Source organism: Dendropsophus ebraccatus, chromosome 7 (genome assembly GCF_027789765.1).
Source record: "Dendropsophus ebraccatus isolate aDenEbr1 chromosome 7, aDenEbr1.pat, whole genome shotgun sequence".
NCBI classification, from domain to species: domain Eukaryota; kingdom Metazoa; phylum Chordata; class Amphibia; order Anura; family Hylidae; genus Dendropsophus; species Dendropsophus ebraccatus.
The window spans coordinates 147,896,296-147,957,243 of record NC_091460.1 but is presented as its reverse complement, the minus strand read 5'-3'; the positions used below and the strand labels follow the sequence as shown (position 1 = coordinate 147,957,243).

Genomic DNA, 60,948 nt, shown 5'->3' with positions numbered 1-60,948 from the left:
GTATCTCCTCAATGGACCCGAGTTGCACTCTTGTCTCCAGTTTGGGTGCAGGTTGTCTCTGGAAGAAAGCGGCCATGTTTTTCTAATGCTGCATAAACCCTTTAAAGTGCACCGTAATTCTGAGCCAGATTTTGGTGCATAGTGACAAGCTTAAGCCACGCCTCATTTTAGGGAACTGATGGAAAAAAACAAACAAACAAAAAAAAAAGGTGTCTTAAATGCATAATAAATGTAGAGCAAAGTCCTATGCAGCTTGTTTGGATAGAATGGTGGTGCAGACACATTATTACACATATATTTTTTTTTGTGCAATTCCAACAATAAAAGAAAGGAGAAAAAACAGACTTTATTTTAGTTGTGAATTTATTAGCAAACTATTCTGAAATATGTAAAGTTCCTTTAAATACATATTGGCTATGTACACAGTACCATCTAGTATACAAATATACATTATTAAACATATTTAAATAAATTTTTTCAGTCGGGTAACAGTAGTAAAATGTACAAACAAACATGAAGACAAGTACAGTCCAGCCGCCCGGCAGTGCGTCCGGGATAGCGGCTTCTTATATACATTGTATTTCTGATACCTGTATATTCTAGCAGGATGATATTGGGGGAGGGGAAAGACCTTTTATCATATTCTGCCGCACAGAGGAAACCATCATCATCATCATCATCATCACCATCTGATGTGCAAAAGAGAGTGCAAAGAGGTTCATGCACTTTGGCAAAATGTATTGGAATGACTGTAAATGTATCAGCACGTGTGAGTAGGTTATAACAAAGGATCTATCTACTATGTATGAAATGCTTCGCCCTGAGTATACGGGCCTCCACACCCACCCGCTGTAATCCCAGACTTGTATATTATAGGTTCCTATGTAGCAAGATGGCGGAGGCGGAAAGTCTGGACTATGAATCCATTATTATCCATCGATAGATATTACACTGCTTCCTATCCTCAGGGCGTATATGAGCTCCGCTGTATATACCTATGTAAGATCTGTGTATAAGAATTATAGAAGAGACATTTATATCTATATGGCTTCAGGAGAATGGATAGATACAGATGCACTAGAAGTCAGATATTCCCTGCACCCGTATCACTCGTTTGTTCTATATAATTTAATGCAAAGATATTGAGGTTTTGTCACATCCAGCAAAAGCCTTTCCATTTGTTTCACATGTAGGAGCAGTGCCGAATAACACACAGCAAAGCCGCAGCAATCCACAATATAAGGCCACGTTCCTACATTGGGGTCACTGCATGCGGACACCAATAGTTCTGCCATGCTGCCGGGACTGATCGGCCGCACGTCGCACCCACCGCAGTATGGGAATGGCCTCACCCGCATGGTTTTGACAAGGGGTAAATCAGCTGCACAGCAAGAAGATTGTGTGATTCAACAATTCCGAAACCACCCTTATAATTCAGTAATACTGGCGAAATGGTTTTGTAGCTCTGAAATTTAGTGCAAATGAACCCTTGTATCTCCTCATATTTTAGATACGTCTGGCCTTGCGTGGCAATGGGGCGTCCGTTCACTGTGCAAATATCTGTTGGGCTGGGTGAGCATGAAAAGGTTTCTGCTTTGAGTGTCCGTTGTGTGAGAAACCAGCCAGACCCCAACCAGGCAAAACCTCTGACATCTCTAACATCTCAGAAGTTTCTTCAGATGACAGGGGCACGGACGTTAAGGAACGCTCACATACAGCTTTTATTGCATACATTTCTGTGGCCGTGAACATGTGACTTTATTATATATATTTTTTTTACTTTTTCAAACTAAATGGGTCCAAAAACACGGTTGTGGTTATGTGTTAATAGCGTGTTCCAGCTGAGGGCAGTCATTCCAAGAGCAGGGATGCAGTCATCGCCGCAATAAGTGGAGCGCTCACCGCACCTCTGCGGCCATTAGGGAATGTTTGGTGGATCCATAGGAAAGGCAGGCCGCAGGGGCCGCACGGTGAGCAGTATTTACTGTGAGGACGATTGCACCCCCATTCTCGGGATTGATGGGATCCACTTCTCCTGATATTATTTATATAACCGTGTTACCAGAATACAACCAATATTCCTATCATGTCTCTCCCACTATGATAACAGGGATAGGAGTAGCAATAGACTTTCATTTTAAAGCTTACATGATAGAAGCCTAGCAGCAGAGAACAGGTGAACTACAGGCTAGAATCACAGTGAGTACACATTGAATGGTTGAAGTGCTGTCAGAATATAGAGAGGTGACCCCATTCATATGCATTATAAATACATGGCACTTCTGTGTTCAGAGCAGCTAGTTCTGTACGTAACAGCATTGCCGAGTCAGCCTCTTGTTTTAACTTGTAGAGTAGTGAAACGCCAGCGCCAGTCATTGCTATAAAATCCATAAATTTAAGAGACTCCACCCAGCAGAGTCCCCTTCATCCTGCCAATGGAAGCAAAACCAAGTACTCCATTAGCCAGAAGCAGACAGCCATACAAAGTCAATGATTAGCTTGTACCTTTGGAAAACAAAGAAAAAATGGCTAACCAGAGTTCTATAGAAAAATTCCCCCAAAAATGTCGGTTTTCAGGAAGCAATGTTGGCAGACAGAGTCTCGGATAATAAGCACTTTCAGCCCAGCTCAACACTAATTCCTTCATGAGGCCGCATAATGCACTTGTCGAGAAGAGGTTAGTTAGTAGTCCTAAGAGTCTCCATAGTCTATGGAAAGATATCTGCACTGCTTGGGAGCACAGCTTGTCGGACAGGAGGGCTTTAGGAAAAACCTTATTAAATTCACCCAAACAGGGCTTGTCGAATTAAACACTCTGTAAATAAAGACCTACTTCAGCAAAGGCTTCAGGATTTTCCCTAATGTTGCTCTGCCGGTATCCTTAAGCTTCAGGGAAGATCTTTCCACTATACTCTTTTCTTTAGGGGCAGTCTCAGTTTTGCCATTACTGGAGGCCTCGATCAGCTTCCCATTCATTCTCATGCTGTTTGTCCTTTTAAAGGTACCAGCATCACCATTTTCTTTGGGGGTCGACTCTCTACTTAATGGTTCATATTTTCCTTTAGATTGGCGCAAAGATGTGGATCTAGTTATGGTTGAAGTTTTTACCAGGGTAGGAGGAGGAGGAGCTTCTGTCTTTGCAAGGCGGGAAGAGGAGGCTACTGTGCTCCTGGCAAAACTAGGAGTAGACGATGACGTTCTCAGGGTATTGGTTGGAGGGGTCTTACTTACTTCTGCAGCAGCAGGGGTGGTTGGTTTCTGATTTGTCCGACAGATCTTTGTTTCATCGACCTTTGGTTTACTTATATTTCTGACCGGCTTTGCAGCTGGTTTTCTGACAGAACTTTTACGCTGAATCTGGTCCCTCTGAAAACGTGAATTGCTAGAAGTAAAGCTTGTTCCTCGTTGAAACTTGGGCTCCTCAGTACTGGTACTAGAACGGGGGGAGGTTTTTTGAGCGTTATCAGTTTTGGTTCGAAAAGAATGACGCTGGGTCTGTTTGAGGTCTTCTGATTTTGCCTCATCCCGTTGTGAACTCTTTAGATCTGTACGTTTTATACTTCCAGGTCTGTTGGATTTAGAGATGGGCACGACTTTCCTCATAGTCACATGCTCAGAGTCATTTAACATGCGGACAGGTTTTGTAGTGACCGTGTTACCTAGACGAGAGACAGTGGGCTTTGCGTAATTTGGGATTTTTCCACTCGAGGAGTTTTGCCTCTTAAGGTCCTTGGGATCTTTGTTTTTCAGGGCCGCCTCCTTGGAAATACTGCTCCTTCTAGCACCATGTTCTGAGCTTTCAGACTGACCAGAAACTGATGCATTTGATCCTTCTCCACTCTCTGATTTACCAATCTGTACACTTTCATCTTCTTTCTCGAACATACCTTGACTTTCAGAGTTCAGTGTTAAAGAATTATCTGTACTATCTTCAACATAAAACATTGGCCAATGCTCTTGTTTACCAGAGATGTGCGTGTTCCCTGACACGGGAGTGCCAGTACTGTCTAAGTGAGCCTCAGTCCTATCGGTTGGGTTATCTGAGGTACTTACTGAAGCATATGGGTCGTCTTTGGTAGTTTTTCTTGAAGGCAAACTATTGTCATTTACGCGGCTATAAGAATCCACATTTAACTCATCAAGCGTTTCTAGGTCAGTGATGCATATATCATCAGTGTTCTCTTTTACAGATCGCTGGAGTTCAAATTTCTGTAACTTTTTAACCAGCTCTCGTTCTTCTAAAGTCACAGTTAAGGGACTTAATGAGTTCTTTTTAAGATGGCTCTCCATCTTATTCTGGCAGCTTGGTTTTTGATTGTTATTTCTGTCCATTTTATCCTGTTTGTAATGCAACTCTGAATTGGCAGTGCGACCAGGTGCCTCATCGTCCAAGCTAATAAGTACCTCAGGCAATGGATGAGAAGTCTTTACGGCTTCATTCTCATTCAAGTCCATAATGTTAAGGTTCTGATCTTTTTTCTCCTTGGTTTCTATCCATGCGACTGTGGGTCTGGGCTGGTGAGAGTGAGATCGGGGGAGACTGTTGAACTTGTTGGTTTGATCATCCTGTGGAGCTTCTAGGTACTGCTGCAGCTCCCGACCAGCTGTAACTCCAAGGGATAGACGGGACCGCCTGGTGTTGGAGTTCCTGCTTAATGGACTTTGAGGTCTTTGTTGCAAGAACGGTAAAACATCTTCAAGTCCTTTTTTCGTTAATAATTCCACATCCCCTTCACTACTGCTCCTTCCAAACCCTCCGTTCTCTCCAAAGATCCAGGAGCGCCGTTTAAGTTCCATTTCCTTCTGTCTCTTCTGCTGACGTAGATCTTGAATTTCTCGCTCTTTATTTTCCTATAAGAGACGACATTTCAGAATCAGACTAGGTTTAAGGTCTTTTCTAAGATGTTCACGTTAGTTTTTAAGTTACAATGCAATGCTTTAAATATTTTGTGCACACCGTTTATAGGTACAGGGATCTAGTCATCTATGGTATGGATTCCTCTTACCTTTACGGCTTTATTAAACTTTTCACAAAAATCCCAAAAGATTTGGAAACATTCATCAAGCTTCATGTTTTTTTTGTCTTCACAGAAGAAGTCAATTAGAGTGTTCCCTTCCTTTTGTAACTCCACTTTTTGCTTCTCCAGTTCTTTCAAGTCTTTCACAGCATTCTGAAATACAATAAAGAATAGCACACGGTCAGTCACACGTACAATTCATGGAATTACTAATCTACCTTCAGCTTTATGCTGCTCGAACAACAAGCAGCATGAAACACTGGCAGGCACCCTCAATACAGTGACATATGGTTCATTCTGGAAGGAATCCTTGTTATAAAGCCAGCCAGTAACAGAGCTCTAGGTCAATGATGGCTAACCTTGACACTCCTGCTGTTGTAAAACTACAACTCCCATGATACCTGGGCAGCCAAAGCCATATTTTTAGTTGTTCAGGCATGATGGGAATTGTAGTTTTGCAACAGCTGGCGTGTCAAGGTTAGCCATCACTGGTCTAAGTCACTGGGGGAGTCCCTGGCCGCCTCTCCCTGATCTATCAGTGCAGGGTGGGAAGAAGCCATTGGGGACCATCACTGACAAACTCTTCATTCTGCTCATGGTTCAGGCAGTACAAACTGGATGACACCACAATATTAAGAACCATTATGGTTAACCAGTCAGAATTCAATGCTTTTATACTGATATACCTGAAGAAACTGTTCCATTTGCTGGCTGAGCTCCGCGTCCTTCTTGATCTGGTCTTTAAGGGTTTTTGTTTTCGTTAATAGTGTATGGAACTCGGTCTCTATATTTTCTATGGACAATCTGCAAGAGGAGGACGATTACATCACACGTTAGGAGTCATGATGTGCCGGGCCATCGTTTTGTAATGTTTAATCAGTTCACCAAACACCTCAATGTCAAACACAGCCGTGCCTGGTTGTCAAATTCATAAAGAGGATAAATTGGGTGGAAGCAGCTTATCTGAGAGAAAGAAAGGGTTTGCTTGTGGATTAGCAATGACTAATATCTGGCCGATTACATCACGCCGCAGCGTTCTGAGATCACCCCCCTCCAGGCACCATGAATAATCCAGGCTACGTAGGACTATTTATCAGAGGTTTATTACTCAGATAGAAATAGGTTAGTATTTTTTTCAGATTTTTTTAAATACTATTTTGTGTATGTTATAAAGGAGGAAGCCATCCTGCTCAAGCGACTTATCACTTAGCGACGTGATTCACCGAGGCCACATGGACAACAGGATAGAATAATCTGGAATTGAACCATTGAGTGGAGGGTTGTGGGCATGCTCTGTTACCTGTGCAGAGATCAGCCTGCAGGGAGAGGTAAACTGTGCCTAGCACCTATTGTGAAGACTAAGGCCTGTCCTCTCTCTATATAGACGATACCCATCAGCATAATTATCTCCACCACAATGAAGAGATTACTGAAATGTGGTATTTCCTGAGCAGACACTCAGCTTATTACCATCCATAGTACAGGGCTCTGTTCCCTGTAGCGGCCATGCTGGTTTACCGCACTTTGGCTCCAATTAAAATGAATTTTACAGCCTTCTAAGTGGGGAAGAGGACAAATCTGTTGCCACGTTCTGCATGGTCTGTATGTGCCCCCCCCCCTCCACCACAGGGAGATTCTATACAATGCACAAAATAACCTGGAAAAGGGAAAATAGCAACAAATCTTGTGTCACCGGAATCTATTACCAGAACAGATCCAGTGCTGACAATGACGCAATCGCACCCCTGCCCGCGCCATGCAGAATGTGTCCTCTACACAGCAGATGTGGCAGAAAGGCGAGCGATGCTTTCATCCGGCCAGTTACATGGTCCTGCTTCTCTGAGGTCTTTGGTTTGCTCAGGGCCGGAGTACAAGCTGAGCTTTTGTGCATGAATCAGCCTTTTGACCCGGCTTTCTCTGTCATAGTAACAAGTGAAAGGAGACCCCAGTAGTAAATGTGGGAAAGCCAAGCACCTGACACACAAAGGTTAAATTCCTTCCCGTTCTTTCAGGCTCTGAACTTCTGCTTTCCGCATAGAAACTAAACGTAATCGCACTGGAAAGCCAGGACTTCCATGCAGATACATCGCCGCATTGTAGCTTATAAATAGGAAAGGTTTCCTCGAGTTATTTTAGAAGTGAATAAGTGAGTGACTTGTGTGCACCATGTATTGTGTATAAGTCACTGTATTGCTAATAGAAGCTCTGTCTGAGTCTATGCTCAACACTACATGGACAAAACTAGGTCAAAAGATAAAAAAAGAACTATAAAAGTTGCCATCCTGGTGTATGCACCCATGAAAGACAAAGAAAAACGCTGCCTTGTCTAATATGTGCGAGGAAATGGCAGAATAACAAATCCCAGTTACAATACCGTGACACTGTGACATTATTATTGGAACAGTCTGGGACCCGGAGACTACAAGGTACAATCCAGAATCTAATACAAATCCATGGTGTAGTGATAATCAGTAATAAAGAAGCTGGATATACAGGACTGCACCTAGATCTAGTGCAACAAATGTTATTGTCTGCAACTCTGACTAGTCTAGGGCAGTGAATGGGTTAACTTGTTCTGGTCATCTAGGACAGGCAAACAGAACAATCTACCCTGCTGATAGGTCCCTATAGCACATGGGGCGCTGAGGAGGAAGGTAACTTCATATTGGAGATATTAGTGTAGGGACGGATCGGTATTCCTGCCCCCAATGCACCAAACGCCTCCATAACATACGGAATAAACAGCGCAGAGGATGAAGGTAAGAAGCTTACGCTATAGAGAGATATCAGTATCAGTATTCCTCTAACCAACCACCTGACAACTAAGTTAGAAGCACTGGGAAGTTTGGAGAGGTATTAAAGTGAATGTGGCATCAGGTCCATTGCTTTTTACATTAACATCCTGGGACCGATCCATTCATGTAAAATCCCCAATGTACCTGGTGCTACATTCACTGTTATCTGGATTTAGTTATATAATTAGAATGTGGAACTAGAGTCGCTACAAATAGACGTATTAGAGAACTTGTGCCGTGTTCTATTATCTGGTAACACGTCAGAGGGAAGTAATAGGCTGAACCCAGGCCAGCAATGTGCGCTTGTACAGAACATATACTGGATCATTGTACTAGTTTGTTTATGGTGAATCCTGAGGATGGGGATGTGCAGAATACCCACAGGCTCTTGTGACTATCCCGCCATGTACAGAGCAGTCTGTTACCTCATTGCTTCCTCTTACAGTATCACAGTCCGCAGCCTTATGCAATGTTTTGTGTACGGTATTAACATTGCATGGGACATTGTACCAGTGAACGTGTGAGGAGAACAGCCATGCTGTAACAGAACGTCTCTGGAGCACGTGTGTTTATGTTTTAGTGTAACGTAATCACATCTACCAAACTGATTATAGAGAGATGGCCGAGGACAGAGACGGTTACCTCATCCTGCCATAAACATCACAATCTACATCTACAAACTCTGCTGTTATACAATGATTTCTATACCTCCTGTGCGGTGTATTCTGGGAGCACAGAGCAGTGTTGTATACTGCAGTGTTCACTAACACCTCTCTCCTTTATATCCCCATGGGGACAGTAAGGGCAACACAAGGACAGCAGGGAGATTATCCTTACCTGGCGGCTTCATTTAAATGTTTCAGCTGCTGAGAAAATGTAAGTAACGCAGGATCCTTCTTCTGGGCTTCCTAGAAAATAAAAATATAACCAGTCACAAAATCCGGTAAGACAGAAATGGAGTAAGATTGAGCCTGTGTTATGCTTAAGGGAGAGAACCGCTCCTGGCCTGGTCTGTATACATGCAACGTCCATGAAATAATTCTGGAATATGATTTCCAGCTCGATGATGAGCCGCTCCTCTGATGGTACCAACCAGGGGCCTGTCCCTATACTGCCTGACACCAGCCAATCAGAGCCAGCAAGTGTGTAGAAACCCCCAATCGGTAACACCCAGTTGGTTATTTCTAAGAGCAGTCGGCGGGGACGCCGCTCAGCAGCACCCGTGTGACCCTGCAGCCAGGCATTGGTGCCAGCACTGTACATGGCTGAGGGCAGAGACTGGGTGCAGCGGTGATATGAGTATATGGGTACATGACTGATGCAACAAAGTGAACACCAACCATCTGGGAGGACAGAAGCAGCCAAGAATCTATGCGAAGGGGCCAGTAATACAAACTATATTTGCCTATAACCGGGAAAAGGGACTTACAGATAAACCAGTCACATTATTCTTTTCTGCTGTACAATGTAAAATAAATAAGGATTGCTGGAAATTATCCAACGTTGGGTTGCATTGTTGGTTGCATTGGGTTCAAGGTTTTATCTATTAGAGAGAACCCCACGTACCAGAGCCACAAAATGTAGCAGATTCATTCCAGGTTTATTGGCCTTGGTGTCCGCCAGTCTGAGCAGTGAAGACAGTTTGAAGCCGACAGCGTTGCCGGCATATCCACCCTGGAGAGACAACAAAGGCAACGTAAGCGCTGGAAGAGCTGAGAAAAACACGTCCAATGGGAATTCTCCAGAGAACGAGTGAGGTGGCACAAAGGGCAAAAAGAACCATAATGATAATAATCACAAGGACGACACTCACCGCATTCATTATGTTACCGGCTTGTAGAACCAAGTATAAGATGGCGTGTAGCTGCTCACAGGACAGGAGTTCTAAAAGTGGGAAAAAATAATAAATCCGTAAGAAAAACCTGTATGACATCTTGTTTTCCTCAGGAGTCAAGGAGTCAAAACCATTATAATAATTGAGCGAACCGCAAAAGCAATTTGACTCCACTTAGAACCCATCATGGAAGAATAGGACAAGAAATGAACAAAAAAAGAAGATCTGGCTGGAAGGGATCCATGCTTGTGTTATCTAGCTGCCCCACTTCTGTACAGACCTCTGTAATATAACACCCCGCTCCGCCGCGGTAGCTGTAACTTATCCCCAGCTCATTATTCATGGGTTTCATGACCACACAATGCTCCCCTAGACAGGATGCTCCGACGCCGCAGTACAGGTGAGCAGTACTTACTGTGGCATCATCGCCTCTCAGATATCACATACAAGTGCAGCCCCAGATACGTAAGGGAAAAACAATACACAGACAGATTGCTGCCAACCCTTCATGGCCATATACAATATATACCGTCCGTATACAATATACACCGTCCATATACAATCTATACAGTCCATATAGTGACTAGGTTAGGCATTGCTTCATATTTACACACTTTAGTCTCCCCGTTGTACCGTGCACGGACATCTCTTCATCCAGTAATTGGCAGTGGGAATCGGGCAGGTCTGCTTATTGTCCGCCATTATAATGGTTTATGGGGTAATCCTATCATTTCAATATACATGGTCTCATTTTACTGCTGTGCTTTGCTTGTGTCCTTAGGAGAGCCAAACGTATTATTCAGCAAACAAAGCCGATAATTTCCAATTACTGAAGCCAAGTGCGTAATGTGAGGGGCAGGGATATGCAATAATATTAATGCTACAGACGCCGGATGTATTTGATGGTTTCGTAAGGATTGCGGCAATGGAGGTCATCGCCCAGCACTACACCATTGAGGTCACGGACCCACGGGAATTAGGTGACTGATGTGACACCTAATGTATATGAACTACCTGACGTTGTTGGAATCTTACAGAGAAGCCGTAGATGAACATGCGGATGTGCGGCCGGCTCTCTCGTTGTACATTTCTGGTATATTTCTCCAATAGCTCTTGTCCATACTGGAGCATTTAATGCGCCTTAATATTTACTACCTAAATTTAGGTATCTTGCATTATAATTGACAATGATTCAGTCAGGTCTCCCCTCCCACATTACCGTACCCACACCCAAACAAAATGTGGGTCAAACCCGTAATATAATCCAAAATGATCTCTTGCCACAGTGATTGATGTGCACATAATGGGTGTGCTGGAACAGCGCTAAATCCGTCTGCATCGGCATTTATAACAACAATAAAACAATGAAATAAAAGTACAAGTCTCCTGTGGAGCCCTGGTGTGTACTGCACCCTCTGTCGACCATGTCGCATGCCCAAGATCATGTAAAAAGCTACCCCTATACATAATGGATACAAGACGACCAGACACACAAATGTGGGCAAGATGGCTGTTATTTCTATGTGGACGAGCAGAATCCTGCAGAGAGAAGGAGGGATGGGACATGTAAGGGTTCGGCACCCTCCCGTCTCTGTTGTGCAGATGATTCACCGTCCGGGTGTCTGGACCATCTTATTACCAGCTCCCCTTCTAAATAAACACCTATGTAATAAACCTCGTATCCGAGTCCACGCAGGATCTTCCATTGAAGCAGCTGTCTGCTATGGAGACCACAATCTGCCTAATAGCCATTTCTACCTCCTGGGGGAACAGGGATCCATAGGAACCTGATGTTTTGCTTTGTATACAGGGTAGATTAAACCGCATACAAAACAAATCAGAGTATGGGGCCTGTTGTCTGGTAGCCTTAAAGAGATATTCTAGGAAAAAATCTACTTTTCCCCATCCACATGATAGCAGAAAAGTAGGAGATTGCGGGGGTCCGACCTTTGTACCCCCTGCTTATCTCCCCGGCTTCTGTATTAGTAATAGAGCCACAGGTACGGCACATGACCCGCAGCGCTTCTCATTCCTATGGAGGTGCTGGAAAGAGCCGAGTAGAGCGCTCTTCTTCCGATACGGTGATCTGCAGGAGGTACAAAGGTCAGACCCTCGCCAGATCCTGTGGATAGGGGGAAAGTGGATTCTTCCTGGAAAAGAGTTAAAGGGACACTATACGCTTACCTATAGAGAGAGAGAGACGGCTGCCAGTGCATGTCTATGGCGAGGTCAGAGAGAGACAGCTGCCAGTGCATGTCTATGGCGAGGTCAGAGAGAGAGAGACAGCTGCCAGTGCATGTCTATGGCGAGGTCAGAGAGAGACGGCTGCCAGTGCATGTCTATGGCGAGGTCAGCGAGAGAGAGACGGCTGCCAGTGCATGTCTATGGCGAGGTCAGAGAGAGAGACGGCTGCCAGTGCATGTCTATGGCGAGGTCAGAGAGAGAGAGAGACGGCTGCCAGTGCATGTCTATGGCGAGGTCAGCGAGGCCGCCGGTGTACGTTACCTGTGCTGCCGCATTACTGACCTGACTCTGTAATCACTCCTAGTCTTCTCCATATACAACAACATTGTAACACTTACAAGACTGTGGATTATCATTACTATAAGCCGCTTTTAGATGAACGTCCAGATAGAATATAAGCGTAATAGAGATTCTTTATTTCCAGTGATAAAGAACATTTTATATGATGGGAATTTCCATGTTCAGATCACAGTACTGAATGTTACAGGAAAAGCGTTCCTGATAAACCTTTAAAACAATGGCCGTTCAGAGCGCGGCGGCGGCCGGCCTGTCACACATGTCACATTGTGTTGTGAAAACACACGGCAAAGTGTCGAAATAAATCCACCTACTGTGTACAAAATGACTTCAGTATTGTAAAGGTCACCTATGGGAAATCTGAGAGGCTGCACCCAGCGCATGTGGATGTCAGACACTGATCTAACCTGCATTAATAGTAGGGATTCTTTTTTTTCAGAGCTAATCAGTTATACTATTATATATAGGGCTGCGTTCACATGTTTCATATGTCCCATGGTAATTCTGCATGTATACAGTAAGATAAGCACATGGGCAAGTTAAAGGCAGTTTTGAGCCATAGAAACTACTGACTACTGACACAATGTGTCCAGGGGGCGGGCTCTTAGCTATGATTGACAGCTCTAGCTACAGTCAGCTAAGGGGAGGGACTGGGGAAGCGTTCAGTGCACCTAAGGATTGGAGCATCCCTCCCAGGATCCTGCTGTGACGCCATGTTCCAGGACTATGACACCAGGTATCATCCCATTCTGTGAGCCCAGTATGGGGCTGAGAGCAGTTCTGATGCAGTTCTCACTATAGTATGGGCATTTATTATTATTATTATTATTATTATTTATGAAGCAATACAAGGAGGCTAAGATGAAAAGAAGTTAACAAAATATTTCCGCATGACCCACTGTGTACTGTGAGGAAGAAAGAGGCCCCAGACCCCCATTATAACACATGAGAGGAGTTACACGGTCACCCACCTTTTGTAGCCAATCGGATTATCATCATATCCTGATTCAAAGAGGAGAATGAAGGTGAAAATTCTTTCCTCAGCACCATGGCTTCTATCCGCAGGGAATAACTGGGAAAAAACAAACATGGATGTAAGAAACGTACGAGATTTGTGTGAAGGCTTTCGTTTTGCATAGCGACCGATTTGCATTAGCCGCCTGGTAAAAGCGAGATAGAGATGTACACGGGCATTGGAGAAAATGAACAAGTCCTGGAAAGACTGAATTTGTTTTATGAGTTAATATACAAAATGTGTTAACAATTTGGAGCTTTATTAAATAAACATAGTATTTTTTAGGCTGGGTTTACATACACCCGTTGGCGTTTCCCTTACACCACAAGGAAACGGATCTTTGAGCTGATCCCATTAATTTTAATGGGACAGTTTAAAGAAACCGGGGTGTTAATAGTGCCGTTGGATCGCCGGACGTCATAATGCTGCTCGCTATGCTCCGCCGTACGTCCTTGATGTTTAATGTAAAAAAAAAAAAAAAAAAAAAAAAAAACTGACAAGTGCTGCATTGCTGCCATCAGTTGTCACAACAGAAGGATGCCGGACCCCCGGATAGATGTAACCCAGCCGCAATGGGATCGCACATTTAGAAGAGAATGCAAACACTTTCTTTTTTTGACAAACAGCTTAGTTGACTAAGAGAAGGAGGATCTCCGGGCCGCTGAGTCACACAGGGTTGGCCTACGTTGATGGATACACTGGCGTTTCCACAGACCAACGCCTTGTAGAGATTTGAACACAATGTAATAGGAAAACTGTAGCGTAAATGTTGATAAAACAAGGTGTCATAATGTCAATCACAGAATGGGGAACATAGCTGCAGAATATTACTGAAAGCGGGAAATCTCCTTTGGAAACATTATGAGATGTTAACCCATAGATGGCCGGACTCAATCCAACTATCTGATCTATCCTGAATGGCAGACCAGATGCGGTACCTGGAGGACCAGCAGGACGTTTTCTCTGTTATCAGCTGATAACTGTCCCATGTTAACGGGTAAAACCACACCTAAACTGAGGACGGGAGAGATGCCTAAAGAACTCCTATAATATTCCCAATATCTGGCCTAATTGAAGGAATTTAACATTAAACCAATCCTAAGTGCAGCCAAGAGGTGTCCCAAGATGGGAACAAGTGACTAAGACGCCATGACAACGACACAGTAAGAAGTCTACGCGTTACTTCGGCTTTAGCTTACTTTGGCACCTGGATCAGCATGTACATAAAGGAGTCCGCCAGCGACAACTTGGTTATTTCACCATTGAAGGCTTTCAACTTCTTCACCTATAAAGAAACAGAATTAAGAGAGATGATATTATTACATGCACATCAATGCGGCAGACGGCCCAGTCATCCAGACTGAACAGGTCAGGTCCAGGTGGTTTATTTTATTCTGCTGAAACAGGATAGCACAATAGTGGCTAATATGTAAGTATCCTCCCAGAGCGTCCACTAAGCTGATAATAGTCCTGCCAGATTCCTGTATCCCCACACAACATGGGTTTATTCCTATATAGAGACAACCCAGTAAGGTTACGTGTAATCCGCAGCAAGTTAGGACAAGAGGAGGCGAAAAAGCAGAAACAAAATATTATACAGATATATATAATTGTAACTAATCCCTCACACTGTATACAATAACTCAGAACAGGATTTGTGCAGAGTATTATTAGAGAATTATCTATACAGGGAGATGTCATGTCTGACATGCAAATCTTTCACAAACTCAGATTTACTGCACACAACGTCCTTAAAAGACGACAAAGAAGAGTAGAATCGGGCATCGCTAAGAGAAAGGAAGCCGTAATTGCTCCGTCAATAGCTCAGCAGTCTGAAAAAAGATAAATTGAACACCTCGGCTCTTTTCCTATTCCATGGAGTCACACAGTATCAGGCTCACACAACGTACAGTTTATGAAAACAATGGCCGTTATTTTCAATTAAAAACAACAGACATTCTTATCATAGTGAAATGTGTTGCATTGAAGTCAATGCAAACTATGGTCCTTGTTCACAATATATAATTGTGCTTGCTACGGCCGTTAAAATAATTAAAGCCAATTCTTTCCGGAATCAATGCACAATGGCTCTTGTTCAACCCTCCATACAACGGACGCTGTCCATACATTGTGTACCCACAAGTTTCCAGATGGAGTAAAATCTACAATTCTGTATTCATTTACTCCATGTAGAGACCATCTTCTAAGAATGGATGTATAGACAATAGAGATGAGCGCAGTATGAGCATGCTTCAGTCTGACCCTTAGACATGTAATTACCAGTGGCTGAAGTAGTTGGATGACGCCCTAGGGATTCCTGGTGGATACAACCAGTCAGTGTCTTCCCAGACTCCATAGGGCGGCATCCAACTTCTCCAACCACTAGTAATCAAATGCTGAACGTTTGGACTCGAGCACGCTCATACTGCGCTCATCTGTAAGAGCAACCCTCCCGGAGTCCCACATTCAGATGCTGGAAGTTATATAAACCCTATAGTCCAGCACCCCAAATGGAGTAAAGTCACAACTACTTTATTTTCATAGAGTCATAGAGAGGAAACGACACTTGGTTGATGCGTTTCGGTGAACTTGCCTTGTTCACAACCTCCCCTGTGAAACGCCAAAAGACAGTAACCAAGTGAATGTCGTTTCCTCTCTATCACGCTATGAAAATAAAGTAGTCGTGACTTTACTCCATTCGGGGTGCTGGACTATAGGGTTCACATTTATGCAACTCTGTTCCAGGTTTTCTGAGCACCGAGTGAGAGGAAGGAGCGGAGCCAATAGGTTTGATGGCATAGTCATAGTTGGAAGTTAGACCTGTAAAGTCTGGTGTAATGTTATTTGACGCCCATTTACTAAAATAAGGAGAACAACTATAACAATGGGTTCCAGACTGACAGACGTTAAACCTCCTTAAATATTTATAGGTTTTTCTAAGAAAAGCCATGAAAATGAATAGTGGGATGTCCTCGTAAATCAGCCGAGCTCATATTAAAAGCTTGCTGAAGTATCTGGAGCCCAATAGTTAGAGGTGATAACAGATGGAGCTGCGGGGCAAGGCTGCGGCCTGCTCACACTAAGCAGCATAACAACCACACTACAAAACGATTGTACATAGAAAATCCCACCGGAATAAGCCAGCCTCCCATCATCACCACTACAGATACTGGAGGTGTAGTCACATTATACCAGGCCCCGATCTCGGGACACCCGCCTTCAGCTTATGGCTGATTTTAAAGGAAATCGATCAGCAAAAATTATCAAATGGTAAAAACATAAAAAAATTCTAAATATTCTTATTTACTTTATAGGTAATTCTCTGGTCTGTACATTATTTATGGGCGGATATCGTGATTGAGCTATTGCTTCTCTCTGTGAACAGCAATTCAGAGATCGCTTTACTGCAGCCAGACAGACAAAGTAACTTGGGGTTACTGAGGAGAGAGTGGGAGGAGCTAAGCCGTGTCCATAATCTATACGGTTTTATCTGTCCCCATTGGAGTATATATTTTAAATTTATAGGAAAATTAAAAGTATATAAAAAAAATAAAATACACCACATCAAAAACTATTATTTGTCTGCAGCGGTGACACTAGGTTATAATGGGATATTTTGACATTGGATTTTGTGTGTGAGATACCCGGTATGTCGTAGCCGCAGAGCATCGGCTTTGATAGTAATGATCAGGTTCTGTGTCACTGGCAGAAATTATCTGGTCTCAGACAGGAAGGGTGTCAGCTGCTAATGGAAAGTTATACAGGAGGATAGGACGCAGCAGGATATGCTTTCTCCAACTGAAAAATGCTATATATGTTATAGCTGGGGGAAAATGGGATAATCTGCAGCACGGAAAAAATTGAGGGATTTGGGGGGTAGAGAAGTCACCAATAAAGTTACACTATCCAATTGACGCATCATTCTAAGACCCTTTTACAAAAAAAACTACTGACATAGACTTTGGTAGAAGTGGGTAAAAGTGTGAATAATAGATGTGTTCCTTTGTAACTATATCCCGTCCTCTGAATAACAGCCAAGTGTGTCGCACACTTCTATCAATGGAAACTTCACGTCACCAATGAGATCACCAAGTCTTTATCACTCTTAGCTTCTGGGCAGGAGAAGCCGTAACCCTTCACAATCACTTATCAAGGTCAGTACAAGTACAGGGTAAGCCGGAACACAGATTGTCAGGACACAGTACATGGATCCAGCTCACCTCCTCTGCCTCTGGAGACATCTTTAGAAGTTCCTGAAGGGCTTCAGAGTCGTACAAATCACACTTCCCCTTTCGGAGATCTTCAATGATATGTTCAGCCGACCTAATAGCAAGTGTAAAAGGAAAAATAAACTGAAGTCAAATAAAAAAACACCACAAAATAAATGCAATGCGGCCATCAGGGGGTTTGGAAAGTAACACTGGTGGCACAGATTCACAGATCCGGGGTCGGACATTTTCTCAGAAGAGCTGGGGAGGAGGTGGCTGGACATAACACGCACCTAACTCGCCGGCTCCAGAGCTGGGGGCCACTGTACCCCGCTCCATGGTCCCAATATATGTCCTGGGTCCCCGCTCAGACCAGGAGGTGGCCGGAGGACCGGGGCAGAGGACAGCACCCCCCCCCCCCCCAGTTATACTGGTTTCCAGTCTGCACAACTTACTTTTTGAACTGTTTCAGGAATATCCCAATATTCATGCTTCTCTTGGAATCCAGAAGGCAGACCTAGAGAGAGCGGAAACAAATTCTAGTTATGGAAATGTAGAAAAAGCATAAGTGGGTGTTGTGTATGTGGTGTATGTGGTGGTCTCGGTGACAGACACATGAATTAGTCAGAAGCGGCAGCAGGCTAGCCGGCAAACAGATACAACAAACCAAATTTCACCTGTGCTGAGAACGTGGACCCTGTAAGGACGGCCAGTCTACGAGGGATTCTCTACCTTCATGGCCTCTCAGATTATTCCCCCAGAAGTTTTAGGGATGTATGGAAGTTTCTTCAGTATTTCCCATTTCTTACACCTTTTCTATTAGGATACAGCTAGGATCAGTGTCAGCAGTCTAGGTGCCCAGACTCTTGCATGTTTACACACACAGAGCTGTCAATCACTGAGCAGGACCACCCACTTGACTACTTACCCCAAAATGAGCAGAGATTTAAATCACAGGTATCCTGGAACTATTCCCACCATATCATGTATGGCTCCTCCTGCTGTATGACATGATGCCTACTGATTGGACTACATTTACAACATGAAAGAATCCCTTTAATTTTAAGTCTACCCTATTTTCTGAGAACTATCGTTCTGTCTCTCCCCCATGCTTTATACTGCAGCTTCACTATTGTGGATGCCCTTACAGACTATGAACTGAAATTAACTAAACAGCAGTAAAATACTGAGTAATTGCTAATGATCATGTTGGTTGAGCAGATGATTTCTGGCGGTCACATGCGGTGTAAGGCCGACAGACGGACAGACAGCTCTACAATAGTCAGGGTATGTAGAAGTAGAGCGGTGCTTGTTCCAACCACAACAAACCTCGGCAGCAGCGGCTATCAGCTCTAGGAGCCGTCACGTCATGGCTGAGCTTGGTAAGACGTAAAGTAAGAGACTCTGCGCCCCTCCTGCATTATCATCTTCCTGCCGCCCCATCAGCACCTTCTACCCCCGTCTATGTAAAGTCTCTGAAACACGTCTTTATCTAGCGGCAGGGTGTGTATTGTCTATACAAGGTTATTATAGAAACAAGGAAAGGTTACTGCATTTAAAATAAAGGGGGCTATATATCCAGATATAACCGAGACGCGTACAGTCCATCTTCCCCTATAGCTCCCCACATATCGGCTTCCTCAGACGCTGGAATTGCAGGAGCTTTGGCCTCGAGTTGTCAGTGAACTGTGACCACAACCTCAGGGGCACGAATGGCACCCCAATGATCGCTTACATGTTCTAGCCTGGATCCACCGCTCCATGTTGGGAGAGGAGACGTGAATGTTCCTTGCCATCCTGGCTGTTCAGACCCATGGAGGGCCGCACCGCTCGGATGTCAGACCCATGGAGGGCCGCACCGCTCGGATGTCAGACGCGGGGGCCGCACCGCCAAGATGTCAGACCCAGGGGCCACACCGCTCCGATGTCAGACCCGGGGGCCACACCGCTCCGATGTCAGACCCGGGGGCCACACCGCTCCGATGTCAGACCCATGGAGGGTCACACTGCTCGGATGTCAGACGCGGGGGCCACACTGCTTGGATGGCAGACCCATGGGGGACGCACCGCTCTGATGTCAGACCCAGGGGCCCCACTGCTTGGATGTTACTCCCATGGGGGCCGCACTGCTCGGATGTTACCCGATTCATAGCTGCTTCTTTACCAACAACAAATGGCGCTCTACTCCTGATGATGAATGGATTGGAGGTCACCGTACCAGACTACTAAAAACATATTAAGTAATGAGGTCTCTCCCTAAACAAATGATCTATTCATTCACTTGTACATCCCTGGGATGGCTATCGGCATACAGTAGGAACGCTCCTTGGGAGAGTCACGTGTCATTGACAGACGCCAAGAATAACACAATAAACAATCAATAAATAGTCAGGAGAACATGCGACGTGTCGTGCCCCCGGGGTCAGAAAACGTACACGCTGTCCCGGTCAGATCCCCGTCACAGACAGGGAGGAAGTCACCGTCCAGACTCCTTGCCAGGATCTACAGCCGACCTTTTCTCATAACAAAAGAAAGACAATACGAGTCTATGAAATGTCACTATCATAACTAGATGACTTGTCTGGTATGAAGAACATTCCCACAGAAAGTTCTATAGAGCCTGTCCTGTTCCATCCTGCAAACACGGCTCCACATCCAGCTGCTCACCTATATGAAACTGTAAACGTAAAATGCACAACGGCCATTAGTGCAAATTATCAATGCAAATGTGTTTACAGCACCGGGACATTAACATACAGGTGCGTCGGCAGCAGGTCAGGCTAAACCTTCTATTCACAGCTCAGTCACAAAAAAGTAATAACCACAGGTGCAGCCCTGGTCCAGAGGTGGGACACATGACGGCCAGGGCTACATGCCGGTTACATGGTCAGAACCTACCGTGTACGGATACATGGTGCGCTGTGCGACTCCACCACTTATACAAGTGAAAAAACAACATCTCTGGTGCGTTTCTTAAGATTGCGACCTGGGATCTGAGCAGCCAAACATAGTCCACTCTGACCACCAGCGATCGGGTCATGGATACGCGAGAGCGACTGATGAGAGAGCAAAGGTCAGACGCATTCATGACAACCATACTACATAGTGGCCTAGGTCAGCAAGATGGAGCTAAAATACTGCTAAGAATAACCTGGGAAACATGACAGAATTCTAGGTACCAACCTGGCCTCCAAATTCCCCACATAAAACACCCAAGGAAAGTGTCAAGTTGGATCCATGTGACTTACAGGCGTTTTCTGGGACTTTCACACCCATGGCCGATCATTACCTCTCATGTGGATCTCTTATTGGGTCAATATGGGACAATAAATTATATATATACACACACACACACACACACACACACACACACTGTACGCCTAGAATGGAGGAGAGATGCCAATGTCCAACACACAAATGGCTTCAGCAATCACTTATGTATTGTATAGTAATATGGCCAGTCACATCGATCACACCGATACATCATCTGCCAAACATTGTCATACATGATAAAGCTGCCACCTCCTAAGCGGCCAGAACTATCTGCACATCCAGCTTACATAGCAAATACTACATATACTATGCTGACACCATCCGCGTGCTCTTATATGTTAAGCTGAATCCTGCATATAGACACCACCTTCCTGTGGTTTAATAAAACAGAGACAGAGGAAGACGTTGTGGACACGGACGTCACCGGCCGCCTGTTAATGGAAAGCCGGGGACATTCCATTAATTTATAGCCGCCCCCCCATAAAGCGATGGTCTGCAGCATGAACAAAACAAACAAAAAGAGGTGAGAGAGACGGCCGGACACCCAGGGAGGCCACATCCACTGCTGGTCTAACAGATTTCCACAAAAAAGGTTTATTGCATGTTTATTGCTCGGCCGTGAACAAGGACGAGTTATCTGGGAGTCAGAGGACCAAATTGGCTATTGTTACCTCCGGGACGTTCTGCAACGCAAATCAATGCAATCCCCATCTATTACTAGTAATAGCACATAAACCCTACAAATCCTGCACCCCAATGTATCATACAAAGCATAGTAACATAGTAATAGTTATCTGCACCCCAATGTATCATACTAAGCATAGTAATAGTTATCTGCACCCCAATGTATCATACTAAGCATAGTAATATAGTTATCTGCACCCCAATGTATCATACTAAGCATAGTAATATAGCTATCTGCACCCCAATGTATCATACTAAGCATAGTAATATAGTTATCTGCACCCCAATGTATCATACTAAGCATAGTAATATAGTTATCTGCACCCCAATGTATCATACTAAGCATAGTAATATAGCTATCTGCACCCCAATGTATCATACTAAGCATAGTAATATAGTTATCTGCACCCCAATGTATCATACTAAGCATAGTAATAGTTATCTGCACCCCAATGTATCATACTAAGCATAGTAATATAGTTATCTGCACCCCAATGTATCATACTAAGCATAGTAATATAGCTATCTGCACCCCAATGTATCATACTAAGCATAGTAATATAGTTATCTGCACCCCAATGTATCATACTAAGCATAGTAACATAGTAATAGTTATCTGCACCCCAATGTATCATACTAAGCATAGTAATATAGTAATAGTTATCTGCACCCCAATGTATCATACTAAGCATAGTAACATAGTAATAGTTATCTGCACCCCAATGTATCATACTAAGCATAGTAATATAGTAATAGTTATCTGCACCCCAATGTATCATACTAAGCATAGTAACATAGTAATAGTTATCTGCACCCCAATGTATCATACTAAGCATAGTAATATAGTTATCTGCACCCCAATGTATCATACCAAGCATAGTAATAGTTATCTGCACCCCAATGTATCATACTAAGCATAGTAATATAGTTATCTGCACCCCAATGTATCATACTAAGCATAGTAATATAGTTATCTGCACCCCAATGTATCATACTAAGCATAGTAACATAGTAATAGTTATCTGCACCCCAATGTATCATACCAAGCATAGTAATAGTTATCTGCACCCCAATGTATCATACTAAGCATAGTAATAGTTATCTGCACCCCAATGTATCATACTAAGCATAGTAATAGTTATCTGCACCCCAATGTATCATACTAAGCATAGTAATATAGTTATCTGCACCCCAATGTATCATACTAAGCATAGTAATAGTTATCTGCACCCCAATGTATCATACTAAGCATAGTAATATAGTTATCTGCACCCCAATGTATCATACTAAGCATAGGGGACTAGCATTATGACCGGGCAAAGGCAGAGGATTCTAAACCTGGAAGACAAGAACGTCCTCTGGACAGTACAGACGTCTATTCTGTATAACTAATGCTACAGGGACTAAACCAGACGAGTTATTATATAACAGAGTGACATCACTTACATCAAAGCGACTGCACAGACATCACACAATAGATGGCCACAATGGGGGGGGGGGGGGGGACGTCAATGGAAACCAGAAAACGTGGAATAATAATCTACAATATACAGTGTGTGAGTGGCAGGTAAGCACTGGCTGTAGCACTATGTATACAGTATATACACCACATCTGGACACAGCTGGAAACCCCTTTAATTCTTGTGGCTGTGCCATTGTGATACTGTGACTGTGTTACCAGACACTGCAGATTGCTGGGCCACAATAATGGGATCACAATGGATTCCTCCACAATGCAGAAAATGCAACGTTTGTTACTGAGCTTCATCTGTAGACTGTGTTCACATTTAGTAAAAACAACGGCCACTGTCTGACATGTTCCTGCGGCCGATACTGTCATATCGTCCACAAGAACATCGTTTTATTGTATTTGCATTACGAGCACCTTTAGGCTGTACCCGCAACCCAAATCACCATTGAACTCCATGCAATGTACAGCCGTAGGAATGGCCATACATTGTGTGAACAGAGCTGGACCAACGGCCGTTGTTCCTGCATTACAGGCAGCAAGTAATTAACATGTCAGTTACTTCCATGACCGAACCAAACAAAGGCTGCTGGTCCCCATAGTGTTCAATACGGCCATTCTTGTCCTAAAAAATACACAATGAGAACGTAGCCTAAATCTGTACTGAGACGCTTCCAGTAGGTTACCAATAATACACTGCTTCATCCCAATGTTATACCTGACATCCCAGACGTAATATAGAGAACCTAATACAACGTCCCTTTGTGGTTACAGAAGCCTCTGACTGATCTGGGAATGAATCACCTATAGCAGCACAAGCCAGAATACATTGTTCTTACACCCTGTACGCTTTTCAACATGTGCAACGCCTGTTATTGTCTCCACCTTCAAACACGATCACACCTAGGACCACTGTCTGCATCACAATAAGCAGAATACCGGCCTGTCATCTGCAGAAGCCCAAAGAGCTTTATAGCCTCCTGACAGTAATAATAGCCCAGCCAGGTCTCACCTAGTCCCGTCCAGTGCACCATCTTGTATAGCCTCCTGACAGTAATAATAGCCCAGCCAGGTCTCACCTAGTCCCGTCCAGTGCACCATCTTGTATAGCCTCCTGACAGTAATAATAGCCCAGCCAGGTCTCACCTAGTCCCGTCCAGTGCACCATCTTGTATAGCCTCCTGACAGTAATAATAGCCCAGCCAGGTCTCACCTAGTCCCGTCCAGTGCACCATCTTGTATAGCCTCCTGACAGTAATAATAGCCCAGGTAGCCAGGTCTCACCTAGTCCCGTCCAGTGCACCATCTTGTATAGCCTCCTGACAGTAATAATAGCCCAGCCAGGTAGCCAGGTCTCACCTAGTCCCGTCCAGCGCACCATCTATTATAGACTCTTGCACAGAAACTACATTTGCCCAGACAATAGAGAATTTGGCTGATATTACGTACAGCAAAGCATAGGTAAAAGACCACAACATTTTTTACATCAAAAAGGAGATGGTACAGCAGGGTCAATGATGGGAGGGAGGAGGTGTTACAGCAGGGTCAGGGATGGGAGGGGGAGGTGTTATTACAGCAGGGTCAGGGATGGGAGGGAGGAGGTATTACAGCAGGGTGAGGGATGGGAGGGAGGAGGTGTTACAGCAGGGTCAGGGATGGGAGGGGGAGGTATTACAGCAGGGTCAGGGATGGGAGGGAGGAGGTATTACAGCCTGGTCAGGGATGGGAGGGAGGAGGTGTTACAGCAGGGTCAGGGATGGGAGGGGGAGGTATTACAGCAGGGTCAGGGATGGGAGGGAGGAGGTATTACAGCAGGGTCAGGGATGGGGGGGGAGAGAGGAGGTGTTACAGCAGGGTCAGGGATGGGAGGGGGGAGGTATTACAGCAGGGTCAGGGATGGGAGGGAGGAGGTGTTATAGCAGGTCAGGGATGGGAGGGAGGAGGTATTACAGCAGGGTCAGGGATGGTAGGGGGAGGGAGGAGGTGTTACAGCAGGGTCAGGGATGGGAGGGAGGAGGTGTTACAGCAGGGTCAGGGATGGGAGGGAGGAGGTGTTACAGCAGGGTCAGGGATGGGAGGGGGAGAGAGGAGGTGTTACAGCTTGCTGCAGATCAGGAACGCCTCTTTGACTCTTCATACTATATAATAAAAACATTTTCTATGTTCTGGAATCACAGACAGATGCATGAAAGGTACCAGGTGTCTCCCTGATCTAAGAACTATAATGGTGTCAGTGGATTGGACTATAAATTGTAGCTGACAGATTTCCTTTAATTAGATATTTTATATGCCATCCTATAAATGCTGCAGATTTTCCCTAACAGCGGCCATATTCCCACATTTCCTACACACGAGCCTTCAGCACAACAAAGCATTCCTGTTTTCTCTATGAGGAGGGGTAAGCTCATGGGCATAACTACCACTGTAGCAGCCATAGCGGCTGCTATGGGGCCCGCCACATCAGGGGGCCCAGTCACCCACTCCTGCAATACACTGGGCCCTTTGAGCTGTCATAATTTGTTGCAGCAAATGACCTCCTGGGCTCTGCAAATGTCCCTATTAACTCCAAGCACTCTTGATGAGTATTTGCAGTTATGACTACACTTGATGGTTTAGTAGTCAGTTGGGGATGGGGGTCCAATCAAAAGTTTACTATGGGGCCCAGACATTTCTAGTTACGCAGCTGGGTAAGCTGCAGCCAAACTACTCTGACAGCGACTTATCTCTCAGAGAACAATGGGTCAAGCAGTGAAAATCCATCACACCCAAGTCCCTTTATACTAACAACTGAAGTGGCGGATTTGGCCATTAGTATGAGGTGTATGGGGCTCGACTGACTAACCATAGACAGATGATGTCGGTGGAGATAGGGGTCAGGTATGATGGAGATTGTGGGTTGGATGGGAGATATAACCAATGGCTGAATATACTGAAGGTGTAGGACGACCTTCAGACTGTTCCCTGCTGACCAGCGATGTGACATAAGGGATGTCAGATGACAGATACTGACTAAAGGCAGCCATACTTGTAGTCAGTATAAAGGTCAGGTTAGCGAGAGACCACACACCGTGAGAGCCGACACCTTCCCTACACAAGTGATATTCCCCCAATTAGTTTGGCTCAAGACACAATGGAGTTAGAGGTGATCTCCTCATACGGCGACACAAGAAGTGATAGGCTGCACATACGACAACACAACTGTTCAAACAAAGCAACATGGAAGCCACAGTCCCGTTTGTTTTCATCGTATCCAAGGGCAAAGCCATAAAACAAAGCTGCCTGAGCCAAAGCTTCACAGCAGCAAGCGAAGCAGCAGGAGTCTAGATGGAACCCGAGTGCTGGATGACGCCTCACAGGACACCCTGAGGAAGCTTCACTACATAGCAAGTATGGCTCCAATAACAGCGCACACCTAGACTTCCATATACTCCTCCAAATGAGCAGCCTGGTATACAGCCAACCCTATAAAGCTGTCCCAGAGTCTATCCGTAACCGTATACAAGACCAAGATTACATGGATTAACCATCCCTGCACGCTTACACTTGTTTTACTGATCATCAGGACACGGAAGGAGTTAATATAACCTGGATGATCTAAAATCCTGCCCGAACGCCAAGTCAAGGAATTTATTCCTCTAACATCAATTCCCTTTTATAAAAGGTATATTCACACTTAGGCTTTGTTCACAAGGGGTAACGGCAACGGACATTGTCTGGCACTCATAAACAATGGACGTCGTAGAGAGAGTGTCAAACAATAGCCATGGTCGCAGCGAAAATTGTATTCAGTGCACAACGGCCGGAAATAATTGACATGTACTGTTTATGGGACTGACTGGGAGAGCAGGGCTATGTCTCTCCTATAGACAGAAGGTACAATGGAGGTCATGCAGGTGCACTATACCGCTCCATTCACACACAGGACTCTGGGACCATCCATTAAATGATGGATGGGGAGCTCTCCTATGTTCTTGGAGAGATAAGCTACAGCCAGAGCAATCAGGCTGTGGTTTAACCCTCAGCCTGAAAGCTCGGCCATGTCTAACGTTCCTGTGTATGGGGAAGACGGGAGAGAGAACAGTTACTCAGAGGTTGGGAAACATGGAAACTTGCATTTGAGAGCCAGAGTAAAAGAGTTAAGAGCCCCTGTATGTTACATGACCAAAGCGGACACTTATTATGGGCCACATAGGCTACAAGAAGAAGTGTAAACTTTTATACAGTTTTACTAGTTACCTCATCCTTTGGCTCACGGAAAGACGACCTAGAACTCCCGTTCCTCTTGATCACTCCTGGTTTTACATCCTCTTGTTGCCCAAACAATTCCTCAATTGTCTTTGTGTCAATCTGGAACTGATGTTGTCGAGCAGCTAACGTCCAGATATTTGTTTTACCTTTGACTTGCTCTTCAGGAATAGTTTTCCAGAAAAAGCTCCTCATCTTCTTCTTTTTATGGTTACTGCCATGTCCATAAATACCGTTTTGTAGAAATGGAGGAGGAGGGGGAGCACCGGGTGGGGGAGGAGGTGGCGGCGGCCCTGTGTGAGACACATGATTGTGAAAGGGAAGAGGTGGTGGAGGAGGTGGCGGTGGTGGAGGAGGTGGTGGCGGTGCTGCTGGTGCTGCCGTTAGTTTGTCATCGAGCATTAAGTCGGTAATGACCACACTACAATCACCATTCTCTTTATCATTGACCAGCGATACACAGTTCATAACATGCATCTTGGTGCAGAATTGTCATCAAATGGGGCATCACTAATGGTGGACCGCGGGACAGTCGGAAAACATTGTAATCCAAGAGTCATCACATGTGCGAAGACCTAGAAGAAAAAGACAATCAGATTATCTCCAAGCTTCAAAAAAAATATACAATTCTGCGAGGCCGAAAGACTAGCGTGAAAGCCAAGATATTGGCAATCTGAAATCTGAAAGCTGGGACTGTAGTTCTGTAACAGCGGGGAGGATATCACCTCTGTAGGCTCATACTCGTTTCCCCATTCACCAACATATTGACTTTCCATCAGGATAAAGGATATTGGGCACAAAGGCTGCAGTGACGTAAGATTACTCGTTTTTCCACAATTTAGAATCTCTTTGCTTTGCGGGTTATTTATAGACAAACTTCTACACATCCTGGAAATGGATCTGCTTCAGGGCTGAGATACCCACACACAATACTGTGTCATCTATGGGTGTAAAGCTCTTCCTATGCGTCTAGTGTGTCAAGGAATTGTCCTACATTACATAAGCTATATAACCCTTCCATAGAAGTACTCACAAGTACTAGAGCGTCATTATAGTGTGCGGGATATTTTATGCCACCTAGGGACACGACAGTGGAGTTTCGGGTGAGAACATTAAGTCCTTTTATATCAATGACTCTTTTCACGTTATATCGTCCAATAAAACAATCCCCCCGTAAGCTTCCACGTTGCTGCCCACTTCTCACCTGGCTTCTTCAATAATAATTACACTCAATTATTTAAAAAAAAAACACGATTACCCAATCATAGCTTGTCCTAGAGGTTTTTCATCAAGCAGGTAACACACCAACATATACAAACAGTGACATTTACCAGAGAAAAGACCAAACTACGGCCCTGTTCCTACTTGGCTTCTGTTTGTACCCGAGTTACGACAGCTTTGCCCGATCTGCTTACCAACAAGGCCTGTGGAGTCAGTGGAAACGTATAGACTACAGCTCCAAAATACAGATATTATATAATGACACCAGACTAGTTATATACACCATGGTGACCAACAAAATGGCAAATGCTCATGGACCCCAATGTCTTTAATGGGGCTCATCAAGGTTCCAGTGTTTTTTTACAGCATTATTCTCGCTTTTCTCAGAGAAATGTACTAAACTTGAGTCTCAATGCATTTGTGGAGTTCCAATCATTTGCACATATATTTAGTTACACAGAATACATCTGTTCTGACAGATAAGAGGACATACCAGACTGGGTGTCAGCCATTTCTTGGAGTATGGCTTAATGAAGACAATTCACCATTCTAGGTCTAGAACATCTGGTTTCTGGCACTTTCCTCCAGTGGATCTCTTATAGATCCCGCCTTATAAACCTTTGTCATCCATTCTCTCTAAATCCCAGTACCCCCTCCCCTATAACCCCATGTGTGCTCATACATGAAGACCCATCTCATTTTTGTAACAAATAAAGTTATTACATATCTGGACTTTCTCGCAGTGTTGGTTACATATTAGTTACCCTCATAGGGTTTTATCCTAATAGGTTTTGTATACTGTAGAGATACAGTCACAGCCTTTTCTATACTCCACAAACCTTCAATCTGTATATAGCGTCTTATCTTATCAGCCAACAACCATCCTGATTAGTGGTGTCCTCCAAGGTCTCAGCTCCATTACTGATGGCCATCTATGCGCCTAGTGACAGAGTAATTCACCTCTAACAAAAGCCATCCACCTCTGACTATGAACTATGTGATCGGAAACTTTGTGTCAAATTTTTTTTTTTAAATGATTATATTTGTGATAACTTTATTGGCCAGAAAAAGTTATATTTGCAAAGTTAAGAAGAACAGTCTCCCACATGGGCCAATGCAAAGTGACAAAACCCAGCGCCTTTAGCCCCAGGGATGGGAAACCTGTGCTGTTTGTCCATCACAATGTCCTTCATGCAGAGCTGGAAACAATGTGAAGCCATGTTACTAGAATGGAGTCAAACAAGGTTTACAAACTAACAGACAAAACGTGCGGGATGTCTCCTTATTTGTCTTTCCTCGGCCACAGCTACAGCGAGGACATTAGAACCGACACAAACATTGACACTTCAAGTAAATGAGCTGTAATACCAGTAATATAGGGATGGACTACATGGACCAGGTGGTCTTTTTCTCATGACAATCCAACATATTTTATTTTTTAGACAAGTGTCAAGGAGGTGGGGCCATGATGCTCACGTGTGACAGCCTGGCCGCACACCTTCACTTGCCCTCACCTCCATTTTCTTCTGTGATTGATGCACAGGACGCTGGAGCTGGAGGTAATGGGCGTAAAAGGTGGTGAATCAGGCTGTGGCACTTGAGCAGCTCAGCTCCGCCTCCTTGACATTTGATGAAAGATAAAAAGGCAAAGTTAGGCAACTACCAGGGAAGCTCCAGGGAAAGGTCAAGTTTTCTTCTATACTCTAACAGCTATCCAACTGTGTCTGCAGCCTTTGGACAGATTCCCTGCCTAATAATTTGTAGGTTCCTTGGTGCTGTCAGACAGTTCTGAACTGTGAAAGCATAGACTCTCTTAGGGTATCCTGAGATATCCGACACCAAGATCTTAGTAACAAGTTCTGTAAACTGAGGTGAGGCCTCCAAAAAATAAAAATTTTGAGTTATTTGAAGGAGAAGTCCGCCACAGCGAAAAAATGTAAACTGCAGGGGCGTGAGGTCCAAACTATCCAGCCTCACCTCTCCTAGTGCCTCTTCAGTATCTCCTGCAGAGCCGATGTCACCACCCAGTGCCCTCGAGCGCGGGCTGTCCATAAGCCATATCCCCCCCCCCCCCCTCATTCCGGGACGTCTTGGACGCCTTTCTGACGTGCATTGCAGGCACCAGGAGAGGTAAGCTTGCTTGCTTGTTATATTCGCTCTGCCGCCTGTCAGATTATGTAAGCGGTTATTAAAAGTTTGCATTAATAAAATAACTGTAAATCAGGTCATTCAGATGTCTAACCACTTTAATGTTATATGGAGCCAGCACTATAATCATACGTTTCACCATAATCACCGGGTTATACAATGAAAACATTCTTCGCCCAACACCAGTAGGACGAGTGGAAATAGCCCAAACTTGTGTAGCTCAAAATTCACCAAGATTAAAAAGAGTAGACTGTATCTAAGCCTGGCATGCAGTTATTACTACAAATCTAACACCATCCTGCTGGTGACCAGCATGGAAGTGGTATCCAGTATAATGGCACTGACGGTACGATGCAACTCATAGAATTACGCTTGGCGCCAAACTAGGGCAGAACCAGAAAGGTCTTCAAGCTGTCTTATTAACTTGTGAGTCAGTGGACACAAACGCATGTTCTTCTTTTAGGGCCCGTTCACACTACCGAATCTGTGCGGAACTCCTCTGTGTGGACTGTGTAGCGAATCCTGCCTGCAATCTGTTTGAATAGGAGGGCTCACACGCCTCCGCCTCTCTGCTCAAAGAACTGACATGAGATCGGAGACGTGTGAGCCCTTCCATTCAAACAGATAGCAGGCAGGATTTGGCACAGAGTTCACACGGGGGAGTTCCGCATCAAATTTCTGCGCCGATTCCATAGTGTAAACGGGCCCTAAAAGTGAATTGTTAAACTGACCAGGCAAGAGACCCAGGGAACCAACGATGGGCCCACATGATGAGAAAACCCACCTTTAGTATAGAGTCATAGGAGCACGAGTAGCTTTCTCTACCACCGGGCTGCAGTGGTGACTGATTTTAAGGCTGTCAGAAATCACTACCCCTAAATCCTTCTCTTCTGAAGTCTTAACACAGAGCTGCCTCCAACACAGGATTCCTTCTCCCCTTTTTTTCACATTTGAAACAAATTAAGTTTCCATTCTTTTGAGCTCTTATCAAGCAGTGTTGAATCATTTCCCACACGGTACAGACATGTTCCACGAATGTCGGCTTTATTTATGAGGATCTGCAGCAGACGACCCCATCTTATTTCCAGTGAATGTCTCATACAAGGTTTTAAGGATTGCAGGATTTTTCTGTGCAATACAATTAATGCAGACACACACTACTTCTGTATAGTGCAAGCACCCTCAAGCATTCTCTCTGGTTGGCAGAACCTTACATCCCCCGCCATCCTATAGAAGCTGCATTTACATACAAATAATGGGCAGAGAGTCAAACTGAAAATTCTGCCTCAATCTATACACATAATAAGTGTAATGGGGTTAATGATGTCTACCAATGAATGGCTAACATGAAGACAATACAGATATATAGGGCGATGTGTAATCTCCGCGGCCCTTCATCTCACAATCACCGCCACATCCTGAGGAGAAGGGATTTGCACAGGTAGAGAAAAGCCTCTCATCCAGGTCCCTGAGTAACTGAGAACATCCTGCCTGCAGATAAGGGACAAGTGCACAGGGAGCATGGAACAAACAATGGAAAAACCCATCAAGAACAAATGAGCCTTTAAAGCCTTTCTGCGATGATATGGTTAAGGAACTTGTGAAGAAAGAACAATGCCATGATGGACTTAATCAGGGAAATTAAGCAAATCCATAGAAAAAGCACACAGACGCTAATAAAACAAAGCCACATGTTTTGGCCCGAGGGGCTTCTTAGGGTTGTTTTGATATTTCAGCAGATTTTATGATCTCCCTTCCCTTTAATAAGCGACACCTTGGTGCTCCTGTAGCGTGGGTTACATAAGAGTACCTGGAACAGCAAGTATAGCATGACATGGTGTGTAATCGGAGCATGCCAGGGCTGGAAACCCTTCTGGGCACCTTCACCTCATCCTCCATGTACCATGTAAAACATGCTCCGCACTAAGTCATAGCAGATTATTGATCATACAAACACGTGGCCCAGCACAGATTACACTCTTCTCAATAAATTAGACAATTTCACAGTTTTTCTTTTGAGGATCCAACAACAAATTGGTCACCATCAATGAAAACGCTGAAGCATAAAGAAGTGGCCTGTAAATACTTGTCTGCTATAGGCAACTCCTCCTCACACTTTCTACGACACCGGAGGAAGAGGGGTTCATGTGGTTTATTATCCTGGAATATACATGGTTAATCCCAACCAGCACAAAACCCATTCACTACCATCCCTTAGGTTTTCCCACCATTGTTGACAGCTTGTTGTCTAAGTTACCGACCACCACTCTGCGAGCTGTCACCAAAGGAGGAAAAGAGCAACATATCAGGAGAAGGAGGCAAGGTTGCTAAATGATTGAATGTGCAAAGATATTTCACTTGATGAGTCCTACAAATATACCTGTAGCCAAGATAGAAATATCCCTTCAATGTAACATTAGTTTAACCTACTTACTGCACATAAAATGATGCGATTCCCACCGTGCTGTATTCTCCAACGACAGACATAAGTATCTGTATAAGCGAATAGTGACACAGTCTAGCCAGAAGTTCAACGTGACCATTTTGAGTTGGACGTGGTGCAAATTTAGCCTTAAAGGGGATATGAGGGATTGGTTAAAACCAGTAATCTGCTATAATAGCATCTGCAGCTAGTTAAGCTGAACCATAACCAGAAACCCGCTACAAGATAAGATGCAATGAGGGTGAAAACACACAATGATACTCTTCCATTACCTACTATTATAAACTGACTTGTTAAGTTACAAACCACAATGTGACCGCAACTCAAACCTTTAAGAGGTCAACCACAATCAGAAACACACATCTACTTTCTTCCATAAACAGCAGCACTCCTGCAACTCAGTTCAACTGAAGTCAAAGGAGCGGACTTGTAATACCGGACATAACCTGGGGAAGTGTGGGGCAGTTCCTGGAAGAAAGTCACCATGTCCTTCTAATCCTGTATAGCCCATAAAAGCACAGGCACGAACACCACAAATACTAGATTACCCTCTTAACGGAGAGGTGATTTAGGGGGTTCCCAGCAGAAAGACCCCCTTCCGTCAGGAGCCAGTCATGTAAAGTGGGGAGTCGCACAAGGCTAGGGCAGGTTGGTTGGTATAATGTTTTACAACGTCACATGACAAGAACGCTGCAATGTGCATCACAGAAAACCATAGACGTTACGTTTCAGTGTACCTCAGCTTCCACTCGGCGGGGTAGGGGGGGGGGGGGGGCTTTCCTTTCCAGTGTTAAAAAGATGTTTTTATTGCACAACATGTAAGTTTAATAGAAGAAACAACTACGACTTGTGATAAAAGAAATCCTTCTATGTGATACTAGTTGTGTCTATTAGTTTGCATAGAATCCCAGAGTCTCACATCCTGGCCCACATTAGATGTGATAACATGCGGCACAGCGATCCTTCCCATCTATCACTCCGATGGAAGAATCGCGTGCTCAGGAGTCCTGGTGACACGGTTATAACGTGTGATAAAGACGCAAGACTTTCCAAACACGACCACAACATGTAAAGCAATCTGATGCTGGAGGACTATGCTGTGCGTGTGACCGACGGCTCCTGAGAGCAAACAATTACACCAAATATGAAAATAACACAGGCGGGATATAAAGCCCCTGATGAATGTGCTGATATCACCGGCTCGGGATGTAAACAGCACATTCCTAGCACAAGATCCCTGTCACCTGCACGTCAGGACGCCCGTGCTAACTCACCTGCTATCAAAGGCAAAGAGATTCACTATGCTAAATAAGAACCCCCAACCAGCATCTGCGGAGACACGAAGGCCCAATCAGATTACAGGAGGAGGATCAACGAAAGTGATGGGATCAATCAGAGTGATAGGTCAGGTGCATAGCCCTCATAGCCGATACGGTTCTTGTTCAATGTCACATCAGACGTTTCAGGATATGGGATTGATCGGTCTACAATAGTGCACATATCCCTCTGCAAGTAGCACAGAGGAACCAGCGGAAAGATCCGGGACTTCAATTACAAGAGTCTTTTCTGTAACAAAGAGACTGTAACCAGTAGCCGTAACCCAGTAAGACCGACTTACCTCACTGATGAGTAACATGGGACACGAGTATCTGCGACATGTCTGACAGCCCCCGCAGACCCCGATTCTATTGCTCCAGGTCACTGAGATGGGAACCTCGGCACAGACACCACAACAGGTTGCTCCACCGCTTCCCTGGGAAACCAATTAGTAATGCTGGTGTGGGATGAGCTCAGCCTCGCCGCTCTCCTCCTCCTCCGCACACCCAGGACACTCTCCACTATCCCCTCCCTTTATTTTACAATGCAAACCTTATTGATGTCACTGGCCAGCGCTCCCATTGAATGATCCTGGGTGGCAGTTTGGTATCTGGCGTCCCTCCCCCTCAGTCTCCAAGTTACAGGAGGAGTTTATAGCTGCTACTTGGAATCAATGGGGGATAAAGAGCTGAAACCATGGCTGCAGGACTCCATAGCTCCAGCATGCAGAGGGTATCAATCACTGACCGCAGAGGGTGACCCCCAGAGACAATGCCACAACGCACACCGACGGGATGGACAGACACGCACACCGACGGGATGCACACACACACGCACACCGACGGGATGGACAGACACGCACACCGACGGGATGCACACACACACGCACACCGACGGGATGGACACACACACGCACACCGACGGGATGGACAGACACGCACACCGACGGGATGCACACACGCACACCGACGGGATGCACACACGCACACCGATGGGATGCACACACACACACCGACGGGATGCACACACACACATGGACAGGATGCACACGCACACACGGACAGGATGCACACGCACACACACACGGACGGGATGCACACACACACACACACCAACGGGATGGACACACACACACACCAACAGGATGGATGGACGGACACACACACCAACGGGATGGACACACACCAACGGGATGGACACACACCAACAAGACGGACGGACACACACAGACAGGTTGGACACAACCTCTACAAGGGTTTGATCACATACGTACAGATATGCATAGATTGTAAGCTCTTGTGATCAGAACCCTCAATCATCTCTCCCACATTGATAGCTATTATGCTGCGTTTACACATAACGATTATTGGCCCGATCGTACGATTAGCGATGTCGGATTTACGAATTTTTTTTATAACGATCAGCGTTTAGACGGTACGATATATCGTACGAAAATTCACACTGCGATCGTTTAAGCCTATCTCACACATTAGTTAAATCGGCGAACGACTGTTCACACGGAACGATTTGCGAATTTTTTGCGTACGATGAACGACGATTTGCTGACCTGATGAAAGATCACGATGTACGATTTATCGTGCGTCGTTCGATCGTTCGCTGCGTTTACACGTACGATTATCGTTCCAATTCGACTGTTATCGCACAAATTCGCACGATAATCGTTACGTGTAAACGCAGCATTATGTATTTCTATGATTTCTGCCTGGATTTTTGTAAAGTGCTGCGGAATATGTTGGTGCTATAGAAGTAATTATTATTATTACCATCATTATGACGATACAGCGTCCGAGGAAACAAGACTGGACACAGAATTAACAACGCGATGGTCCTTGCTGCCGCTATATGACAAGAGACGGCGGCTCCGGTCGCACATTCAGGCTTTTAATTTTCATTGTTGAAATCAGCTCCAACTTTGTGGCCAAAAACTGCAACTAAAAACCTAAAGGTGCGAACGCAGGCCGAGGCCACGCCGCGTTCCTGCAGTCTGTTTAATGTAGATGTTTTATGATAATAACCGGATGCGTTTGTGTGCCATCTATTTGGATCCGCTTTTCCATTGACGTCCGTTATTAAATGTATCAGTACCAATGGGTTTTAGCGTACACTTGGTTTATTACATTTTTTGAGTACATTAACCGTAACCATTTAAAAACGGAGCAGTTTGTCAGTTTTTAGGGGATTTCCAGATTCTTAATAGTCGTTTCTGCTTTTATGAACTTTTGTTATTTATCTTACTGACCCCAATCACATAAGTGAGTTGGAGGCAGCACAGAACTGCAACCAAGGTGAGAACATCCCCCCTTATAGCCGGACCCGTCCAATCCCCCCGACCCAGTGCAGCAGTCCCAGCGTACAGTGTATATCCTCCTCACACCTGTATCACCGGGGCTCAGGTTATCCTCTGTACGTCCGGCTCCCATCACTATTATCCCATACACAAGCTGACAGCTCTGCTACATCGCAGCCGGTGACCTCATACCCAGTGCAGCAGTCCCAGTATATAGTGTATATCCTCCTCACACCTGTATCACCGGGGCTCAGGTTATCCTCTGTACGTCTGGCTCCCATCACTATTATCCTATACACAAGCTGACAGCTCTGCTACATCGCAGCCGGTGACCTCATACCCAGTGCAGTATTTAGCAGACGTGAATATTACATTGAAGCCCCAGCAGTCCTAGGAAAGTGCATTGTGCAGCCTGGAGGAACATAGCAGAGCTGAATGTGTCATTTAAAGGGGCCCTCCACCTATAGGCGGTGTCAGTCCTGTGGGGGCAATCCCCTGCCCTGCCCATAGGGGGAGCACATGCTGGGACACTCAGGGCAGCACACTCATCTACATGACATACAGCTCCTCTCTGCCCGGACATGCTGGGGGTTGTAGTTCTGCAGCAGCAGGAGAGCCACAGATTGCAGTCATCTCCAGCTTCTAGGGGGTCACAGAGCAGCTTTACCTGCAGCCCTATGTAAAGTACCTGCAGCCCTATGTAAAGTACCTGCAGTCCTATGTAAAGCACCCGTAGTCCTACGTAAAGCACCCGCAGTCCTATGTAAAGTACCTGCAGCCCTATGTAAAGCACCCTCAATCCTAGGTTAAGAACCTGCAGCTCTATGTAAAGCACCCGCAGTCCTACGTAAAGCACCCGCAGTCCTACATAAAGCACCCGCAGTCCCATGTAAAGCACCCGCAGTCCCATGTAAAGCACCCGCAGTCCTATGTTAAGAACCCGCAGCTCTATATAAAGCACCTGCAGTCCTTTGTAAAGTACCAGCAGTCCTATGTAAAGTACCAGCAGTCCTATGTAAAGCACCCGCAGTCCTATGTAAAGCACCCGCAGTCCTATGTAAAGTACCAGCAGTCCTATGTAAAGTACATGCAGTCCTATGTAAGGTGACGGCTCTGCTATGTGGGCGGGTGTAGTGTCCCCTCAGAATAATCCCCACACAGGAGGTGAGTGTGTCACACTATTCCTGAGTGTTACCTGTCGGTGCCCGGTATTACCCCTGCCGTTCTCCCGCCTCCGTCTCCGCTATATCTGCCGGCAGTCTCCGAGCTCCGTACTGGCCGCTAGTGGCTTGAGGAGCTCCGCGCATGCGCATTGTCTCATCCCAGGGCGGGGTCGCGGCAGGTAGAGAGCTGACAGGTTGGCTCCGCCTCTCTCCAGGGACCGGTCAGCGGTGACATAAGCGTCGTCCTCCAGTCACGGGACTGCTCGGTTACCTTTATCTCACAGGATGACGGGGGCGAGAGAACCGATTATGTAACCCTGCAAGACAGAGCCGCTACCTGTGTGTCATGGGCTGACCCCCCCCCCCTCTACTAGGATGGTACAGTCCAGCGGTGCTCACCTCTATTACCCCCGGGACTATCCCACCTCCTCACAGGGTCCGCACTCACCTCGTTATCGGACGCCTCATGAGGGGAATCATTTACACGGTTTATAAATCCAATTATTCAAACTTATTAGAAGTAGCCAGACCCCCCTAAAGATATAGACCCCAAACCATATACACTAAAATATAGACCCCAGACCATATAGACTAAAGATATAGACCCCAGACCAGACCCCCTAAAGATATAGACCCCAAACCATATACACTAAAACATAGACCCCCCAGACCATATAGACTAAAGATATAGACCCCAGACCATATACACTAGAGATATAGACCCCAGACCGGACCCCCTAAAGATATAGACCCCAGACCGGGCCCCCTAAAGATATAGACCCCAGACTATATACACTAGAGATATAGACCCCAGACTGGACCCCCTAAAGATACAGACCCCAGACCATATACACTAAGGATATAGACCCCCAGACCATATACACCAGTGCTTCCCAACCTTTTCCACCTCGGGGCACCCCTACTAAATAATGTTTTACAAAATAAGAAAACCGTCATACAGTGACTCACAGGTGACGTCTTCTTTGATCTGAGGCGTCACTTTCCCTTTTCCTCTCCATTCAGTCCAGTCCTCCATGATGATTTCTTCCACATACGTTTAATCTTTTCAGAACCTGCGAGACAAACCCCCCATGAGCTAATAATGCCCCCAGAGGAGCCCCCATATACTAATAATGCCCCAGAGGTTCCCCCATGAACTAATAATGGCCCCAGAGGTGCCCCCATGAACTAATAATGCCCCCAGAGGTGCCCCCATATACTAATAATGCCCCCAGAGGTGCCCCCATATACTAATAATGCCCCCAGAGGTGCCCCCATATACTAATAATGCCCCCAGAGGTGCCCCCATGAACTAATAATGCCCCCAGAGGTGCCCCCATATACTAATAATGCCCCCAGAGGTTCCCCCATGAGCTAATAATGCCCCCAGAGGTGCCCCCCATGAGCTAATAATGCCCCCAGAGGTGCCCCCATGAGCTAATAATGCCCCCAGAGGTGCCCCCATATACTAATAATGCCCCCAGAGGTGCCCCCCATGAACTAATAATGCCCCCAAAGGTTCCCCCATGAACTAATAATGCCCCCAGAGGTGCCCCCATGAACTAATAATGCCCCCAGAGGTGCCCCCATGAACTAATAATGCCCCCAGAGGTGCCCCCATATACTAATAATGCCCCCAGAGGTTCCCCCATGAGCTAATAATGCCCCCAGAGGTGCCCCCCATGAGCTAATAATGCCCCCAGAGGTGCCCCCATGAGCTAATAATGCCCCCAGAGGTGCCCCCATATACTAATAATGCCCCCAGAGGTGCCCCCCATGAACTAATAATGCCCCCAAAGGTTCCCCCATGAACTAATAATGCCCCCAGAGGTGCCCCCATGAACTAATAATGCCCCCAGAGGTGCCCCCATGAACTAATAATGCCCCCAGAGGTGCCCCCATGAACTAATAATGCCCCCAGAGGTGCCCCCATATACTAATAATGCCCCCAGAGGTTCCCCCATGAGCTAATAATGCCCCCAGAGGTGCCCCCATGAGCTAATAATGCCCCAGAGGTGCCCCCATATACTAATAATGCCCCCAGAGGTGCCCCCCATGAACTAATAATGCCCCCAAAGGTGCCCCCATGAACTAATAATGCCCCCAGAGGTGCCCACATGAACTAATAAAGCCCCCAGAGGTGCCCCCATATACCAATAATGCCCCCAGAGGTGCCCCCATGAACTAATAATGCCACCAGAGGTGCCCCATATACTAATAATGCCCCCAGAGGTGCCCCCATGAACTAATAATGCCACCAGAGGTGCCCCCTATGAACTAATAATGCCCCCAGAGGTGCCCCCATGATCTAATAATGCCCTCAGAGGTGCCCCCATATACTAATAATGCCCTCAGAGGTGCCCCCATATACTAATAATGCCCCCAGAGGTGCCCCCATGAACTAATAATGCCCCCAGAGGTGCCCCCATGAACTAATAATGCCCCCAGAGGTGCCCCCATATACTAATAATGCCCCCAGAGGTTCCCCCATGAGCTAATAATGCCCCCAGAGGTGCCCCCATGAGCTAATAATGCCCCAGAGGTGCCCCCATATACTAATAATGCCCCCAGAGGTGCCCCCCATGAACTAATAATGCCCCCAAAGGTGCCCCCATGAACTAATAATGCCCCCAGAGGTGCCCACATGAACTAATAAAGCCCCCAGAGGTGCCCCCATATACCAATAATGCCCCCAGAGGTGCCCCCATGAACTAATAATGCCACCAGAGGTGCCCCATATACTAATAATGCCCCCAGAGGTGCCCCCATGAACTAATAATGCCACCAGAGGTGCCCCCTATGAACTAATAATGCCCCCAGAGGTGCCCCCATGATCTAATAATGCCCTCAGAGGTGCCCCCATATACTAATAATGCCCTCAGAGGTGCCCCCATATACTAATAATGCCCCCAGAGGTGCCCCCATGAACTAATAATGCCCCCAGAGGTGCCCCCATGAGCTAATAATGCCCCCAGAGGTGCCCCCATATACTAATAATGCCCTCAGAGGTGCCCCCATGAGCTAATAATGCCCCCAGAGGTGCCCCCATATACTAATAATGCCCCCAGAGGTGCCCCCATATACTAATAATGCCCTCAGAGGTGCCCCCATGAGCTAATAATGCCCCCAGAGGTGCCCCCATATACTAATAATGCCCTCAGAGGTGCCCCCATATACTAATAATGCCCTCAGAGGTGCCCCCATGAGCTAATAATGCCCCCAGAGGTGCCCCCATATACTAATAATGCCCTCAGAGGTGCCCCCATATACTAATAATGCCCCCAGAGGTGCCCCCATATACTAATAATGCCCCCAGAGGTGCCCCCATGAGCTAATAATGCCCCCAGAGGTGCCCCCATGAGCTAATAATGCCCTCAGAGGTGCCCCCATGAGCTAATAATGCCCCCTGCTCTGCCCCTAAGAAAAAAACAAAAAAACATCCTACTCACCTAATCCGCGCTGTGGCTGCAGGCAGAAGCTCTCCTCCTCCTCTTCTGGCTCCATCTTGCGACCCGCGGGGACGGGACTTCCGGCAGGCGTGATGACGTCACATCATAACACCTGCCGGAGAGGTCACGTCCCGGCCTCCCATAGGCTGCTGGTATGAAGCGCCGGCAGCCTATGGGAGTGAATGTAGGAGCAGGATGCCGACACTTCCTGCTCCTACATTATGCTCACTTTAATGTTCCACCCGCTCACAATGTGGGCGGAACATCAAAGTGATCTGTGCATCCCAAGAAGCTGCGCGGTCGCAGCTTCTCGGGATGCTTAAAGTGACAGCGCACATTTCCCACCGGGATCCCGGGGGAACCCCTGGCGGGTTCTCCTGGCACACCAGTGTGCCGCGGCACCCCGGTTGGGAAACGCTGATATACACTAAGGATATAGACCCCCAGACCATATACACTAAGGATATAGACCCCAGACCAGAACCATCTAATCAAAGGAACACAGCCCAAACCAGGACGCCCCTGCTATAGACCTCAGATCAGCCCTTGTACAGACCCTTCCCCTCCTGTGCCCCCCGGCACCACTGCAGACAACGTCCTGACAGCAAAGAGAACGTCCTTCCAGGCAGCAAAGAGAAGAACAGGAGAGGTTAGTTACTCTAAGATGGAGGACGTACACAGCTTTGGCGTCATGGTTTATTTAACGTAGTCTTAAGAAGCTCGATGTGCGACCAGAACGTTGCCTGATAATTCTTGGATCGCACATTTGTGCACTATTCTTGGTTTATCAGCTAATATTATTAGTATATTACCCTTTTATGTTCACACATGCTAGATTTGTCACAAGGATCTCTAAAACGGAATCTATCTTTTATAACTCACAAAACTCCATCCATACTATGCATATACTACTGACAGTAACACGTACAGTACTGCAGGAACCACTACATTCAGACCATGTTACCTTTATCCTAACAGTAACACATACAGTACTGCAGGAACCACCCCATTCAGACCATGTTACCTACACCTAACAGTAACATATACAGTACTGCAGGAACCACCCCTTTCAGACCATGTACCTCTACCCTAACAGTAACACATACAGTACTGCAGGAACCACCCCTTTCAGACCATGTACCTCTACCCTAACAGTAACACATACAGTACTGCAGGAACCACCCCATTCAGACCATGTACCTCTACCCTAACAGTATCACATTTTTATTCTACCGCCGGACAATGACCCCATGTCATGATGACCGAGCAATTTTTATAGTTTTTTTCATGGTCGCCCTCCAGGTAGGGGTGCTAGGACAGATTGTCCAGGTCGGCAGGGACACTGGGCCGGGTTCTGTTCAGAGCTCCCTGGTCCCCTACAGCTGGAAAGCGTTCTTACTTTGCAGCATTTTGTTCACTCCTGGATAAATCTTTTGCACAGTATTATAGATGACGGCGGTACTATCTACATTCTGGAAGGTAGTAATATAGCTTCAGGTATTTATCTGGAGGTCACACGTATACTGTGACATGCTTATATTACTAGATACCACCCCAGCAATCCCTTCTATTTTAGGAATACCTGTACCTGGATAATCTATGACTATAGCTGTAAGATCAGATGTGATGACAATACATTCAGCCATTACACTAGTTACACAGGACCCCACCAAGAAGGTTCCAAGGCTTTGCCCTCGGGTATTACGGCTTGTTGTGAGTTGTGACACCATGTACAGGAGCTGGAGTAGGATATTACTAGTAATAGCAACTGATGCGAAAGTTACTCACCAAGTATTATTAATAAACAGCGGTGGTGGCACGTGCGGCGGTGGATCCCAAGAATGTGCCGTTCTCTAGTGTGGCCGTCACTGGGGTTTATTACCGGATGTTATCTAATACAGAACATCCAGAGAAAATGCTGATTGTACACGTTATTGTCGCCTCTTCATTGTTTTGTATTGACATCTGTACCGTACTGTACTGTTATAAGTAAAGGTGAATTTTTAATTTTCTTGTCAGTTTCCGACCGCGCACCTATTACACTGAGCAATGCGCAGATGACGGCCAATGACGGCTCCTCAACTGATCATTCTTTATTACATTGGGCCATATGTTATCTGAATTGGCCTGATTTGGCAGATAATTGCCCCATGTAATAGGGCCTTACACCAATGGTTAGTAACACGCTAACCTGGTTAGCACAATGGCCAGATTTACAAAGAATTAGACAGTTTACGTACATTTGAGTCCGTGTCTACGCTTTTAGATTTTTACCTGAAAAAGTAACAGAAATATTGGAATACTAGTTGGATATGGAGCAAATTTTTCTAGTAATAACCAGTTTACCAGGATAAATACTGTGCAAACCAGTTGTTCTGAGCATGTCAGCCGTGGGGCCTCTGTCAGCCGTGGGCCCTCTGTCAGCCGTGGGGCCTCTGTCAGCCGTGGGGCCTCTGTCAGCCGTGGGCCCTCTGTCAACCGTGGGGCCTCTGTCAGCCGTGGGCCCTCTGTCACCCGTGGGCCCTCTGTCAGCCGTTGGCCCTCTGTCAGCCGTTGGCCCTCTGTCAGCCGTGGGCCCTCTGTCAGCCGTGGGGCCTCTGTCAGCCGTGGGCCCTCTGTCAGCCGTGGGGCCTCTGTCAGCCGTGGGCCCTCTGTCAGCCATGGGCCCTCTGTCAGCCGTGGGGCCTCTGTCAGCCGTGGGGCCTCTGTCAGCCGTGGGCCCTCTGTCAGCCGTGGGGCCTCTGTCAGCCGTGGGCCCTCTGTCAGCCGTGGGGCCTCTGTCAGCCGTGGGCCCTCTGTGAGTCTTACCTTTATGACCTTTTCTCTGTTTATAGTATGCTTGAAAATTTTGCCAGATAAATCTCTCTGTGTAAATGCTCCATAATAATAATAATAATAATAATAATAATATTTATTTGCATAGCGCCAACAGATCCGTAGCGCTTGACATTAAGTTTATGATAGAAGTGCAGGTCTACGAGAAGTCACAGGGTGGAATCAGGGAACGAGGTGTCTGGTGGAAGCTGGACAGGGTGGACCCAGCTGCTGGACAGGGAGTGGGGGAGGGGCCCACCAAAGGATCCTCCGGCCCTCCGGTGGCCCAGTCCGACACTGATTGTAACCTTTTGGCTTCTGTACCATCAGCAAAAAAATGCGGATCTGCAATAGGCAAACAGATTACATCTTTTTTTTTAGCCTAATCTACTTTATTTAAACTAGTACAGTACAAATCCGCAATCAAAATACAGATTGTGCATGCGCTACAGATGCACAGATGCTAAAGAATACGGATTGTGAACGTTGATAGGAAAGAATATACAGGCCAGGACGTGTGAACGAGGCCTTAGTATGGAATGTACATGGGTATTTGACTTAGAATATATTCACCGCTATTAAGCCTATCAACCGATTTCCAATAGTTGAATCTGTCTGTGTGATGTAACCATGGGCATCTGACAATGGTGGAAAGGGAGGAGGGATTGGAGGTGATTTATTTGGTGTGGCTACACAGGATTTCCTGAGAATTAGTCTGATAATCAATGGGGCTGAGAATCCGTGTTTGTTCTGTAAATATTTTACTGAGCGGCTCTAGTGTGTTACAAAGGAGCGTACACAGATGGAGAAGACAATAGACCAGCTTAGCCTTCCATGATCGTCTCTAAACAGCCGTGAACTCATTAGGTAGTAGTCCAGGCAATGGGCACAGTTAACGCTCCTCACATCACAATTGTTATAGCAACACACACAGGATCCCACCAGGACCACCAGGACCAGACCAAGACTCCGGAATGATGGAGGGAAGGTGGGAAAGTCTCCATCACACCAAGAGCATTTTATGGTGGCACTGGTGACCCAGGTCTCTGGCAAGATGACTATGATTAGTAAGAAGTAAAATGATTTCAGACAAGTCTTTTGCATCCAGACGATTCAATCTTCCGATGTCGGTTCATGAAGAATCGTAATAGAGAAGAGGAGGGCAAGATTATCTGTGGAGAGAGAAGCGGAATCACACGTAGAGCTAATGTAACATTTACATACGAACATCCTCATCAGAAAGCAATTTACTGGGAACATATGTGAATAATTATTTATTTCATTTGGACATTGCTCCATCTATGGTGTCAATGAGGAACGTGTATTCACATAGTGCGAATAGTGTCAGTAGAAAAAGCACAAATAGCTAAAAACTGGTTCCCCTCATGCACCATGTTATATGGATTCATCACACACCACCCATAGAGATCTGTAGTACTGTAACTCTGTCTGCTTCTGATCTTTTTATAGAGAGGTAGAAGTAGAATTCCTAGGGCCCCATAGCAAAATGAGATGGGCTTCCACCAAGTATGACAGGAAACTAAAATAGCCGTATAAGTAGCAATAATTGAAGGTATAGATTATAGGGATTGTCTGGTGAGCAGATAAGGTATTACCCCCTGGCACATCTCAGAGCCAAACCTTCCAAAATGAGAGGGGTCAGGTACAGAGTCACAATCATCACACGCGGGCAAAACCACATCTGCACCCAATGCACAAGTCACTGTCTCAAGGCTCCTCAAAGGTTTCGTAGGTTTGGGATAGAAAGTCATAGTTCTCAGTAACCTTTTAATAGCTAACTGAAAGAGGTGCAAGAGGAGCATCTCTGAGCTGGCATAAATTTTAAGCTGAATTTTTGCCAAATTCAGGCAAAAATCTTAATAGTTTTTCTTTCTTTAATTCTGAATTTATATATTTTTTGTAAATACAGTACAATGCGCACCTGGAAAGCTGTGAGCAATAAGGTACAATGCTGGGACAATATGTAAAGCATAAGGCACAAACAAAATAACAGGTAACTGGCCTATAAGAGAGGGGGGGGGGGAGAGGTGGCGGTGTGGTGTGTGGGTCAAAGATGAAAACCTTTATAAATATTAATAAATGCCATACCCCCTCTCTGTCCACATGGTGAACGGGTTGCAAAACTTGTTCGACTTTATGCCAGTTTGTGGTAGGTGCAATCCCTGATGCATCATCCAGAGCTCTATTCCTGACTATGTTCCTTCAGTATCAGCAATATTGCCATCACAGAGATCGGACGATCTTCCTGCAGCAAAATCCATGACTCCTTTTGGCGGTTAAGGGCTTAGACTCCACACCCCAGTTCTGTCAGTTTAAAGGGGGTGTTAAAAGCAGAATATTTTTTTACATATATCCCTCGGCAGGAGGTGAAAAAACAACAACAGCTATTGCCTTCCTGGCTCCCGTACTTCTGTTTGTGTTCCCCCTCCGCCTTCAGGGATGTGACATCATAGGCCTGCTGAGACAATCAATGGCTGTCGTAGTGTCCTGCCTCCGATTGGCTGAACATACCTGTAGTCTTATGTCCCAAGACTGTGGTCTGTGTAAAAGTGTCAGCAATCAGCTGAGGTGCGGGAAAACGCCTACTCGTTGATCTTTTGAGCAGGTCTATAAATCATCATATACCGGCTGCACATCTCCCATGTGTTAAATGGCCACATGAACGATACAGGGATTGTTGGTGCGGCCCGGAAGCTTGACTACTTGTGCCTTGTGAAGGCACTGAAAATGATTGCCGATTTGCTTCTGTAGACGGCCCCATATCGAGTCGTATAAAAGGACTCTAAGAGCCAGCTTATTCATCCCCTCCCAGGGCAGATATATAGAAAGTGTCCTGCTAAAACACCCCATTAAGATAAAGATTATAAATCAGCATCTGGACGGTTTAGTCCAAAAGCTTAAAGTCCAGAATTTTTCTCTGTATTTAGAGTAGTCTTCCTGGAGGTCCTCTAGAATAGAGAAGAAATCAGGCAATACCTTTTGGAGGCTGAGTATATTTGATTGTAAGCTTTCCAGAGTCTAGCACCCTTCTGTATAACATCTTGTCTGACGAAGGGAGCTAGACTCGAAAGCTTACAATCAAATATACTCAGCCTCCAAAAGGTATCGCCTGATTTCTTCTCTATTCTACTGAATTCTATGGCTAACATGGTACAACAATACGCTACTAGCAACTTGGAGGTCCTCTAACCTTACAGGTAAACTTTCTATGCTTTTCTGCTGTCGTCGATAAACCAGAATGTTTCATATTACGGCCCCTGACAGGTCTCGCAGATGATTTTGATGAAATGCTCTTTGTATTTTCAGAACACTAATTACTTTATATACGATCGCCAAGCACACGGCCATGTTTTTCACATTGAAAGGTACTTGACTCCTTAAGATAGAAAGACGCCATGCAAAGCATACACTGTGGCTGAGTAAACAGACGCAGGTTGTCACTGTATTTCCTCTATGTGGACAAAGTCTGGAGGACGACAGCTAAACGCAACTGGTGTAGAGCCGGATATCAGTCACCCTTCCAGCTCTGCAGCTACTCTGATAAAAGGCTTTGAAGTGAATCAATGTACCAAATATTCCTATTAAACACGACATTTGCTCCAAGGTGATAAAGCAAGAGGTGATGTGTAGGTGTTTGCTTTGTTCTGTATTTGGATCAGGTTCTCTAATGGTTTTTACCCCAGGTTTCAGTTTTACCCCTTTCCACCAAGTGATACAACCAGGGTGACCACAATGTGGCCCAGGAACGTGCATTTTTTTGGGGGCGGGGGGAATTTGGCTCCACATTGCCCCGACTGTGATAACAAGTACTGAGGGATTAGGGGCGCAACTTTGGATTCCTAGCACTTTATATATTAAGGATCACAAACGTGTTCTATTATCGTAATTTTCTTCTCAATTGGAAGTTTGGAAAGATTGGCAGCAGAAAGGACAGCTACTTTTAAAGGGGTTATCCTAACAACTGAAATACTACACACAACCTGAATAACCCCTTTAAGTGGCTTCTGACTGGCCACTTACGTACATTCCTCGATGAATAGAAATTTATGCAAGACATTGGAAGATACTAGAGTGTTGTCCTAGAAAAGCACGATGGCTGCCACACTTGTATAGAGCAATCTATGCGGCTGGAAACACTTACAAACACTACTATGCATCTGATGAAGTTTTATTGGTCATTTATTTTTTATGAATACGTTGGTGTGATGATTCAGTCACAGGTTACTCAGAAGCACAGGAGAACAGATACAGAGTGGAGTATTGTTAAGCTTAAATTTGGTGAAAAAGTGGTGTAAACATAATTCTTCAAGAGCTTCATGTGTGTTAAACGGACTGGGCACTCACACTAACACCAAGATTAGAAGGCTGTAAAAAGAAAAAAAGCCAAATTGCCAAAAGTCTGCATACAACTTGCATTATGCTGGATGTCGGCAAACACGCATGCAAGCAAAAGTCTATGAAAGGTGGATTTTTTGTGACTGTCACAATTGTGCATTGTCACAACACTCCAGTTATATTATATGCAAGCCAGTAATCTTTGTGACATGTAACCAGTCCTCCCTTGTAGCCCTAGACACGTTGCCTTGAAGATTTGGGCCGTGGCACCTACTTTTATGTTTACATGTGACTTCTGAATGATAGCCAGCCAATTGCTGCTCCTGAGAGGACATCCAACGCCACCGCACAACAATTTCACACCTACTCATTTTCAATAAACCTATTTTCCCAGGTATGTATACTCAATAGCATGTCTAGGTTTATAGGGTGTATTGATAAGGCCATATTGTATTTTTATGTGATTTTCCTTAAAATCACAGAAACAAAACTCCAAGCAAAAAAGATAACAAAGATGTGAGAATACACAATTACCTTCTATTTACCTATTTCAATTTAATGACTCAAATCAGGGTTGTTGCAGGTGAAACTACCATTCAGTTTGGCAGTGACTCGGTTAATGCGAATTCTCACACGTAAGGAGATTTGCATATCTCAGGGAATGAAACCCGCTCCTACAGAGAACTCTCAGTCACTACAACTAGTTTCACCAGGACTTCAAACACTTTGCTGTAATGTATTTATTTACTCCTCACGGCTATAAAGCGCTGGTCACACCGGTCAATTAAATCACTAATGTCTGGGAGAACATTGTTCATAGATCCCTGATGAATGAGGGCAGTAGATTTGGCGCATAGAAATAAATATATATATATATATATATATTACACACACATGCGCACGCTTCTATGTATTTCATATTTAGTGTTCTCAGCCTTTATAGTAGAATATCCATTTTCAAAGTGACACTGTAAATGTTGTTGTTTTCATTGGGTAATAACTCTCGCCATTGTTACTATTTCCATGACTTCATGCATTTTCCGAAGGATAAAACATTTGCATGATCCTGAAACAACAAAAACTGTTCTGGAGCTATCAAGTCCATGTAAAGCACTGAAGATGGTTGTAAATGGCGAGCATCTATAGCAAACGTTAAAGGCTCTATTCCACGGAACGATTATTGGCTGTTACGGGCGATAATAGTCACGTGGAATAGGAGGCAACGATCAGCCGACATCGTTCATGTTGGCTGATCGTTGAAGTTGTTTGTCTTTCAACATGTTGAAAGACAAAGGACTTCTATAGTAGCGATCTGCTGCCGCCGCTATATCGTTTGGGCTGCCCGGAGGATCAGCGATTGCCGTGTGTAATATCGGTGGCAGTGAGCGGGGAACGAAGAGAAAACGAGTGCTGGCAGCTGTAATAGGACTTTAAATCTATTGTGTTATGTTCCTAACCATGTATCCTTGCTGGTGTCCAGCTCTGTACGCACCATCAGACTGTGCAAGTACTGTCATCAAAGCACGTGAACAATGCCGTGAACTAAGGGCCCTATTACACGATTATTGTGCGTTTGTATTGAAATGATAATTGTTTCATGTAAATGCAGCAACGATCAATGAGAAATCATTGTTTATTTGGTGCTGTAAGTCACTAATCGTCCAGTGTAATTGCACATCAGGGTCAGATGGAGCAAACAATTGTAGTAATGATTGTAACTAACCACTATCGTTCTATGGGTACTACGGATAGTAGCTGGTGGTCAGAAGGTGACTGTGTATGTTCCGTATTCCACCTGCAATGTATGATTTACCTCTTTTTCAGTGAAACCACAATCTGTTCTGTCTGTTGGGTATTGTTATTATGTTTAAAAAAAAAAAAAAAAGTTCACACAGAGCCAAATCAAGGGGTTAATAGTAATCTATTATTACAAGAACAGTATTCAAGAATAGAAAATATATCATACATAATGTAAATAGACACTAATAATAACCATCTGAGCTAATGCATTGTAGGACTATTTCACATATGATACACAAATCACACAATAGGTTTAATAGAGTAAATACTGTAAATAAAGTCAATTTGTGTAGAATATACTCAGAATAACACACAGAGGAATGCAGCTTCTCCAAGTGGAGAACATGATACAGGATAAAAAGAAACCATTGCCGACAAGAAAACGTAATGAACCCAACGAGAAGGTAGGAGCGCTCGGCATGGCCTGGTACGGCAGCTACCAATCTGGGCCTGGACAAGCAGGAATAGTGCACTTATAGGCCGCTCCACGCCGAGAGGGGGACACAAAATCATCAGCTAAAAGTCCAGTTGAGAAACAAGCTGGTCACATAGTGTAAAAGGCACATGATCATCATTATAGTTTAAGGCCAGTACGGTTTATAGAAAATATCCCCATTACCCGGACTTTTCTTCAGCTAGTAGCACAGGCACATAGATTTGGGTCCAAGAAAATAGCGGAACAGAAGAGCTTTTCTATGGAGTTCTACTGGAGTGCAATGTGGAGCCTTAAGGCACCGGGGTCCCTCTCTACATGACAAGTTACCTGTAAGGAGGGAATTATTAGCGCTTCTCTATGTAAACAGTCTGCTTGTTCAAGAGCACTTTCTATCCTCACTGCTTTCCTATATGGTACACGTCACAATGTATAATGAGAGCATTGTTCCCTTGTGTAAAGATTTCACTACTTAAAGAAACACCAAACATAAATCAGCTAAGCCTTGAGTGTCAGGCGATCGGCCACCTTCATAGACTTCAGGGATCCCGAGAGTCATAGACTTGGGGGTGAAATCTTTAGGGCAGGGCTTCCCACAATGCTCAGGCAGGCATGTCTAGTTCTGTCATCACTGAGGCCTGGAACGTGTCTATGTGAGTATATCTGTGATAGGTTACAGGTAATATATTTTCATATGCTGAACATACAACAGCTGCAGTGTCATTGGACTGGGCTATAAGCTGGCCCCATAGCTTAGTAGGTCTGACCTGTCCATCAGCTGTTAATAGGAGCCCATTGCAGTTTTACAATATGTTGTAAATTTTTCAGCAGTAAAAGGTAGAAATAAAGAATGGATGACCTACTGCACAGGGGGTGAGAGCAGGGGCCGGGGTGATACCTAAACTACTAGTATAGCGTTAGTTACATCACCCTTCTCATCACTATAGATTTCATACAGATTTGGAGATCACACTAATCTGTCCTGCCCGTATTCCTCACCGCTTCCCAATAATTACACAAGAGAACAATCCAAGAAGAATAAACTGGCGCCCTATAAAGACTGTACATAGGTTATAGTTACACTCTGCAATATAACTGCAATTCTGTTTAAAAACAACTTTTATATTAAAGAGAACCTTCCCAAGACATTTCATAGATCAAAAACTCTCCTTTGACTTGTTACATTGGCCCCGGTGAGGCACAAGCTGCGCCATCTCCCTCTTGGTGAGGCATGGGTTGCATACAGACTTTCTTGTGTCTCTTTGCAGCAGCTACAAGTCTCATTTTGCTACAATGCCACAACTTGTGCAATTTATAGGCTTAATGTCTTTTCCATATTTCTTTAATCCTCATGTAACTATGGGGGTGCAGAAGAAAGCCCCACGATGATGTATGAGGTTATGCTACAGCCAAACGCAGCATCATCAGGTCACATGACAAAAATCTATGTATGCAGCCCTGCCTCAAAGTGCAAAAGTACATTTTTATTTTATCCTAAGGCCGGGTTCACACTGAGTTTTTGCAGTCAGTTTAATGTATACGTTTTATGGAGGAAAAAAACAGACGCAAAAACTGATGCATTTGGATCTGCTTTTCCATTGACTTCCAATACACGGATCAAAGCAGCTGCATTTTTTTTTTTTTTTTTTTTTAAGTACACAAAAACTTTGCCGACCACATTGTTGTGCATGTTAAAGGTAATATATTTCAAAATGGATCCGTTAGACAGTAAAAACGCAGTGTGAGCCGGGCCTAATGGAAGTCTGCTGCCCCAGACAGAAAGAAACAGAAGTGTTCTCTAATTACAGACAATTACCGACATTTACATAACGTCCGGTTTCCTCATTAACAACCCGATCGAGTATTAAAAACGGACATTGGTCTGTGTATAGAAATCATTAAGATCATTGTAGAATCCCAGCCCCTTTCATCATATTTAATGCATTGGTCCTGATGAGAGATCGCCTCGCTGCTGCTTCTGGTTGTACTACTGCTCTTCCAGCCAGGACGGAGCGTCCACTCCCGGGGTTTTCAATTTAACATGGAACTGCTTCAGGGTTTGTTCCAGCTGCTTCTGGTTTCCGGCAAAGTAGGCAGCGATGGCATTGTGAAACAAGACAAGCTGATTGTGAAGCACTTTAACCTAGAAAGAAAAAATATAAATCTGTATGAGAATATTAATTAGATAAATAGACAAAGAGACACAATGCTGCCTGTAACCTATGATGTAAGGTGAATATTCAGAACCCAGGAGAGGATCCGACAGGACAGAGAAGCACACGTCCCCCTTATATTCTCCACCCCGTATGACGAGAACGTTAAAAAAAATAAAAAATAAAACACCAGTTACTGTAAATGACTGATAGATCTGTGGATTATTTTGGGGGGATACAAAGGTTGTTCCCTTTACTGTGACACCATCCAGACAGGTCCGACACTGACCCTGCGTTACCTGCTGTACTGAGCAGAACCCTCTTTCCCCTGCATTATGCTGCGTTATCCTATTACTATATAACCAGGTGTATATATAAGGTGTATATATAACCAGGTATATGGATATATTATATGCAGCAGCCATCCTATTACTATATAACCAGGTGTATGGATATATTGTATGCAGCAGCCATCCTATTACTATATAACCAGGTGTATGGATATATTGTATGTAGCAGCCATCCTATTACTATATAACCAGGTGTATGGATATATTGTATGTAGCAGCCATCCTATTACTAATGCAGTAGAAGGGAGACTGCAAAGTACATGAAATCCCATCTCCTCACATGTGGATGGAAAACCTTTCCTTTGGGAACAAGAGACCTTCTCAGTAACGTACAGTCGGATTAAAGGATTTCTTCTCCACAGAATAAAGTGAAGCTCTTTGTCTCCCATTGAAGCTTTTTCTCTGAGGTCTAAATATAATTTGTAATAAGTTTTTATAATCAACTTTTAGCAACTAGAGAAGACAAACACTTTCCCAGAATGTAATGAGACGGTGCAAGGCGACCATGTTCAGCTGCTCAGAAAGTTCTCTGCAGCCTCAGACCGCAGAGTCCCCCTAATAACCATTAAGCAGCAGCAGGAGGAGAAATGCTTTGTTCTGTCCCAACATGAGCCCGGTCCTTTGAAAGCCCCCAGCAGCATGATGTCACCTCCTTACTACCAGCTATCCCAGACGGCGGATATGCTAACAACTAGAGAAGGGGGAAACAACTGATAAAACTCCTCACTATACTCAATATGTAATTATTTAGGCTGCATAGTTTATTATATACATAAAACTGCAGGAAAAGGTACAAATACAATAGAGGGTCACTGATATCCTCGTTGCACTGTTTGGAAGAGTTACCACTAAAAAGCTGTTCTATAACAGGTATTTATAGTCACCCGACAACACTGTTCCCAACCTGTGGCCCTTGAGCCACAGATTGGGGGGACACTGCCCTACAAGATATCCAAAATACAGGCCACTCTAGAAGGCAACTACTACAGCAAGTGACAGAATAGGCTGCCCGGGAAGCTTTTAATGGCTATACTCATACATGCAAGAAATAGATGGCATACATGTCTGCAGCTCCCCATTTACCTTCCTCTGTATGTCACCTTGGTTTGCATTTTATGGTTATAGGAAATGCTATGGAAATCTCTCAGAAGAACACTAAACATTAGACAATGAAGTAGTGGTGTGGGTAACGTTACTTGCTGGTTGACAATCTTTATTTTTGCCCTTTTGTTTTTTCCTTGTGTTTAAAAGGGAACCAATCAGCACGACTGTCAGCTGTCACCTGGGAGAGGATGGGGGCAGCACCGGCCCCTGAGATAGGAGGTCTTCCCTCTCTGGTTACAACTATGGTTGAGCTATTGACAGCTTTCTCTGGCCTAGGAGGCCTTGGTTCACTTGCCTGAGCCTTCCTGATGACGCGTGAGATGAGAGGGACGGGAGGCATACCCCAGCTCATTTCCCAAATTCTATAGGAAGCGTCTGTTGGGTAGTTTTTTGGACCTTTCCACCTTCCTGTTTTCTCTGGAGGAGAAGAAATCCACTGTTGGGAAATCAGTGGCATACCTGAAAGTCCGCGGTCAGATTTTCTTTTCCCCTTAAGTGTTGAGGAGAAAGAGCAGAGATTTTGTTCCACAGACTGCCATTAAGTCTGTCCCAACAAATATGTCTAAGAGGATCTCATGCCACCCTGCTGGTTTATATACGCTACTGCCATAGTGTTGTCTGAGCAAGTTTAGACATTTTTGCCCGCTAACGGCTCCTTCAGTGTTTATAGACCTTGCCACACCGCATAAAGTTCTTTGTAGTTGGAGGATGAATGGGACAGGTGGCCTGGCCAAGCACCCTGGAGAGGATTTTGCTGGGAGTGAAAGCCCCCACCCGCGTGGGATGGCATCTGTGGTGACGCTGGCAATGTCTCTTGGAGACCACTCTATCCCCCCCCTGGATAGATTGAGAAGATTTAACCACAGGAGTGAGTGTCTGGCTGTCAGGGAGATAAGTGTGATCCAGAGAACCCTGATACCCTGGGAAAGACACATTGAGGTGAGGGAACCAAGCTTCTTAGATTTATGTTCCATCTCAGCCCCCTGCACTATCTGCTCCTGTAGGACCTGGGCTGAACTTTCTACTATCAGGAAGTCATCATGGTAGGGTACTGATTTTACATGTTCCGCCATTTCTGGCACAACCTTCGTGAAGGCCCTGGGTTCTTGTGAGACCCGAACGAAAGGGCCCTGTACTGTAAATGCAGCCACCGATTCTGTTTGATTACTGCTACCCTGATGGGATGCATGGATTGGTATGTGCTAGTAGGCATCCTCTAAATCTAGTGGATGCTATAAAGCACTCTGGAAGAAGAAGAAATATGGCCGACTTCAAAGTTTCCATCCAAAACTTTTTGTAGGAAAGACCCATACGTTTTTTGTTATAAGGAAGAGTGGTGAATAAAAACTTCTCCCCACCTTCTCTTTCTCTAGAGCGACTTGCTTTAAAGGGATCTGAAATGAGTCCGGTGGTGAATAACCTGTCCCCAAGGGGCTCTTGAACTCCAATCGCAGGCCCCAGGCTATTCAGTACTCAGAACCCAAGGGACTGGAGGAACTCTCCCTCCAGGCCTGAGCGAAGTGAGACAGACTACGCCCCTCAATGTGGGGGTGGGGGTGGGGGGGTTGGTTTGTTATTGTTACTGAAAGCAAAAGTGGCGTGTACACCTACACAATATTACTGGATCACTCACTGCCGACACTACGCAGAAGACTTGACTCCTCTATTATAGCTACAACCAGGCGATTTGTAATTATTCAATATCTGTTACTAGCGCCACAAAACACCTAAGTAAACACAGCGAGGAGCTAAATCCTCACACAATACAGAAACAACTACAAGAGAGGCGGGGACTTAAAGCTGTATACTCATTCAGATTTAGTCTGTAGGTAAACATGGAGCGTGTGAGGGTTGCTAGGAAGCCTTCTGGACACCATGTAAAATGTAGTCATAAATTACAGCAGTCCTGACTACTATAGGCATGGAGGGCACCGTGACCTATAGATACATGGCTCTAATGACCACTTCATCAGACAGTGTGTCCAATCACTTTCCACAGGATATAAATGCTTTATGCTTCTCTGCATTGACAGAGGCTGATCTGACGGGGACGGCTCCATGCGGCTCCATGCTCCGTGCATTCTCTAGGACTGATAGCAATTATCACATCATTGCTGGACTTTTCCTACTTTAGACTTCTGGACAGCAATTCAGTTTTCTTTTTTACATCACTATTTTACAATAGGCATTACTTTTTTGTGGTGCATTATGGTGTTTTTTTGAAATGCTAAAGATACTAGATATGTAATTTTTTGATATGGTGCTGGGGCAGCTATATAAAAGAGAGGGAATTGTCGCCTGCCTGGGTTTATGGTGCAAACTGTGATGTCTTCTGGTTCCCCACCCATCACTCAGCTTTCTACTTTCCAGACCTCCATGATTAGCAGGTAGCTGAGTATACATATTTTTGTACGGCCCCAGGACACAATATACATTTATTTTCTTATTTTAGACAAAACAGCCAATGCAAATTTTAAACTAAAAGTGGATTTAAAAAGGAACCAGAAATATAATATAAAGGAAGGACGAATCCCCCCAAACCGCTGTGTGTGACCGCAGCCTCGGAGAAGCTTTTTATTGGCTTATTTTTTGCAGTACGAGTCCTAGTTTCATCTCTACTATTTTGTGGAATATAAAAGACTTTGATTATCTGTTATTAATGTTTAAGGAGGGTTTAAAAAAAAAAAACAGACAAAAAAAACATACATAAGTTTGTTTTAATATGGCAATACCAAATGGGTTATTCATATCACTGTTTTCACGCTATAAGTGATTTTATTTAACTATAGGTAATTATGATTGACTTTTTTAGTTCCTAAATAGTCCATGGGAAACATCATTGACACAGGGTAACAAAGGGAATGACCGGTCATGTAAATTCCTTAGTTGCTGCGGTAGTTATTGAGGCATCTAGGGGGTTCAACAGCTGGGATAAGAGTTATCTCTGAGGCTGGTTCTTATAACAGAATATCAGCTGTTACATACATCCAACAGCCATTGGTGACTCTACTAGCATCAAAATACAACAGTACCGTGGTTTGCATAAATTACCTGCCCGCCACATAACTATTACATCACGGAACACCAAGGTGCTTTTTCTCTAAATGGCTGAATGAAAGTCACTTATACTGTATATAATAAGTAAGCACAGATAATAGTAGTAGTTGATGTAAGGTTGGCCTCCCCATCTAAGATGACTGTGGTTGGGGGTTTGACAGATTAGGGGCATTGGATTTGAACCCACTGTCTCCATTGAAACAAACCTGCACCAGTTCAATCAGTCTTACATAAAATGACATTATATTCTAAACAATTGTTGCCCATTCATACTAAACAATTACTATTCAGAATATTTGTAATTTGCTTCTTTTTTGCCCACTATGGAGAGACAGCAGTGGTCATCACAACCGCAACGGTTCATCCAGCTAGTACAGGCGGTGCTGAATAAATGGTACGACCAAGTAGTCCTCAAGGTAAAAGGCAATGACTAAAGGCCCTATTACACAAAGCGATTATCGGCCATATTTGGCCGATTAGTGCCCATTACGGCCGATAATCGCTTTGTGTAATATAAGGCAACAGTCAGATGACATGCGCGATGTTGGCTGATCATTGTCTTTTAATGTCTTTCGACATGTTGAAAGCCTAGCGATCCGGATGGGTCAGCGCTCGCTTACTCCTGCAGATCGATCCGTGTAATTGGGCCATAATTGTGCAGTAAAACAATTCCTTTACCCAATAAATGGTCGGAAACATTAGCGCTAACAAGTGACGGCTGGTTCATCTGGCCCCGCCATCACCTGTTACCTCCAGCGTTTCTGAACACGATTTTCCATAAATAAACTGTTTTACTGCAGAGGCCGCTATCGCTACGGGGGCACAGAGGCCGCTATCGCTACGGGGGCACAGAGGCCGCTATCGCTACGGGGGCACAGAGGCCGCTATCGCTACGGGGGCACAGAGGCCGCTATCGCTACGGGGGCACAGAGGCCGCTATCGCTACGGGGACACAGAGGCCGCTATCGGGACACAGAGGCCACTATCACTATCAGGACACAGAGACCACTATCAGGACACAGAGGCCACTATCGCTATCAGGACACAGAGGCCACTATCGCTATCAGGACACAGAGGCCACTATCAGGACACAGAGGCCACTATCAGGACACAGAGGTTACTATCAGGACACAGAGGCCACTATCAGGACACAGAGGCCGCTATCAGGACACAGAGGTTACTATCAGGACACAGAGGCCACTATCAGGACACAGAGGCCACTATCAGGACACAGAGGCCACTATCACTATCAGGACACAGAGGCCACTATCGCTATCAGGACACAGAGGCCACTATCACTATCAGGACAACCTTAGCGGTATTTTCTGAAGGGTCAGGCAGAAATGCCCATGATCACTCTGCAGAACTAATAGTTATGGAGGAATAATGGCCGTTCATGTATAAATGAGGCTTTGTCTGAATCAATCACTGAAATAGCCCACACTCCATCCTCCGGCAGGTAATTGCGTCTCCTTTCATGTTCTCTCATCAGATGTCAGTCGTGTTCTCATTCCTGCAGGGCAGAACGCACGGATCTCCAGACAAGAACACATGGTGGAAGGGGAACATCTATTTTGTTTGAATTCCAAAGAAAAAACTTCAAAAACTTACCAACCTGCAGGAAAACCTATTTCATCTAGAAGGAGCGAGGCCGCAGATCTGCGACACATCAGCAGCCCCAGAACCATTGTCTTATAGAGACTCCGGAGCTTATTACCCTCAGAAGGTGGAAAGTAAGACTGTCTGAAAGAGTTCCCAGGTTGGGGGATTCTAATCATAATAGGGGTACAGAACGGTTACTATGAATTATAATAGCTGCAGGACCCTCTACACTACAGATGCCCACACTAGAGATGGTTGAACCAGCCAAATTTTGGCTGATCATGGGGGACGCCCCAGTCCAGACAGCATATGTAGGGGCGAGAACTGTTGGTCATGGTGGATTTCAACATGCCTGATCCCTTTGTTCTCAGACAGATAAGCTGCTTCCAGAGAATATGCTATTTCTGGAAGCTCCAGGTGAAATTAATGTTGGACATGGGGACGATGTGAATGACGTTTTGTCAGACTGTAGTGAAATCAGATACACTAGAAGTTCTCACCTAATTTGTCTGCCGCTCTATGACTAATGTTCAGGATTTTCCCCTCTTTCTATCCAGGTGTTATTACTTTGTACAGCTGAACGCCACCGGATCATTCACCACTGACATCTCACAGACAATGAACCTTCCTCTTTGAAGATCTGAGATTTACAAAGAAAAGTCGGTTTTGGATGATTTGACTCCAAGTATAGAGCAGAAAGGTCTCCCCCCACAGCAGGGGCGTTACTGGACACGGCGTTCAAGAACCTGCATGTCAGCAATGTAAGACGACAGTACAGAATCATAGATAAATATATAAGATGCAACATTTCTTTGTCTCCATAAAGCACAAAAAATAGCAATACTCGGTCTTAAAGGGAAACTCTGATTTTAATAGGGAAATAATTTTCCCTGACCGTTATATAGATGTCTCTTAATGACATACGATCATTTCTGAACAGTTCTGCTGTGCTGATAGTACAGTAATAGTACAATAGTATAAAATAAAGTAATAGTATAGCAATAATAAAGTAACAGTATAGAAATAAAAAAGTTAAATACACTGGTGCCTTGGATTATATATAAATTATAATATATATATATATATTATATATATATATATATATATATATATATATATATATATATATATATATATATATATATATATATATATAAAAATATATATATACACACACACTGGTGCCTTGGATTATGAGCATAATTCGTTCCGGGACGGCGCTTGTAAACCAAATCCACTCTTAAACCAAAGCAAATTTTCCCATAAGAAATCATAGAAATGCAGACAATTGGTTCCACACCCCAAAAATAATGATTTATTATTCTGAATAACATGTAAAACAGATGAAACATTCAGAAACAGCAGAATCTGTGATATTATAAGTTACTGTACGGTAATGGAGAGGATGGGAAACACAAGGACTGACAGAGACTGCAGGGAGGAAGGAGCAGGACAGATGTGGGCACAGTATAGCAGCATCTCTCTGTCCGGGGAGAGAGGGGTTACAGCTATGGAGAGATTACCTCCACAGTCCTGTCCCCTGATGTAAGCCCCAGCCTGAAGTGGATCTGCTATGATTTGGAAGGTGAGGGAGACTCCCTGGGTCAGAGTACAGGGCTGTAGACCCCGCTATGCAGACCCTGCCCCTCCCCCACTCCCCCTCCCACCCAGTACAGGGAGCTCTTATACCAAAGCAATGCTCTTACACAAAGTCAAAAACTGAGAGCTCTTACACCAAAACGCTCTTAAACCAAGTTACTCTTAACCAAGGTACCACTGTAGTATAATACAGTAATAGTAAATAGTATTTATTTTACAATCCCTGACATGTTTTTTATCTGTACAGATTTGCTCCAATAAATAAGATAGCGGCTATCTAATGCAGAGAGTGGCCCCTATCAACAAAATCTAGAGAGGTTGTAAAAAATACCAATAACACTTATTTTACATAATCGAGCTGAATTGTAGCCAAAAAGACATAAAACTGCAGCCCCGGAAATGACTGCATAATTGGCGGCATGTTTGAAGGGCACCAGGATCGGTCAGGCGTGCGATGCTCAAGGATATTACCCACAGCGGAGATCTGCGGCTCTGACCTCTGCACCTTTATAGATTACTGTACATGTAAGGGTAGCCATGCGTTCCCTAC

General features: G+C 44.9%; 2 protein-coding genes across 8 annotated transcripts in view; both read right to left on the bottom strand.

Annotated features, from left to right (window-relative positions):
- Window positions 1–671: 671 nt before the first annotated feature.
- On the bottom strand, window positions 672–37,956 carry FHDC1 (FH2 domain containing 1). 2 transcript variants are annotated; one of them, XM_069978707.1, is made up of 12 exons: window positions 37,714–37,956; window positions 27,073–27,656; window positions 17,867–17,928; window positions 17,424–17,526; window positions 14,403–14,488; window positions 13,160–13,260; window positions 9,627–9,697; window positions 9,380–9,487; window positions 8,651–8,721; window positions 5,705–5,822; window positions 5,007–5,171; window positions 672–4,851 (listed from the first exon to the last, which is right to left on the bottom strand). In XM_069978707.1, the coding sequence occupies exons 2-12, from the start codon at window positions 27,556–27,558 to the stop codon at window positions 2,830–2,832; spliced, it is 3,393 nt and encodes a 1,130-aa protein (XP_069834808.1). In that variant the 5' UTR covers window positions 27,559–27,656; window positions 37,714–37,956; the 3' UTR covers window positions 672–2,829. The 2 variants fall into 2 exon arrangements, with proteins under 2 accessions (XP_069834808.1, XP_069834807.1); XM_069978706.1 differs by lacking the exon at window positions 37,714–37,956 and adding an exon at window positions 34,512–34,669.
- A 12,246-nt stretch (window positions 37,957–50,202) lies between these two features.
- ARFIP1 (ARF interacting protein 1) overlaps window positions 50,203–60,948 on the bottom strand; it is a 65,063-nt gene continuing 54,317 nt past the window's right edge. For all 6 annotated transcript variants that reach the window (XM_069978699.1, XM_069978703.1, XM_069978700.1 and 3 more), the window contains one exon: window positions 50,203–52,676. In XM_069978699.1, the coding sequence (XP_069834800.1) occupies window positions 52,521–52,676 (156 nt within the window). In that variant the 3' untranslated portion in view covers window positions 50,203–52,520. The remainder of the gene's footprint in view (window positions 52,677–60,948) is intronic.

Bases quoted from the DNA above. Each gene is read 5' to 3' on its own strand.
- FHDC1 (XM_069978707.1), bottom strand. From the start codon at position 27,558: ATGCATGTTATGAACTGTGTATCGCTGGTCAATGATAAAGAGAATGGT. The intron at 13,261-14,402 runs GTAAGCTAAAGC...GTTTTTTCCCAG, and splicing joins ATGCTGATCCAGGTGCCAAA to TTATTCCCTGCGGATAGAAG. The intron at 5,823-8,650 runs GTAAGGATAATC...CTCCTCTTGCAG, and splicing joins CATTTAAATGAAGCCGCCAG to ATTGTCCATAGAAAATATAG.